Source organism: Emys orbicularis, chromosome 19 (genome assembly GCF_028017835.1).
Source record: "Emys orbicularis isolate rEmyOrb1 chromosome 19, rEmyOrb1.hap1, whole genome shotgun sequence".
Classification (NCBI taxonomy): domain Eukaryota; kingdom Metazoa; phylum Chordata; order Testudines; family Emydidae; genus Emys; species Emys orbicularis.
Genome location: NC_088701.1, coordinates 22,891,805 through 22,952,694, shown reverse-complemented (window position 1 = coordinate 22,952,694; position 60,890 = coordinate 22,891,805). Strand labels below are relative to the sequence as shown.

At 60.9% G+C, this 60,890-nt stretch overlaps 2 protein-coding genes across 3 annotated transcripts; both read left to right on the top strand.

Annotated features, from left to right (window-relative positions):
- Nucleotides 1-15,681: 15,681 nt before the first annotated feature.
- ERBB3 (erb-b2 receptor tyrosine kinase 3) lies at nt 15,682-38,533 on the top strand. Of its 2 annotated transcripts, none has more exons than XM_065419747.1 (27): nt 15,682-15,777; nt 18,159-18,345; nt 20,833-20,958; nt 22,411-22,476; nt 22,828-22,946; nt 23,566-23,707; nt 24,122-24,235; nt 24,769-24,889; nt 26,310-26,383; nt 26,620-26,710; nt 27,515-27,714; nt 28,670-28,802; nt 28,921-29,011; nt 29,360-29,514; nt 30,151-30,204; nt 30,804-30,945; nt 31,508-31,627; nt 31,804-31,902; nt 32,301-32,486; nt 33,244-33,399; nt 33,739-33,814; nt 33,976-34,122; nt 34,622-34,719; nt 35,129-35,278; nt 35,627-35,695; nt 37,240-37,492; nt 37,977-38,533. In XM_065419747.1, exons 1-27 carry the CDS (start codon nt 15,697-15,699, stop codon nt 38,531-38,533), a joined length of 3,807 nt encoding a protein of 1,268 aa, XP_065275819.1. In that variant the 5' UTR covers nt 15,682-15,696. The 2 variants fall into 2 exon arrangements, with proteins under 2 accessions (XP_065275819.1, XP_065275820.1); XM_065419748.1 differs by having other exon boundaries at nt 37,240-37,542; nt 38,042-38,533.
- A 4,817-nt stretch (nt 38,534-43,350) lies between these two features.
- PA2G4 (proliferation-associated 2G4) lies at nt 43,351-59,442 on the top strand. Its single transcript, XM_065419126.1, has 13 exons — nt 43,351-43,471; nt 46,771-46,899; nt 48,624-48,729; nt 48,939-49,008; nt 50,307-50,399; nt 52,038-52,101; nt 54,411-54,489; nt 55,631-55,709; nt 56,003-56,136; nt 56,845-56,939; nt 57,436-57,563; nt 58,258-58,311; nt 59,148-59,442. Exons 1-13 carry the CDS (start codon nt 43,384-43,386, stop codon nt 59,211-59,213), a joined length of 1,185 nt encoding a protein of 394 aa, XP_065275198.1. The 5' UTR covers nt 43,351-43,383; the 3' UTR covers nt 59,214-59,442.
- Nucleotides 59,443-60,890: the final 1,448 nt, after the last annotated feature.

The window sequence follows — 60,890 nt, the reverse complement described above, 5'->3', positions numbered from 1 at the left end:
CCCAGGGGCTCAGACCCGCAGCCCCAGCTTTGCCCCAAACCTCAGCTGGGCCGGCTCTGATTGGCTGCCAGCCCCAGCCAATGGGCGGCCGGCGCAGCTACTCCTTGAATGAAGTGTGTTGTCGTTGCGGAGTGACTCCGGGAGCGGCGGGTGGCCGGACCCGGATCAAAGCGGCGGGCGCCACGGGAGCGGGGCAGCCGACGCGGATCCGCCAGCCGGGGGTCCGGCCCGGCCCCAGCGGGGAGCAGGTGGCGGCGGCTCGCAGCCCGGCCCGAGCATGTCCTAGTCCGCCCGGCACGATGCGGATCCGCCAGCGCCCGGGACCTTTCCTCTGCCTCCTGCTCCTGCTCTGCCGCCCGCAGCTCGCCGCCGCCCAGGCGGGTAAGTAAAGGCACGAGCGGGCCCGATCCGGAGTCTGTCGAGCGCCCAGCAGCGTGTTAACGGGGGGGGGGGGTTGCACCCTTGGGTGTCACTGGCTCTGCTGGGGGGTTGAGGAGCCTCTGAACCTGCCCCCTGCCCCCCCGCTCGGGTTGTTTGCACCGGCTGGGGAGCGCAGGGCGGAGGCAGGTGGCGCGGGGGGAGGGGGGGCAGCTCCCCAGCGGGTGTGCACCCGCCTCAGAGGTTGGGGGGGGGCTGGAGTTCTCCCTCTTGGTAAACTGAGGTTCCTCAAGTGCTTTGCAGAGGTCAGGGGTGGAGGCTGCAGCCTAGTGGGTCAGGGAGCCTCCGGGGGGGGGGGACCTGCTGGGCTCCCCCGGGGCTGGTGATCAGCCGGCTCGGGCCCCCCCGGAGTCACTAGCCGCCTTTGCACAGTTCTAGCCAGCGGCGGGTGCAAAATCAGCCTCTGCCCTGGTGGATTTCTTGGGGCTCTGCCCTTTGCAGGGTCAGGGCCTGGACTCAAAAGGATTCAGGTGCCTAATCCCCTGGGAGCTAGGTGTGCAAATCACCTGGGCGGGGCAGGTTCAGACTGTCGTCCCCTTCTGCCTGTTTACGGCTTTGGAAGAGAATCAGCCGCCTTTGGCCTGGGATGCCGCCACCCTCTGCTGCTCTGGGGTCGCTTGGTAGTTTTGCAATGAATTGATTTGTTTGAACAGTGGCAAGGCAGTGGATGTGTCGGGGCGAGCCAAGCCCCCGGTCCAACGGTCGTGTCCGCGCGGGCAGGGCCCTGTCTCAGGATCAGGGCCCAGAGGATCCCCCCCACCACTACCCCCTGGCGATAAAGGCTACAGCGCCCATGGGTTTGACCAGGAGAAAGCAATGAGAAATCGGCCAGGAAAGCGAATGCTGCGGGGTTCCCTGTCTCAAAATGTGGAGTGGGAATGTGCCGGGCAGTGGGAAGGAGATGCCTGAGGACAAGGCCGCGCGGAGAGGGCCAAGTGCAGGACTCTGGTATCTTGCTTTACAAGTTCTCCGTCTCTCTGCGGGGCCTCTGCTCCTGAGCACACTTGACTAACAGGCTTTGGCTCGTTCAACGGCCGGCATTTCCTGGAGCTGGGCCAGCCGCTCTGCGCCCTGGGCACCTGTTGTGTTTGTTTGCTGGGTGTGGGGCGGGAAAGCCACCTCACTTTGTCCACTGGGCACTTTCAAACCAGTCCTGGGGCTGGACTAGGTTGAGCCTGGTGAAATCAGGGACAAAACAAACGGAGCTGTGACCGTGTCTTGGGCACAGGAAAATGTGGGTTTATTCCCAGCGGTGCAGAAAGCTGCTCGGAGCACAAGGCCAGAAGGACCCATTCGCGCCGTTCAGCCGCCGAGCTCACAGCGCTTCACAATCTTTAATGTGCTGAGCCGCACATCAGGTCCCCGTCTTGCCAAAGTCCTGGGTAGCACCGGCCCTGATGCGTCACCCACACACCCCTGTGCTGAACCCAATGACTTTAAGCATTTCTCAACTGTTGTACGCCTCGGCCAGAAAGCAGGAGAAACCCTGGGGCCGCCAGTGCCTGAAACCCTGCTATGGAGGGGGATTGATTGGGTGGGCAAATCACTCCCCCCAGTCCCTGTGCCTCAGTTTCCCCACATGATGGGGAAGGAGCACCGATTCCTCTCTTGCAGGGCTGATTAGTTTGTGTTTAAGTGGCTCCAGATCCTCGACTGGAGGCACCAGGACAAAATATTTGTAGGATTATTAGAATTGTTCTCATCAGCCCTGCCTGCTAATGACCCCCGCCGGGGTGCGGGCTCGGGCTCTGTCCTGGCTGCTTGGAACCAGTTTTGGGGGGAACATTAGCAGTGCCTGCAGCTGGTTCCCTGTTTATCAAGGATGGAGGGAAAAGAAGCAGATAACTACGGAAGAGCCCCTGGGCGGGATTCCCTGCCCTGTACCGTGCAGGAGGAAGTCAGAGCACTCGGTCCAAATGCTCCCTGTTTAAACTCTGCCGGCCTGGTTCTGCTCTCGCCTGGCCCAGAGCGGCTTTCCCGTGCTCCTCTCCGTGTACGTCGGGGTGCCCTGGCCTCGCTCCGCGCCCACAGCAGATTTGCATGCCCAAGGTTGGCTGGATTGTTCTGAACTGAATCACTGCTGCAGAAGCTCCCGTGACCGGTTTATAGTGCTCGCTGATCACACAGGGCTCGGCGCAATCCAGGGGAGGGGAGCAATGCAAAGCGACCTGAAAACAACAGCGCGCCCGGGGGATGTTATTGCAGGGGCTGGTCCGCTCAGGCGGGGAAGGGGGAGCGTTGCCAGACTGGGCTGGGGGGTGAAAGCAACACTTCACTTCATGATGTAACCCCAGAGAGCTGGCTCGCTGTGGCTGAGTCATCACCCAGCCAAGGTGGTTGCAATCAGGGTTCCTGGTTTCCACTGCCTGCTCTGGGTGGGGCACGGGGCCTAGGACGCCTGGGTTCTACTCCCAGCTCTGGCTCTCGCTGTATGACTTTAGGCAAGTTGCTGCCTCTCTCTGCCTCAGTTTACCCCATGCGTAAGCAGGGGCTAGTGCTTCAGAGGAAGGACCTATGAGGCAGTGTTCTCTGGGAGGGGATTTGAGATTGTAATGGGGAACATTGCCCGTGCGAACCATCGGAGGCTGGGACCCAGGAGTCCTGGAGAAACTCTGGAAGATGAGGCGGGATTCTCCTGAGCACTCAGTGACAGTGTTAAGGTTATTCGTGTTTTCTGGATTTGCAGAGACCTTTGCTCTTGTTTTGTAACCGATCTGCTGTAGGTGCATTCCCGGGCGATCCTTCTTAGCTCCTTGGGAAGTCCGGCCTTTCCTGTGCCTTGGTGCGACTCATGCGTGCGTGTCTGTCACCCCCAAGTGTGAGCACCGCTTGTGAAAAGACGAGTGTGAGAATCCGATTCCTCGGCAGTCGGCTTCCTGGCCCTTGGGCTGGGCTGGTTTGTCACGTCCCTCTAGTCCGGGATCTGATCTCTACTCACTGGGGAGGGGAGGCCGGTCTGCCCTGCGGGGGGGATGGGACTAGATGCTGCAATAGACCTTTTCCATCTCTAACACCGAGCCCTCAGCCCTCTTGCGAGGATGTTTTTTCCATTCACAATAACTTCCTCCAAAGCCCCAGGCCCTGGCTTTCCCTGCGGTCCCAAGTTCCTCCCTCCGACGCGCCTTCCCCACCTGCCCCATTCTTGCCAAGATGCTGGATCCTGAGGCCAGGAGGCCAAGAGGCACCAGCTCCTCGTCAGTGTCAGAGGAGAGGGCTGAGGGTGGGGGTGGGGGTGGGGGATGTCCGAGCACAGCTCGGGCACCAAAGCACCTGTGCTCCCAGTCACAGCTGGCTGCTCTAATTTTAGGCCTCTCAGCCTTGCCCGTGTCCCTTTAAAAATGCCTTTGGAGCTCGGCTCCGGCCACGTGCTCTCGCAGGCTCTTGCTTTATTTGGGGACCGAGCTGGGAGCTGCCGGAGCAGCGGACGCGGCTGACGTGAGGACGCGCCGTTTCCGAGAGCCACTTCCCATGGGAGCTGCTCCAAGCGCATCGCGGCTGGAACGTGGCCCCACCGAGCTGGAAACGGAGAGGGAGGATGGTCCATGCTTAAAGCGCCAGGCTCGGACTCTGGAGACTTGGAACATCGGAACGGCCAGACTGGGTCAGACCAAGGGTCCATCCAGCCCAGTGTCCTGTCTGCCGACCGCGGCCAATGCCAGGTGCCCCAGAGGGGATGAACAGACCAGGGAATCATCACGTGATCCATCCCCTGTCGCCCACTCCCAGCTTCTGGCAAACAGAGGCTAGGGACACCATCCCTGCTCATCCTGGCTAATAGCCATTGACGGACCTGTCCTCCATGAACTTATCTAGTTCTTTTTTTAACCCTGTTATAGTCGTGGCCTTCACAACATCCTCTGGCGAGGAGTTCCACAGGTTGACTGTGCGTTGTGTGAAGAAGAACTTCCTTTTGTTTGTTTTAAACCTGCTGCCTTTTAATTTCATATGGTGACCCCTAGTTCTTGTGTTATGAGAAGGAGTAAACAACACTTCCTTATTTACTTTCTCCACACCAGTCATGATTTTATAACCCTCTATCAGATCCCCACATAGTCATCTCCTTTTCAAGCTGAAAAGTCCCAGTCTCATTAATCTCTCCTCATACGGAAGCCGTTCCATCACCCTCATCATTTTTGTTGCCCTTTTCTGAACCTTTTCCAATTCCAACAGATCTTTTTTGAGATGGGGCGATCACATCTGCACACAGTATTCAAGATGTGGGCATCCCATGGATTTATATAGAGGCAATATGATATTTTCTGTCTTATTATTTATCCCTTTCTTGATGATTCCCAACATTCTGTTTGCTTTTTTGACTGCCACTGCACATTGAGTGGATGGTTTCAGGGAACTCTCCACAATGACTCCAAGGTCTTTCTTGAGTGGTAACAGCTAATTTAGACCCCATCATTTTATAGGTATAGTTGGGATGATGTTTTCCAATGTGCATTGCTTTGCATTTATCCACATTGAATTTCATCTGCCATTTTGTTGCCCAGTCACCTGGTTCTGAGAGCTCCTTTTGTAGCTCTTCACAGTCTGCCTGGGACTTAACTATCTTAAGTAGTTTTGTATCATCTGCAAATTTTGCCACTTCACTGTTTACCCCTTTTTCCAGATGATTTATGAATATGTTGAATAGGACTGGTCCCAGTACATATCCCTGTGGGACACCACTATTTACCTCTCTCCATTCTGAAAACTGGCCATTTATTCCTACCCTTTGTTTCCTATCTTTTAACCAGTTACCAATCCATGACAAGACCTTCCCTCTTATCCCACGACAGCTCACTTTACTTCAGAGCCTTTGGTGAGGGACCCTGTCAAAGGCTTTCTGAAAATCTAAGTACACTATATCCACTGGATCCCCCTTGTCTACATGCTCTTTGAACCCCTCAGAGAATTCTAGTAGATTGGTGAGGCGTGATTTCCCTTTACAGAAACCATGTTGACTCTTCCCCATTCCCAGTGGGCATGGTCTCCGTGTGGACCCGGGACCCGTCCCTCCTGCTCTCTGCCCAGCACCGTGGGGCCTCTGGGCGCTCTGACTCTCCGGGCGGTGTCTGCACAGTTACAGAGCAGCGGCTCCGGCTGATCGCATAGGGGGGTGGATCTGCTGCAGGGCAGGGGCTTTCTCTGTAGCACCGTGAGGTTAAGACTTTTCGGGCTCTGCCATTAACCGTCCCAAGCTGTCGGTCTCCTGGCACCTGGCAAGTTCCCTGGCTTTCCTTATGCCACCTTGAGCTCCTTAGTGGGTCCTTTATGACTCAACCCCTCCAGTCTCACCTTTCGGCTTAGAGGCAGAGTCCAAAAGCTCTCCTGGAAGGAAGGAAACGCCCAGCAGTTGTTTTGAAGCCCAGCAAAGAAAACAGCAAGACAGGTGCCCAGAGAGGTGACTAATCGCAGGGCAAACACCCTGGGTGCATGTGGATCTCTTCCCGCAGATCCTCTCCAGGTGGATTTCAAAGGTGGCTAGGACCCAGCCTGGCCCCTTTCTGTAAATATCCCATGAGCACCAGGAAATTATTTCTAATTTATTATGGGTGTTAAGGTAGGGCCTAGGGGATCCAGCTGAGATCAGTGCCCACCGTGCCAGGTGCTGCCAGACCCACAGCTTGAGATGGTCCCTGCCCCAAGGAGCTTCCAGTCGGCATAGGTAAGGCAGGCAGGAGACAGTTTCACACATAGGGAAACCGAGGCAGGAGAGGGGCGGTGATGAGCCCAGGGCTCCTGCCCAGGGACAAAGGAGGCGGGAGGTGGAGTGGGGGCCCCGTTCTGTGGGCCAGGGGCAGAACCCGGGTCAGGTGCCGCAGGGGATTTGTCCAATCAGGATCAAGCCAGGATCTCGGCTGTGTTCAGGGTGTCAGGCAGCCGTCCGCCTGCACGGTGGGTGTGGCGGGCTGTGCGGGTGTTCGGGCCCAGCTCCCTCTCTCTCTCTTTCTTCCATGCCTTGATCTGGTTTTCGTTCAGCTTCTGCGGCTCCTGTGTGCGGCTCCGAGCCCAGGCCGGGAGCTCCCCCCCATCCCCTCCCGCCGAGGACCCGGGCTTTATCTGGGGCCAGGACATGGTGTTTTCTCTCTGTAGCTCTTTTGTTCCTGGCTGGTAGCTGCAAGAGTTTTTTCAAAAGCCCCTAATGGGCCGGAGCCTGGGAATGAAAAGCCAGCCCCACGCCCAGGCGGGGTGAGCGGATAAAGGCGCCCCATTGTGTAGCCATGACAGCCGTGGAACTGGAGGGGGCACAGGGTCGGGACCCCCTGCCTGGCTGCCCGGGGCTGTCGGCAACTCAGTCCCCACCCCCTGGGGCAACACAACTGCTGGCTGGGGGACCAGGACTCCTAGGTTCTATTCCTGGCTCTGGGAGGGGAGTGGGATCTAGTGGTTAGAGTTGGGGGGGGGGGGGGCTGGGAGCCAGGACTCCTGGGTTCTATTTCCACCTCTGCTACTGCCTCTCTGCCAGTCATGTCCCCCCGCTCTGCCTCAGTTTCCCCTCTCAGTGAAAGTCTTTGTTGGCTGCCCCCTCCCTCCCACGGCTTCCTCCTGATTTCCCCCCCCCCACTCACCAGAGGGGGCTCTGGTGGGGGCAGCAGCAGGAGCTGCCTGCCTGGCTGCAGGGCATCTGTACAACGTGGTGGTGAAAATGCCAGGGGCTCACAGCCCCTCGTCTGCACCATTCCTTGGCTACAGCCAGGGGGGTCATGGTGATCCTTGTTCCAAGGAGCCCACCACCCCCATCAGACACAACTCCCCACGCCAGGATATTTCACCCGCCAGGCCGTTTACTTCCTAGTATCCAGCCTCACTTCTTCCCTCTGCTTGCCCCGTTGCTCCCAGCGAGCCCCCTGCACGCTCAGCTGGTCTGGGGGTCTCAGCATGGACTGCCGCAGACAGCGGCTGTGTTCCTGCAGGCTTCAGCTGCCATGGGGCTGGGCTGCGTGCGTTCCCAGCATGTGCAGCTCGCTGATAACACGGCAGCTCGAACGCTCCCATCCATCACCCGCCACCCTGGGCACGTTGACAAGGCTTCTCTGCTCCTGGTGCTGGCTGGGTTCGAGGGACCGTTCGGAGACACAGCTCCGTCAGCGGGAGAGCGGGGGCGGGGGGTCAGCCAGAGCCGCCGACACCTGGGGGGTCCACCCCCCCACTTGGAGTTTGGAAGAAAGTTCCTGCCCCAGAACTCCCACCGGCAGAGGGGCTGGATCGGAACCCGGGTCCGCCCAGCCCAGCCCAGCCCCAGGCCAGTGCGATGACCCGAATGCTCCTGGTTTTGGGGGAGGAGGGGAGGATGGAATCAAAGGGGAAGTTGCCAGAGCTCAGTGACCCCCCAACTAGACGTTAAGTCCCTGCCACATTGATTGTTACGTGTGTCCTGTAGGGCCTGGCGCTGCCCAGACAACAGGAGTCAGTCCCCACCCCCTGCGCTGGGGGGGGCTGGGGGAGGCCCTGCCCTCGGCTGCAGGCCCCTTGGGTGCAAGGGGAGTCCTGGGTCAGGCCCCAGCTGCAGGCGATCTGCTGCCAGCCCCACCCTGCATGAACCCATCGAAGGCGTCAGCCCTGCATCTGCTGCCATCCTCCGTTTCCCACTGGGAACCCTCTCGGGCCATTCGCATGCCAATGGCCTTCATCCCGACTCCGAATGTCCTGCCCCCGGGTCTCCTCCGAATGTCCGGCCCCGGGTCTCCTCCGAATGTCCGGCCTCGGGTCTCCTCCGAATGTCCTGCCCCCCGGTCTCCTCCGAATGTCCTGCCCCGGGTCTCCTCCGAATGTCCGGCCCCGGGTCTCCTCCGAATGTCCTGCCCCCCGGTCTCCTCCGAATGTCCGGCCCCGGGTCTCCTCCGAATGTCCGGCCCCGGGTCTCCTCCGAATGTCCGGCCTCGGGTCTCCTTCGAATGTCCTGCCCCCCGGTCTCCTCCGAATGTCCGGCCCCGGGTCTCCTCCGAATGTCCGGCCTCGGGTCTCCTCCGAATGTCCTGCCCCCCGGTCTCCTCCGAATGTCCGGCCCCCGGGTCTCCTCCGAATGTCCGGCCCCCGGGTCTCCTCCGAATGTCCTGCCCCCCGGTCTCTTCCGAATGTCCGGCCCCCGGGTCTCCTCCGAATGTCCTGCCCCCGGGTCTCCTCCGAATGTCCGGCCTCGGGTCTCCTCCGAATGTCCTGCCCCCCGGTCTCCTCCGAATGTCCGGCCCCGGGTCTCCTCCGAATGTCCTGCCCCCGGGTCTCCTCCGAATGTCCGGCCCCCGGGTCTCCTCCGAATGTCCTGCCCCCCGGTCTCTTCCGAATGTCCGGCCCCCGGGTCTCCTCCGAATGTCCTGCCCCCGGGTCTCCTCCGAATGTCCGGCCCCGGGTCTCCTCCGAATGTCCTGCCCCCGGGTCTCCTCCGAATGTCCGGCCTCGGGTCTCCTCCGAATGTCCTGCCCCCCGGTCTCTTCCGAATGTCCTGCCCCTGGTCTCCTCGCCTGCTCTCTTCGCCCTGCCCGGTTCGATCCCCAGTGCTTGGCTGCCATCTCTGCTCCCACCCGCGGGCCAGAAGGGAGGCACCATGAAAGTGACCTGGGTGCCCCCGCAGGCTTCCCATCCCGGAGTCCCTTGCGTGGAGCGGCATTGCCCAGCCCAGAAGCAGGGACGGGGGACACTTTGCTTCGATTGACCCTCCCCCCGCCCAGCTCTAATCCCCCCTCAGCCAGTCGGGGCCCAGGGCACCCCAGGGATGATGGACAGGAAGCTGCAGCTCCCGGTCAAGGGACACTGATGTGTTAAAAATAACTCCTCTGACTTCCCTGGGCTGCTCATCAGCCCTTTGCTTTTCCCTTCTTGCCAGTTTCTGGTCCTGCTGAGACCTGAGCAGGGAGGTTGGTGCTTTTCCTTGTGGGCTGTTGTCCAGTGGCCAGGGGAGAAAGGGGCTTGGGGACTCGGACGCCTGGGTTCTTTTCCTGGCTCTGGGAGGGGACGGGATCTAGGGGGTTAGAGCAGAGGGGCTGAGAGTCAGGACGCCTGGGTTCTTTTCCTGGCTCTGGGAAGAGGGTAGGGGGGGTCGGGGCTCTTCAGGCAATGGGAGTTATTTGTCCCCTGCCATGGGCGACTCAGGACTCCTGGGTTCTATTCATAGTTCTGCCGCTGACCTGACACACATGCCCTTGGGCGAGTCCCTGCCCCCCCGCGCCTCAGTTTCCCCCTCAGCATAGTGGGGATGGCGACGGTCAGTAGGCTCAGGGCTGGAAGTTTCCGGGGTGTTCGGCCCCTGCAGGAAAAGCAGCGGGAGCTGCCGGGCGCTTGGGGATGCCCAGACGCCTGCCGAGGGTTTGGGGGCTCGGGGGGGCCAGGGGTTACTCCCCCCCAGCGGGGCTGACGACTCTGCCTGGGGAGGCAGCTCGGGGAAGCAGCTCAAGGAGCCCCCGGGGCTGGGCCTGGCTGGGGACGTGAAGGAGACACCGTCCCTTTGTGTGTCCAGTTAATGATTTAGCGGCTTCGCTGGCTCTCATGAAAGCACCTCTGTTCCCAGCCCCCAGGAGCAGCGTCTCTGGGGCTGAGCCAAGCTCCCCGGACCCTGATCTCTCCGCCGGCTTCCTTGGGAGCCTTGAGCCGGCCCGGAGCTGGGTCCGACTGAAACCAGCTGCCAGCGCCCCCTATCCGTCTGGACCGGGGCACCGGCCTGGCAGGAGCTGCTGAACCCGTCGCCAATGGCCTTTGGGTCCGGTGCCCTAGCGGGCTCCGGCCTAACCGGTTTTCTCCACATCATCAAATCACAAACGTTCAGCTCGGTTCTCCATCTCGGCTCTCAGGAGGGCAAAGGTTGAGATAGTGGGGGGGAAAGGGCGGGGCTGCAGGTCGGGAGTGAGCAGAGCTGGGAGGGGGGGACCCAGGGCTGGGCTGGCAGGGGCTGTGGGTCGGGAGTGAGGGGCACCGGCAGAGCTGGGGGGGAGCCCAGGGCTGGGCTAGCAGGGGCTGTGGGTCGGGAGTGAGGGGCACCGGCAGAGCTGGGGGGGAGCCCAGGGTTGGGCTAGCAGGGGCTGTGGGTCGGGAGTGAGGGGCACCGGCAGAGCTGGGGGGGAGCCCAGGGCTGGGCTAGCAGGGGCTGTGGGTCGGGAGTGAGGGGCACCGGCAGAGCTGGGGGTGGGGAGCCCAGGGCTGGGCTAGCAGGGGGCTGCGGGTCGGGAGTGAGGGGCACCGGCAGGGCTGGGGGTGGGGGAGCCCAGGGCTGGGCTCGCAGGGGGCTGCGGGTCGGGAGTGAGGGGCACCAGCAGGGCTGGGGGTGGGGAGCCCAGGGCTGGGCTAGCAGGGGCTGTGGGTCGGGAGTGAGGGGCACCGGCAGAGCTGGGGGTGGGGAGCCCAGGGCTGGGCTAGCAGGGGCTGCGGGTCGGGAGTGAGGGGCACCGGCAGAGCTGGGGGTGGGGAGCCCAGGGCTGGGCTAGCAGGGGCTGTGGGTCGGGAGTGAGGGGCACCGGCAGAGCTTGGGGGTGGGGAGCCCAGGGCTGGGCTAGCAGGGGCTGTGGGTCGGGAGTGAGGGGCACCGGCAGAGCTTGGGGGTGGGGAGCCCAGGGCTGGGCTAGCAGGGGGCTGTGGGTCGGGAGTGAGGGGCACCGGCAGAGCTGGGGGTGGGGAGCCCAGGGCTGGGCTAGCAGGGGCTGTGGGTCGGGAGTGAGGGGCACCGGCAGAGCTGGGGGGGAGCCCAGGGCTGGGCTAGCAGGGGCTGTGGGTCGGGAGTGAGGGGCACCGGCAGAGCTGGGGGCGGGGAGCCCAGGGCTGGGCTAGCAGGGGGCTGCGGGTCGGGAGTGAGGGGCACCGGCAGGGCTGGGGGTGGGGAGCCCAGGGCTGGGCTAGCAGGGGCTGCGGGTCGGGAGTGAGGGGCACCGGCAGAGCTGGGGTCGCTACTTTCCAGGGCCTAGTCACACAACACTGCGGTTCCGTGGATCGTTGGGGCCAGACTGGCTGGGCTCGGCTCGCTCACCTGCCGGGGGCGGGGGGGGGGGGCAGATGAGTGATAGGGCCTCAGCATCTTTTATCCTTGGGCCCTTTGGGGCTGGCGGGGAGACGGTCCCGGCTGCCTGGAGCAGTTTAAAGTGGAGATTGGGGGGTTTGTGGATTCCAGGGAAGGGATAAAGTGAGGCCAAGCAGTGAATCTGCAGCAGAGCTGGGGACAGAACCCAGGAGTCCTGGCTCCCCACCCCCACCAGGCTCTCTCTGTGGCTTGTGTGCTGCAGGCTGTGTGTGCTGGAGCTGCCCCCCCCCCTTTCTGTGTGATGGGGAGGGAGCATTTCTGGCATTCCCTGAATGGCCTGGGGGGGGGGGGGGGGGTCTGGATCCCTCCATTCACTCTGCATCATGGGGGGGAGGTGTGGGGCTGGGAGCGAGGCGTGGCCCAGCCCAGGATTGGGGGGTGGCGGGGGGTTGCTCTCAAAGGAAAGCCGTGCGGGGGAGGCGTCAGAGGTTTGACGGACCCTGAGGGGGGCAGGTAACGGGCCCCATCCTCACCCCACTGCCTGGCTGGGGAGCTGGACGCAGGAGACCCCTTTAATGGGGGGCAGTGGGGTGCCAAGGCCCTGGGGGACTGAACCTGCAAGGCAGGGCCTGTCTGCCTGTCCCAGGGGGTGTCTCTGTCTGGGGCTGGCAGCTCCCCGCGGTGTCCCCAGGCTGGCCGGGGCTCCCCATGGGCCAGGCCCCGCGGCCCCGCCTGGAACGCAGCCGGGAATCTTTTTTTAAACTCCCACCAAAATAGCTCCTGCGGCCGCGCCCAGCTGCCCGGGGTGGGGGGGTGCGGCTGCCTGTCAGTCACCACGGCCCATCCCCCGCTCCCATGGGGGGGGGCCGTCCACCCCCCACCCCATCTCCGAGCTGGGGCCACCAGACCCGAATTCAAGGCGCTTCCTTCCCCTGGGCCCCTCCATGGGGGTGGGGTGTGCATTTGTCTGGCGCCCCCCCGCCCGGTGACTGGGGGGGGGGCTATTCGGGGAGACAGAACAGCCTGGAGGGGAATCCAGCAAAGGGCAAAAAATCCCGAGAGCCCCTCAGGGCGGCAGAGCACAAAGGGTTAAAACACCAGCCATGGGAGGCGGGGGGGGCAGCAGCTGGGGCTCTCGCCCTTCCTGCCCCATCTGCACCCGACTCCCACCCCATAGAGGTGAAAGGTCCTGTTCCCTGCCCCCCTGAGCCAGCCAGTCCCTGCCCTGGGGCCGGATCGGAGCTGGCGCCCCCCAGAGGGGACAGGCCCCTGCCCCATTCCCCGCCCCCCCGAGCCAGCCAGTCCCCGCCCTGGGGCCGGATCGGAGCCGGCGCCCCCCAGAGGGGACAGGCCCCTGCCCCATTCCCCAAGCTGCTCATGCCTGTGACAAGTTCCCCGTTCTCTGCGGCAGGCGGTATATGGGGGGGCCAAGAGGGGAAGTGGGGGGCTGTGCTGAGCCGCAGGCATCACCGGGAATCTGCCCCACCCCTGTCTCCCCCAGCCCCTGGGGCGGTCCCGGTCTATCCACCTCCTCTGGTGCCAAACCTCTGTGCTGAAGCAGGACTCCTGGCGGCTGGGGAGGGCAGGGAAGGGGGGTCCCTTATCTCAGCCCGGAGACAAAGACCCTATTTAACACACGCTGCCTGAGTCACGTCTGGCCCCTTGGTACCGGCCTTGGAAGGGGCCGTCTGGGCCGGCAGGAAGGACTGGGGGGGCTGGCCGGGGAAGCTGGAGCGTCCCCCGAATGACTCCCCCAGCCCTTTATCAGGCAGGAAGGGCCGGGTGCTGTCTGGTGATGGGCCTGTATCCTGGCCTCGAGCCTCCTGTCTGGACCTGGGCTTTGGGGGGGAGGGTGATGGGGGGAACGGCTCCTTGCCTGAGCCTGGCTCCAGACCCCACTGGACCTGGGGGGGCCTCTTGTAGCCCCCCATCGCTAGGCTGGCGGGCACTGCCCTGGCCTGTGGGGATGGGGGGGGTGAGCAGAGGTGTTGAATAGTGGGGGGCTGTTGGGGGGGTTGGGGGTGGTGCTTGGGGTGTAGGGGGGCATTTGCAAGGAATGGGATTTTGGGGGGCTGTAGGGTGGGGGCTGTCTGGAGGGTTCTAAGGTGGGGTGCTGGGGAGTTTTGGGGTGCTCTAGGGTGGGGTTGCTGGGGGGCAGCAGAAGCACAAAGGATCTGCCCCCAGTGGCTGGCCACATGCCCCAGTGGGGAGGTGGGGGGTGGTTCCTGATTTCCCCCCCCCCCCCCGCAGAGGCAGGAATCTCTGGGGGGTGGGGAGGAGCAGGGATCCCGGTGTAAACCGAAGGGGGGGCAGGGATCACCCCCCCAGAGGGCGAGGGGGCTCTGGGAATCGGATGTAAGGGGGCAGCCCCCCCCCCCCCCCCCCGGAGCCGTTCCTGGCGGGCGGCGCTCCCCTCCCCCTGGATAATTCCCCTATTGTAAGAACATGCCTGGGGCCCTTCACCCCCTCGCCCCCCCCGTCCCTCGGCCACACAAAGGGCCCCTCGGAGCCTGGGGAGCAGATACGCCCCGAATCTGCGAGGCGGCTGCATCCTGCCGGGACGGGCACAATGAAGCCCCTGTGCGTCCCCCGCCCCCTCCTTGGAGCTGGCAGGGCCGCCCGGTCCCCGTCCCAAAGGGCCGATTCTTCTGCGCTGGGGGGGGGGGGGGGAGGTGGCATCTGACCTTTGCAGGGTCTGTCAGAGATGATGGAAAGTTCAGCCGGGCGGGGGGAGGCTGAGGGGGTTGGGGGGCAGTGATGGGGCAGGGTGGAGAGAAAAAGGGGGGCAGGAGATGGGGGCAGGGTGGAGAGAGAAGGGGGCAGGAGATTGGGGCGGGGTGGAGAGAGAAAGGGGGGCAGGAGATGGGGGCAGTGATGGCGGCGGGGTGGAGAGAGAAGGGGGCAGGAGATGCGGGCAGTGATGGGGCAGGGTGGATAGAGAAAGGGGTGTAGGAGATGGGGGCAGTGATGGGGGCGGGGTGGAGAGAGAAGGGGGGCAGGAGATGGGGCAGTGATGGGGCGGGGTGGAGAGAGAAAGGGGGGCAGGAGATGGGGAGGGCAGGGAATGGGGGAGGGGCAGGGGCTTGGGGGAAGGGGAGGAGCGAGGAAGGGGGGCAGGGGTTGGGTTGTAATAATGAACCCACAATCAAACGGAGGGAATGGGGGTGCCTGGGCTTTCCTTCGACTCTGTCCCCCCAAGAGCTCTAACCACTAGCCCCACTGCCCTGGCCATGCCGGGAACAGCCCCTGGCGCCCAGGCCTGTGCTGGCCGCATGCTGGAGGCCGTGGCCGGGCTCCGGGGCGTCTCTGACTCGGGCCGGGCGCCCCCAGCCAGGGCTACGTGACGCCGGCTGGCAGCGCCCAGTCCTCGGGGCACGCCGGCCGGCCGGGCAGGTTGGTTGGTTGCTCCCTTGCACAAGAAGTGCCTCGGCCGGTTCGGCTCCCGCGGGGCGTGGGGAAACCTCACGGGATTCGGGAGGCGTCGGTCGCGCCACTCCGCAGCCTGGCCCCAGGGGTGAGGGGCCGGGGGAGCCTGCATTCGGGCCCACCGCACCGTGGGGGACGTCGGGCCCACGGACGCGCTCCCTGTCTGTGGCCGACCTGGCAACTGAACCCAGGCGTCCTGGGTGCCAAGGCGGGTGCCCTGCCCGTGCTCCGTCCGCCTGAGCAGTGCCCGGGGTGGACGGTGTGGGGCAGATGGCCTGGCCCAGGGCCAGGGGCGCTGGAGCCGTCGCGGGAAGCAGCACATGGGCCTCGGCCCCACGGCGAGGCAGGATCAGGTCCATCACCCGCTTGGCTGAGGTGCCCCCCCCGCCGCCTGCTGGCATCGGCTGCCCCCTGGCCACATCCCAAGCGCTGCCCCCCCACGGGTGTCACAATGGAGCTATTATGGCAGCGGGAGGGGGAGGGGATCGTCTCGTCACTTGTTTACCTGCAGGAGGGTGGGGCTGGGGCCCTCGGCTGGTTGGCGGGGGCCCAGAAAGGGCCTGGCCGGGAGTATCGGCTGGAAGGCAGCCAGGGAAGGAGGGTGGGGGGCACCCAGCGAAATGGAGGGGGCAAAAGCAGCCCCCCCCCCCGGCTGCTTTCTGTCCTGGAGTGAGATTGAGCAGCCAGGTCTGGTGCCGGAGAGAATCTCCATTGCAACCGTGTTTCCTGTCCTGCCAGGGGGGGCCCGGCGGGCAGGTTGTGGGGAGAGGGGGGAAGAAGTGTGCGATTAACCCTTTCGTGGCTCTCACGCCCGCGCTCTCCTCGCTGCAGTGTGTGCGGGGACCCTGAACGGGCTGAGCGTGACAGGCGATGCCCAGCACCAGTACCAGACACTGTACAAGATGTACAACAACTGCGAGATCGTCATGGGCAACCTGGAGATTGTGCTGATCGACCACAACCAGAACCTGTCCTTCCTGCAGGTGAGGGGGGCTGGGCCGCCTGGCAATGGGGGATGGGCCCGGCCCGGCCAGGAGGGGGCGGGGTGCTGGGGATTAAAGGGCGCTTTGCTCTCCCCTCCCTCCCATCCCGTCCGCCTGCCAGGTGGGAAGCTTTACTCCCCCGGCCTGGTTTCCTGTGCCAGCTGGCGACCTGCTCTGACATGCCCAGCTGACAGCGCGGGCCCGGGAGGGAGCTCTGGGATCTGGGCGCTCCGGGGCCAGGGAGAGGCAGCGTGAGGAGCAGAGCCGGGCTCCAGCCCTTTCCTTTGTGCTGTCCCCGTGGCTTGGGGAGATCCATGTGCCTCCGGGGTCGCTGCCTTGGCGACTCGGGCTCAACACAGCTGTGCCGCAGCCCCCTGGCAGCGCAGCCCCTGGCACCCAGGAGCTAGTCCTTGCTGGTGGGGTGGGGGAGGGCCAGACCCCAAACTGCCCTGGGAGAAATCAGGCCGGGTTGGGGCTGCCCGTGCGCCGTGGGATTGGGAGAGCGCACGGGCAAACGTCCGGACACATGTGTGTGCAAGCACGAATACACGTGCAAATCCTCTCAGGGGCAGGCTGTCACCCGGGCACGGGGATCACGCGGGCGTGAACTTAGGGACTTCCGAGGCCCAGGTGGTTTGACCGCTGCTGGGGGTGGGTGGGGCAGCGTCAGCATGAGCCAGGTTCGGAGTGCAGAGACCCAGAGCTTCTGGGTCACCCACTGGCCCCAAAACGCTTCCTCTCCCTCCCCTTTTATTGACCCCCCCGCAACCCACAGAGCTGGGCCCCAGCGCAGGTGAATGCTTGGAGCCTCTGGGCCTTGTCTGCTCTGGGGTGGGGGGAGCTGCACTGGTATAACACCCCCCCTGTTGAAATGGATCTTTAATGGCCCACAGCTGGGCAGAGGCGACTGGTACCCGTGAGAATTGGGAAACCAGTCTGCTTAATGCACAGTCATTGATTTGAGGGAGAATCACCCACAGCTCACGTCTTTTCCTATAAGCCTCAGCTCCTCAAGCATAAACCCCCGGGAACTATGTTGGCCTTGCACTGGATCCTGAGTGGCAAACAGAGCAGGCCTAGCTCCCAGTCCTAGAGGGAGCCTCTCTTCTTCCCCCTCTCAGGTACTTGGTCTGTCAAAGGTCCCGCGGAGCAGGGTCTAGGTCATCCTGAGCCCTTTGGGTCTAGAATCCCGCCAACGGCCCTCGAAGCGGAGCCTAGGTTGCCCCAGGCCTCTGCTTTACCTCTTCAGAGGCTAACTGGGGAACGAACTTAACTCATTTCCTTTGCTTCGCATTTGTGCCTTTTTGTTCGCTCCAGAAATATGCCTTGTGGGTGTTTAGTGCTAGCTTAGGGGGAGGGATAGCTCAGTGGTTTGAGCATTGGTCTGCTCACCCCAGGGTTGTGAGTTCAATCCTTGAGGGGGCCACTTCAGGATCTAGGGCAAAATCAGTACTTGGTCCTGCTAGTGAAGGCAGGGGGCTGGACTCGATGACCATTCAAGGTCCCTTCCAGTTCTAGGAGATGGGATATCGCCATTTATTTTATTATTCCTTAATTCGTATTTTGGAAGGCGGGAGCTGAGGAACAGACACAAAGCAAAGCTCAATCAATGTTTCCCCTCTCATCAATCATTCACTTCAGCTTTCAGAGTGGTCGTTGTGACCCACGATTGCTTGCGCCAGGCCCCCTGATGGCATCTGTGAGCTGGTTCCCTGCTGATCTATTCCAAAGTTCGATGTTGAAACCATATATGCCGATCGAGCCGTTATCAGCCATTAATTCCAGTGCCGTTTCGGCACTTCCAGTAATTTTTCACATCGTTGATCTAATGCTAAGAGAATCCAGCTCCCAGAATCCTTGCGCGAGTTCAGACCTACTGAGCCATACCAAACGCATGCTTGCCACATTCATTCCCGTCAGTCACAGCAATTCAGAATGGTTTGGCACCAGCCCCAACACCCCCCAGGGGAGACAAGGCCGTAAGCTGGCAGAGCCCGGAGAGTCTCAAGGCTGGCTGCAGGATGAAGGGGGCCATTGCCGGCTGCACAGATGTGGCAGGAGGCGTGTGTTCCCGTTAGGGTGACCAGATGTCCCGCTTTTATAGGGACAGTCCCAATATTTGGGGCTCTCTCTTATATAGGCGTCTCTTACCCCCCACCCCCGTGCCGATTTTTCCCACTTGCTGTCTGGTCGCACTAGTCCCCGTGTGCGTGCGGGGGACTCTCTCCCTGCTCTGAATACACAGAGGTCTCCAGCGCTCCGTCCGTCCCGGGGCTGGGCAGGGGCCTGCTGCGTTTGGAAGGCCCTGGCCGTGCAGACGACGGGGGAGGGAGGTTTGGGCGCGGTGGGGGCTGACGGCGCTTTCTTCCGCGGCTCTCCAGACCATCCGAGAAGTGACGGGCTACGTCCTGATCGCCATGAACGTCTTCACGTACCTGCCCCTGGGGAACCTGCGCGTCATCCGGGGCACGCAGCTCTACGAGGACAAACACGCCCTCTTCGTGCTGCTAAACTACCACACCAACGGCTCGCACGCCCTCCGCCAGGTGGGGTTCAACCAGCTCACGGGTGAGTCCCGCCGCCCCCGGCTGCTGCACGTGACCCGAGTGGGGCGGCTCTCAGCCCACTGCCTAGTGGACAGATAACGTTACGCAAGCAGCATCTGATGCTGGCGGAGAGCCCCGGGGGGCTGCCCCTGCCCCTCTCGAGCTGCCCCCACTGCCACCCTAGGGCAGGGCGGGGACACGCTGGCAGGGGGCAGGGGCGTGTATGGTGCTGGCTACACCTACTCGCCGCATAAACATGGTGACCTCATCCTTGGCCACTGTTTACCTGCGCTCAGATTCACAGGGGGGAGGAGGGAATCCACTGCAGGTGCCAGGTGACACATCCCGCCCTGGCAATGCCCTGCAGAGCTTCCTCCCTCTGCTGGCAAAATGCAGCCACTGCTGGGGTGGCCGACGGGAGCTGCTCACAACAACGCCATGCAGCTGAGGGGGAAAATAGACTGGATCAGAGCAGTGGGCCGCCTTGTCCGGCGTCCCCTTCTCCAGGCAGTGGCCAGGACCAATTGCTCTGGAGGGAGATGCAAGCAGCCCTGGAGGCTGCAGGGGGGGTGTCGGGTTGGACTTTGGCCGGGATATGGGGGCTGGTCCCCCTGCTCTTACCCAAAGCACCAGGGGATCCCAAACAACCTGAGCGCTCAGGGCTTCCCCTCTGGGTCGGACTCACTCTCAGGGGAGCTCAGGGCTGGGCCGCTGCCCCCGGAGGCGGAGGTGACGTGTTTATCTGCAGGACCAGCAGCTCACGTGCACCAGCCCCGATTTACCTACTCTAGGGTCATGCTGCTGCCGCCCATCACCGTGGTATCTGGGCACTGTCCACAAGTCCCTAGTGCCGTTCCTTGGTGTCTCTGGCACTTCTCTGCTTTGGGGGTGGAGCATCATTCTTTTGGGGGGGCCTTTCGCAGAGGGGTTCGCCAGCGGGGCATTCGGTCTCCTGGTGCCAATGCGGGGGCTGCGATGGTACCAGTCGGAAACCGGGGGGTCCCCAGCATCGTGGAGCCGGTGACCCCCAGGTTCCCTGCCCCCAGCCCCTGAGCTCCCCTGGCAAGCCCTCCGAGGCCCCGCCTCTGACCTGTGCCCTCCCGGCGGGTTCTGGGGTGAAAGTCCAGGGGCCGACGGGCGCTTTATGGGCGCTCCTGGCCAATGGGACGGCGGGACGGGTAATCAATCCCCTTATCGGCGCCGAGAAGCAGGTTTATGAGCGTTTCCCGGCCGCGGCTGGGCCAGGAGCAGGTGAACGGTTTGGGGCAGGGGCTGCTCCAAGGTCAGCTGCGCCTTGGCTGTGGGAAGAAGCAGGGTCAGGCTGGGCCGGGGCTGAAGGAAAACCCGGAGGGAGGGGTGGACGGTGAATCGGCGCTAGGGGGTGCTGTTTAGCAAGGAGCGGGATCAGGAAGGGGCGCTGCCCCCTGGAGTCAGGGCTGAGCCCCACGGCCCAGGATGGGGCTAGGAGGTGCTGTGGGGCGGGGGGCTCAGGAGGGGCTAGCGGCTGTGGGTTGCCTTTCAGATGAGACAGGACAGGGGTGATGGTCGGAGTCCCCCAGCGCCGGCCTGCTGCCCCCTCTCCCTGGCCCCACACCGAGCCCCCCTGTGCGTCCGGCTATTGGCTGGACTTCTCTTCGCTTTCTGTCCTGGGCTGCTGGGTAGCAGCGCTGTTAGATGTCATCCCACCCAGAGGTGGCTGCACTCTGGGGCGGGCGGGGGGGGGGAGGGAATGAGTCTCTGAGTTTTGCACCTCCTCTGAGCTGCAAAGCTCAGCCCTGGGTCCGCACACAGCCCTGACCCCTCTCGGCCCCGGGGGTCAGCCCCACGCCTCGTGTGTACTTTGCAAAGCCCCCCGGGATACTGGAGAGGAGCTAAGGCGCCCAGCCTCTCCCCCTGCCAGCCTGTGGGGGCTCACAGGTGCCTGGGAGGGGCGTGGGTGTTCGACTCCCCGGGGAGCAGGCACCAGGAAGGGGAGCCGTGGGCAGGCTGGGGCGCGTCCCGGCGGGAGGATCCCGTCCGCTGGCGTCCCGGCCTGACCCGCTGGGTGCGCCCGGCTGTTTGCGTTCGGAGCGCTCCAGCCGCCCGCCCCAGACGGAGGCTTTTATTGGCATCATCAGCGCCCCACGGCAAGCGCCCGGCCTGCCCCGCCCCAGCGCTGGGGCTGCCGTCCCCCCCCCCCCGCCCCCGCCCCGACTCCGGCTGTCAAAACAACCCGGGCTGGGCGGAGCCGGCGAGGAATTGCCTCCTGCAGCCGGAAACCCCCTCTTGCCTCTCCTGCGAGGGGCAGTGGAACGGCCAGATGTGACCCTCCGCTAACGGGGTGCATGGACCCTGGGGTGCGAGTCGGGCTCCGTGGGCCCGGCCCCAGACAACCCCCACTTCCGGCTCTGTCCCTCCCCTCAACCCCCTGCCCTGCCCCCCATTCCGCCCCCTGGCTTCTGGGCACTCCCCGAGTCCCAGCCGGCGTGGGGGGGTCAGGGCCGCGGCTCAGCGGGTCCTTGCCTTGCAGAGATCCTGGCGGGCGGGGTTGACATCGAGAGGAACGAGCACCTGTGCCACGTGGACACCATTGAGTGGAGAGACATCGTCCGGGACCCGCTGATGGACCCAGTGGTTCGGCAGAATGGCAGGAAGTGTGAGTGTCCGGGGGGGGGCGGCCCCGGCCCCCGCTGCCTCTGGCGGCCCCGGGCCCTGGCTCCCCTTGCGCCAGGAATCTTAAACCCCAGGATCTGGTCCGCGTGCTCTGTCTCCTGCCCCCCCTCCCCGCCTGGCTCCCCATCTCTCCTCCTCTCTCTCCCCCCGCGGGGGAGCCCAGCGGCCAACGCGGGTTCCAGGGGCCTTTCCGGGGGGCTGCCCTGGGGCAGGTTTGCCCTGGTTTCTGACGGATGCGGGCAGGGGCCACTGGGGCCGGGGCCGGGGCCAGGCGGGTCCCTTCATGAGCACAGCTGTGGCCAATTAACAGGGGCTCAGGAGTGGTGGGGTCTATTCGTAACTCCGCTACTGACCCACTGGGCGACCCTGGTCAAGTCATTTGACACCACCACCACCCCGTGCCTCAGTTTCCCTTTCCACCCTGGGATCTTGGGGGCAACTCCCTTTGTGCAGCACCTGGCACAATGGGGTCGCCTGGTCTGAGGTGGGGCCTGCTAGAATTACAGACTAACAGGGAGGCAGGATTGGGACCCTGCTCCACCCCTGGACGAGTTCTGTTCCCCCCCCCGTGCGCCTCACTCAGCCTGTGCCCCGAGCGCTGCAGGGCGGGGCACCCGGCCACCCCCACTCCCCTTTGCAAATATTAGCCCTCACGGCCAGTGTCCAAAACTCCTTCCCAAGGCAAACAGGGCCTGGCAGGGCTCCCAGGTACGGAGACGAGCGGGGCCAGCCCGGCCTGCCAGAAGGAAGGATCGAGGATGCTGCATTACCCACTAGACCCCGCTCCCCTCCCAGAGCCAGGGAAAGAACCCAGGAGTCCTGGCGCCCAGCCCCCCTGCTCTAACCACTAGACCCCGCTCCCCTCCCAGAGCCAGGGAGAGAACCCAGGAGTCCTGGCTCCCAGCCCCCCCTGCTCTAACCCACCAGCCCCCACTCCCCTCCCAGAGCCAGGAAGAGAACCCAGGAGTCCTGGCTGCCAGCCCCCCTGCTCTAACCCACCAGACCCCACTCCCCTCCCAGAGCCAGGGAGAGAACCCAGGAGTCCTGGCTCCCAGCCCCCCTGCTCCAACCACTAGACCCCACTCCCCTCCCAGAGCTGGGGAGAGAACCCAGGAGTCCTAGCTCCTAGTCCCCCCACCCCAGGGTTCCAGCCCTGCCTCTGTGGGGAGCAGCTCCCCGATGGAGCAGGCGATGACTGCGGGGCGACCTGGTGCTCGTTAGCAAGCTGAGTTTGGGGGGGTCTGGGGGGGTCCGAGACCTGGGCCGACTTTCCTGTCCCGTGCTGCGGCCCTGCCCATGCGAGGGGCTGGCTTCGGCACCTCCCATCCCAGCTGGCGCCCTGCTCTGCCCACCTGGCCTGCCCCACATGGGGGCACCGGAGCAAGACCCCGTCCCCTCTGCCCCTCTCTGACGCTGGGCGTTTCTCTCCTCCCAGGTGCCCCCTGCCATGAGAGCTGTGACGGACACTGCTGGGGCCCGAATCCAGAGGACTGCCAGAAATGTGGGTACCTGCCCGGCGCGGGGGGCGGGGGCTGGCAGGGCCGGGAGCCAAAGGGGGGGGGCTCTGCCTCGCAAAGAGACCAGAAAGTCGCAGGCTGGGCGCTGGCTCCACGGATCTAGTCGGGGGACCGGGCAGGGGTAGCCGTGGGCTGGGGCGGGGGCATGGGGACCAGCCAGGGGGCAGGTATTTCGGGGTTGCGGGAGGTTGGTTTGAATCCCCCTGGGTCGGCCGAGGGCTGGGTGGGCCTGGATCCGGCACCGTTCATCAGGCAGCGGGGGGGCAGCGCCTAAGCTGGCGGGGGGGTGCTCAGGCCACCGCCCCCCTCACCCATCTCCTCTGCTCCCCCCTCAGTGACCAAGACCATCTGCGCCCCCCAGTGCAACGGGCGCTGCTTCGGGCGTAACCCCAGCGAGTGCTGCCATGACGAGTGTGCGGGGGGCTGCACCGGCCCCCGCCAGGCTGAGTGCTTCGTACGTCCCCTGCGGGGCGGGGGGCTGTGCTGGGAGCGGGGGGTGTCTGTGCTGGGGGGTGTCTGTCTGGGCTGGGGGGGTGGGAGGTGTCTGTGCTGGGGGAGGAGGGCTGGGTGTCTGTACTCGGGGGGGAGGTGTCTGGGCTGGGGGAGGGGGACTGGGTATCTGTACTGGGGGGTGTATGTCTGGGCTGGGGGGGTGGGAGGTGTCTGTGCTGGGGGGTGTCTGTCTGGGCTGGGGGAGGGAGGCTGGGTGTCTGTACTGGGGGTGTCTGTGCTGGGGGAGGGGGGCTGGGTGTCTGTACTGGGGGGTGTCTGTCTGGGCTAGGGGAGGGGGGCTGGGTGTCTGTACTGGGGAGTGTCTGTGCTGGGAGTGGGGGGGCGTCTGTACTGGGGGGTGTCTGTCTGGGCTGGGGAGGGGGGCTGGGTGTCTGTACTGGGGGGTGGGAGGTGTCTGTGCTGGGGGAGGGGCTGGGTGTCTGTACTGGGGGGTGTCTGTCTGGGCTGGGGGAGTGGGGCTGTCTGTCTGTCTATACCAGGCCAAGGGGAGCGGGGGGGTGTCTGTGTGTCTGTCCCTGTTGCTGGGCTGGGGTCCCTGACGCTCTGCCCCCCCCCCCCAGGCCTGCCGCCACTTCAACGACAGTGGGGCCTGCGTCCCCCTGTGCCCGCAGCCGCTGATCTACAACAAGCTCACCTTCCAGCTGGAGCCCAACCCCGACACCAAGTACCAGTACGGGGGCATCTGCGTGGCCAGCTGCCCACGTGAGCCGGGGCTGGGGGGTCCCCGCGGGCGCCCTGATCTCTCCGGGGGGGGGGTGTTCCCAGCCATCCGACCCCCCAGCCCTGTTGTGAGACCCCTGCTCCGTGCCCACCCCCACCCTTCTGGGCAGGGGAAGTCACTGGGGAATCGTCCTTCCCGCTATGTGCCCCCCACCAAGGGTGGCAAAGGGCTTTGCAAAGAGCAGGGTTATTAGAGCCATGTGGGGAAACTGAGGCACAGAGCCAGGCGGGTGCGGCGTGCCTCAAGGGCACCTCAACCGGCCTGGCAGAGCTGGGAATAGAACCCAGGAATCCAGGTTCCCAGACTGCACCCCCCCCCCTGCGCTCCAACCACTAGGCGCCCTGCCCCCCTCCCCGCCCATTAGCTCTCCCCTCACCCACTCCCCCGGCCTGCAGATAACTTTGTGGTGGATCAGAGCTCCTGCGTGCGGGCCTGTCCGAAGGACAAGATGGAGGTGGAGAAGAACGGCCTGAAGATGTGTGAGCCGTGCCCTGGACTCTGCCCTAAAGGTACGGAGGGGTGTGGGGGGTGTCCAGCCTGGGGCTCAGGCTGATGGAACCCAGGAGTCCTGGCTCCCAGCCCCCAATGCTCTGACCCACTGGACCCCACTCCCCTCCCAGAGCCAGGGGTAGAACCCAGGAGTCCTGGCTCCCAGCCCCCCTGCTCTGACCCACCAGCCCCCACTCCCCTCCCAGAGCCAGGGGTAGAACCCAGGAGTCCTGGCTCCCAGCCCCCCCTGCTCTGACCACTAGCCCCCACTCCCCTCCCAGAGCCAGGGAGAGAACCCAGGAGTCCTGGCTCCCAGCCCCCCTGCTCCAACCACTAGACCCCACTCCCCTCCCAGAGCCAGGGGTAGAACCCAGGAGTCCTGGCTCCCAGCCCCCCTGCTCATAACCCCTGGCAGAGGCCAGATGAACTGGTTTGCCCCCTGTGGGGGCTGGATGGTGCATTGGGCAGCCCTGGCACGTCCATGGTGCCCACCCCTGGGCGTGGGCTGCGGGCGTGTCGGGTGGCTCATTCCCTCTCCCCTCCTGCCATCCAGCCTGCGAGGGGACGGGCACCGGGAACAAATACCAGACGGTCGATTCGAGCAACATCGACAGGTTCGTCAACTGCACCAAGATCCTGGGCAACCTGGACTTCCTCATCACGGGGCTGAACGGGTGAGTCTCGGCCCCTCTGCCCGCCACTGGGGGGGCACGGCAGGGATTAACTGGGGCGGCATCGCTGGACCCGCTTGCCCAGCGCTGACTACGGGCCGGGCTACAGGGCGGGGGGAGCCTGTACCCCCTGGAAGAGCAGAGATTTGGGCCAGGTTGGCAGGGCAAGGGGGATTTTTAATGGCCCCAGGAGGGCGGGGCTTCGGTTTCATGTCCCATGTGAGAGACGGCGCCCCCTAACCCCACGCTGCGGCATTGGGGCCAGCCCGAAGAGCCAGGGGAGAGCGCCCCCTACTGACCCCCCGGCTCCCTGCAGCACAGCGCCCCCTAGCACCCAGCCCTGCGAGCCAGGGGAGAGCGTCCCCTGCTGACCCCCCGGCTCCCTGCAGCACAGCGCCCCCTAGCGCCCAGCCCGGAGAGCCAGGGGAGAGCGCCCTCTACTGACCCCCCTGCTCCCTGCAGCACAGCGCCCCCTAGCGCCCAGCCCGGCGAGCCAGGGGAGAGCGCTCCCTGCTGACCCCCCAGCTCGCTGCAGCACAGCGCCCCCTAGCGCCCAGCCCGGCGAGCCAGGGGAGAGCGCTCCCTGCTGACCCCCCAGCTCGCTGCAGCACATCGCCCCCTAGCGCCCAGCCCGGCGAGCCAGGGGAGAGCGCCCCCTGGTGACCCCCGGCTCCCTGCAGCACAGCGCCCCCTAGCGCCCAGCCCGGAGAGCCAGGGGAGAGCGCCCTCTACTGACCCCCCTGCTCCCTGCAGCACAGCGCCCCCTAGCGCCCAGCCCGGCGAGCCAGGGGAGAGCGCCCCCTGCTGACCCCCCAGCTCGCTGCAGCACATCGCCCCCTAGCGCCCAGCCCGGCGAGCCAGGGGAGAGCGCCCTCTACTGACCCCCCGGCTCCCTGCAGCACAGCGCCCCCTAGCGCCCAGCCCGGAGAGCCAGGGGAGAGCGCCCCCTGCTGACCCCCGGCTCCCTGAAGCACAGCGCCCCCTAGCGCCCAGCCCGGAGAGCCAGGGAAGAGCGCCCTCTACTGACCCCCCAGCTCGCTGCAGCACATCGCCCCCTAGCGCCCAGCCCGGCGAGCCAGGGGAGAGCGCCCCCTGCTGACCCCCGGCTCCCTGAAGCACAGCGCCCCCTAGCGCCCAGCCTGGCGAGCCAGGGGAGAGCGCCCCCTGGTGACCCCTGGCTCCCTGCAGCACATCACCCCCTAACGCCCAGCCCGGCGAGCCAGGGGAGAGCGCCCCCTGCTGACCCCCCGCCCTGCAGCACAGCGCCCCCTAGCGCCGAGCCAGGGGAGAGCGCCCCCTGCTGACCCCCGGCTCCCTGCAGCACAGCACCCCCTAGCGCCCAGCCCGGCGAGAGCGCCCCCTGCTGAGCTGGGATCAGCCATTCTGAGGGTGTCTGGGTCTCGTTCCCTCCCCCCACACGCAGGGACCCCTGGCACAACATCTCGGCCCTGGATCCGGAGAAGCTGAACGTCTTCCGGACGGTGCGGGAGATCACGGGTGAGGAGTGGGCGGGGGCTGGGGGGGGCGGACAGGGGGGGTAGGGCCCGGCCTGGTGGCCTGCGGGGAAGCCCCAGGTGTCTGTAGATCGGCTCCGTGACCCTGGCGGCCAAGAGGGGGCTTCATGGGGGGGGAGTCCCACGCCCGGCGAGGGGGCAGCGTGTGTGTGTGTTGGGGGGGCGGCTGGAGACGAAGAGGGGGCGTCCCTGACACTCCGGTTGCTCCCTCCCCCCCAGGTTATCTGAACATCCAGTCGTGGCCCAAACACATGTACAACTTCAGTGTCTTCTCCAACCTCGTCACCATCGGGGGCCGGAGCCTGTACAAGTGAGAGACCCCCCCAGCCCTGCCCTGGGGGAGAGACACCTCCCCCAGCCCTGCCCTGCCCTGGGGGAGAGGCCTCTCACCCTGCCTCCCCCAGCCCTGCCCCGCCCCAGGGGAGAGGATCCTGGCTCTGCCCCCCCAGCCCTGCCCTGTCCTGGGGGAGAGACACCCCCCCCAGCCCTGCCCTGGGGGAGTGGCCTCTCACCCTGCCTCCCCCAGCCCTGCCCCGCCCCGCCCCTGGGGAGAGGCCCGTGGACCTGCCCCCCCAGCCCTGCCCCGTCCCGGGGGAGAGACCCCTGCCCCCCAGCCCTGCCCTGCCTCTGGGGAGAGGCCCCTAGACCTGCCCCCCCCCAGCCCTGCCCTGGGGGAGAGGCCCCTGGCCCTGCTGCCGAGCCCAGGGGCAGGGCAGAGACCCCCCCCAGCCCTGCCCCACCTGGGGGGAGAGGCCCCCCCGGCCCATAGAGGATTGGGGGGCTTTCCCCCAGCCCCTTGCCCAGCGGTGCCGGAGTCCCTACAAGCAGGACTGTGGCTCAGGGCTGGGGGGAGAGGAGGAGCCTTTAGTTCAGGGGGGTCTGTTCAAATCCAGCCCCCCCGTGTTGGGGGCTAAGAGCTGGCCCCTGTCCGTGGCCCCGTGTGGAACGAGGCAGCGGGTCTCAGCCCCGTTCGTAGCGGGATGGGTGGATCCATCGCCCGAGAGCAGCACCAGGGGTCCCAGGCCCCCTGCTCCACACCACTGGGCACAGAACCCAGGAGTACGGGCTCCCCCTCAGGGAGCCGTGGGGCTGATGCGGGCCCGTCCGTCCCCAGCCGCGGCTTCTCCCTGCTGATCATGAAGAACCTGAACGTGACGTCGCTGGGGCTGCGCTCGCTGCGGGAGATCAGCGCCGGGAGGGTGTACATCACCGAGAACCGGCAGCTCTGCTACCTCCACACCGTCAACTGGGGGGCGCTCTCCCGCCGCAGGCCCGACCTGGAGATCAAGGACAACAGGCCCTGGGCCAAGTGCGGTGAGTGGGGGCGGGGCGAGGTCCTGGGGCGCAGCCAATGAGAGGTCCAGTCCGTGAGAGGGGGGGCTGGGCGCCAGGACTCCTGGGTTCTATCCCAGCTCTGGGAGGGGAGTGGGGTCTAGTGGTTAGAGAATGACAGGGGCTGGGCACCAGGACTCCTGGGTTCTATCCCCGGATCTGGGAGGGGAGTGGGGTCTAGTGGTTGGGGGCAGCTGGGAGCCAGGACGCCTGGGTTCCATCCCAGGATCTGGGAGGGGAGTGGGGTCTAGTGGTTGGGGGGAGCTGGGCGCCAGGATTCCTGGGTTTTATCCCCGGATCTGGGAGGGGAGTGGGGTCTAGTGGTGGTGGGGGTCTGGGAGCCAGGACTCTTGGGTTCTATCCCCGGATCTGGGAGGGGAGTGGGGTCTAGTGGTTGGGGGGAGCTGGGCGCCAGGATTCCTGGGTTTTATCCCCGGATCTGGGAGGGGAGTGGGGTCTAGTGGTGGTGGGGGTCTGGGAGCCAGGACTCCTGGGTTTTATCCCCAGATCTGGGAGGGGAGTGGGGTCAAGTGGTTGGGGGAGCTGGGTGCCAGGACTCCTGGGTTTTATCCCCGGATCTGGGAGGGGAGTGGGGTCGAGTGGTTGTGGGGGGTCTGGGAGCCAGGACTCCTGGGTTTTATCCCCAGATCTGGGAGGGGAGTGGGGTCGAGTGGTTGGGGGGAGCTGGGCGCCAGGACTCCTGGGTTCTATCCCCGGATCTGGGAGGGGAGTGGGGTCGAGTGGTTGGGGGGAGCTGGGCGCCAGGACTCCTGGGTTCCGTCCCTGGATCTGGGAAGGGGAGAGTGGAAGAACATGGGGCAGGGGGAGCATGAGCCCCTGAGTGGGACGGGGGAGCAGTGGAGGCTGGGGGAGGGGAAGGGCCCTGGCTGGGGGGGCTGGGAGCTCACCCCAGCGCTGACCCCCGTCTCCCCTGCAGTGCAAGAAGGGAAGGTGTGTGACCCGCTCTGCTCCAGCGACGGCTGCTGGGGGCCCGGCCCCGACCAGTGCATCTCCTGCCGCAACTACAGCCGGGACGGGACCTGCGTGGCCACCTGCAGCTTCTCCCAGGGGTGAGCGGCAGCTGAGAGCCGGGGGGGCTTGTGTGGACACATGGGGGAACTGGGGGGGCAGGAGAATACGAGACCCTCGGGGGCAGCGTTAGTGACCCCCCCTCACTTTGTTGTGCAGGGCAATCCGGGAATATGCCCGTGAGGGCGCGTGCTACCAGTGCCACCCGGAGTGCGAGAGGATGGAGGGCAACCTGACCTGCAACGGCTCGGTGTGGTGACCCCCCCCCTGCCCCCCGGCCTTTCTCCTCTCGGGCACCGGGGCGGGGACGGGCTGGCTCAGGGGGGCTGGGAATGGGGCCTGGAGCCTGGGGCCTTTCCCCTCTAGGGGGCACTGGCCCCGATCCGGCCCCAGGGCAGGGACTGGCTGGCTCAGGGGGGCTGGGAATGGGGCTGGGGCCTTTCCCCTCTAGGGGTCACCGGCTCCCATCCGGCTCCAGGTCGGGGGACGTGACATGGGGCCTTTCCCCGGCAGGGGGCGCCAGAGGGGGTTGTGGGTGCTGGCGGGGGAGGGGGAGGGGTCCATCCCAGCCCCCTTCTGACGCTGTCTGGCCCCCCAGGGTGCGGACGCCTGCGTGCGATGTGCCCGGTACAAGGACGGGCCCCACTGTGTGGACAGCTGCCCTGAGGGCATCCTGGGCGAGCAGGGGCCCATCTACAAGTACCCGGACGCCCACCACGAGTGCCGCCCGTGCCACGAGAACTGCACGCGGGGGTAAGAGCAGCAGCCCCCCCGGGCACAGCTGGGGGGGGGGCGGTCCTGCAGCCCGGCCCCCCAGGGACCTCGCTGCCTGGCGTCTGCAAGGCGGGGAAAGGGGAAAGGACCCTCCCTCTCTGCCCCCTGCCCCCCAGCAGCAGCCGGTGCCCCCGGGCCTGAGGCTTGGAGTGGGGGAGGAGCTGCGGCCGAGCCCCACGTTTGGCTCCTGAGCCAATCGGGGGGGCTCTGAGAGGGGAACCCAGGCTCCAGGACCTGACGCTTCCAGCCCCTGCCTGGGGAGGCGCAGCCCCCGGTTGACTGGCAGCGGCGTCTGTGCTGGGCGTGTCTTCCAAGAGCTGTCTCTGCGTGGTTCCCAGGGCCAGGGAGAGAACCCAGGCGTCCTGGCTCCCAGCCTCCTGCTCTGACTACTAGACCCCACTCCCCGCCTAGAACTGGGGAGAGAACCCAGGAGTCCTGGCTCCCAACCCCCCTGCTCTAACCACCAGCCCCCACTGCCCCCCTAGAACTGGGGAGAGAACCCAGGAGTCCTGCCTCCCCGCTCTGACATCCTTCCCATAAGCCTGGTGCTCTCCGCGGCTCCCCTCTGTCTGTCTGTCCGTCCGTGGGATGATCGGTGGGTTCTGTCTCCCACAGGTGCCTCGGGCCGCAGCTCCAGGACTGCGTCACAGAGCCCCTGCCCGTCGCCAGGTACCGTCGCAGGCGGCTGCTTGCTGGGGCTCTGACCCCGGCCTGGGCGGGGCAGGGCAGGACTGGGGGGGGCAGAGCAGATTTGGGGCGGGGGGTGGGGCTGATTGAGTTTGGCAGTTCTCAGCCCGGCCCCAGCGGGACATGTGCAGAGCCCCGATCCCCCTCCCCCGCCATGCCAGGCCCCCTTGCCCGGGCACTGGCATGACGTGAACCAACCGCTGAGGGTGGGGCTGGGGCACCCCCTGGGCTCAGCTCCCAAACCGCCTTCCGGCTGAGCCTCCTCTCCCAGCCTGGTTCTCAGCCCCCTTGGCCTCCGTGGGAACAGCCCCACGCCTGCTCCGGAGCCCCGGGATCCCCGGGTCCTGCGTGGCAGAGGGGGGCACCCCCCAGCTGACGTGTGCTCCCCGACGCCCCCTCTCCCCACTCCGTCCCTCCCTGCCCTGCCTTGGGTTCCCTTCCAAACCCGACAGCCCTCCTGTGCCTCCGCCAGGCCGGTCCCTCGGACGGGATCGCGCCAGCCTTTCGCTCCGGCTCCCCCGGGTTCCTGCCAGCCCGGAGCATGGGCGGGGCCCGGCGCTGACCCCCTGTCTGTGCCCCAGGAAAAGCCCCACGGTCATAGCGGTGATGGTCGTGAGCTGCCTCTTCATCTCCTGCTCCTGCTTCCTACTCATCCTCCTCTACTGGCGCGGGAAGAGGATCCAGAAGAAGCGGGCGATGCGCCGCTACCTGGAGAGGGGAGAGGTGAGACGCCCCCCGCCAGCCCCCGCGGCCCCTGGGAGCAGGGCTGCCCCGGGGGGGACGTGGGCGGGAGCCGCAGGGGGGAGGGTCTCGTGCCCGCAGGGTGCTCGGGTGACGGGGCAGAAAGGAGGGTTGTGCCAAGAGAGAAAAGGGCTCATCTGCTGGTGCCCCTCAGCCCCCCGCTGTCCCGGCTCTGTCCCCCCCCGGCTCTGCCGGTGCCCCTCTCTCCCGACCTGCAGCCCCCTGCTAGCCCAGCCCTGGACTCCCCACCCCCAGCTCTGCCGGTGCCCCTCACTCCCGACCCGCAGCCCCTGCTAGCCCAGCCCTGGACTCCCCACCCCCAGCTCTGCCGGTGCCCATCACTCCCGACCCGCAGCCCCCTGCTGTCCCGGCTCTGTCTCCCCAGCTCGGCACGGGGCCCTTCAGTCTTGTGACCTAGGTCAATGAATAGCCCAGGGAGAGAGGCACAAATCACTAGCCGGGGTGGGAGCATCGAGGCAGCGGGGGGGGTCTGGGAGGGGCGGCCCCCCAGCTCTGGTGCCACCATCTCTTTCTGCCTTGGCAGAGCCTCGAGCCCCTGGACCCAAGCGAGAAAGCCAACAAGGTGCTGGCCCGGATCTTCAAGGAGACGGAGCTGAGGAAGCTGAAGGCGCTGGGCTCGGGCGTGTTTGGGACGGTGCACAAGGTGAGGGGGGGGCTGCACCCGGGGGGGGGATGCTCAGTGGCGCCCTCTGTCCCAGAGCAGCCACAGCTGTTGGGGGGACAGGTGGGGGGGCGTCTCCTCGCTGCTGTGGGGGGACTGGGGCGGGGCAGCCCCTGGGGTCCCAGCTCTGTTCACACTGGGGGTCCCTCTCCCGCCAGGGCGTCTGGATCCCGGACGGAGACACCATCAAGATCCCCGTCAGCATCAAGGTGATAGAGGACCGGAGCGGCCGCCAGACCTTCCACGCTGTCACCGACGTGAGTGAGGGCCCCCGCCCCCCTCCCGCCAGCCTGGGGCCAGACGATTGTCCCATCCAGCCCAGTGTCCCCGCCCCCTGCTGTGCCACCACTGCCCATTGGCCTATCCACTCTGATGTCCTATCAGCAACCAATCTCAGTGCTTCAGAGAGAGGCTTAAAACTCCCATGATGCATTTCCGTGTGCCCATGAAACCAGGTGGAGGGGGAGCCCCCACCCCCAGGGCCTGCCTTGCCCACCCCAAACGCCCCCTGGCATCAGTGGCGGCTCTGAGGGTGCCAGCCCTGGCCGGCGTCACCAGCTGGGATCAAATCCCAGTGGCGGGGAGTTCCAAAGGGGAGCTGGCTGCTGGGGGCGGAGCCACGGCTGTAACAGGGCCTGTCTCCCTGGCCCTGCAGCACATGCTGGCCATTGGCAGCCTGGAGCACGCCTACATCGTGCGGCTGCTGGGCATCTGTCCCGGGACGCAGCTGCAGCTGGTGACGCAGCTCCTGCCGCTGGGCTCACTGCTCGACTACGTGCGCAAGAACAAGGACGCCATCGGGCCGCAGCTGCTGCTCAACTGGTGCGTGCAGGTTGCCAAGGTGAGCTGCCCCCTGGCCCTCGACGGCGCGTTCCCAGGGGTCCCCTCCCCACCGGGGCTGAGTGGGGAGCCAGCCCGGCTCGGGGAAGCAGAGCTGGGCTCCGGGTGAGGTGTCCTTGGCCCCAGGCTCGTGGGTGGGGCTGGCCGGGCAGTACGAGGAGACGGAGTGGAGAAGGGGCAGAGGCCGGGGGTAGCAGCTCCCTTGGTTCCCACACCGGGCGGGGGACCCTTCCAAACACCTGCCCCCAAAGGGCCGCTGCCCTGAAGGGAGGGTGAATCTGGCCTGTTCATCTCCACTGGGGCGTTTACCCTGAACCCTAATGGGGGACGTTCTGAACATGTCAGTGCTGTTAACTCTCTCTTCTAATCCGTGTTGTCACAGACACTTTTGGGGTGGTGGGAGGAGCCTGTGGCTGTGGGTGGAGCTTTGCAGTGGTGGGAGGAGCCTGATGCCATGGGCGGAGCTATGCGGCTCACGGGTGGCCTTTGAGGCGGGACCACTTTAGCAAGCGCACACAGCTGGCTCTGCAGTTGTGGGTGGAGCTTTGGGGCCATGGGTGGAGCCTGAGGCTATGGGCGGAGCTAGGCCAGCAGGGGTGGGTGGAGCCTGAGGCTATGGGCGGAGCTAGGCCAGCAGGGGTGGGTGGAGCCTGAGGCTATGGGCGGAGCTAGGCCAGCCTGCTGCCCATCACTGGACCCACCCCCCCAGACACACACACAAATGGGTCGGTCCCCAGCTCTCCGCCTCTCGCCCCCAGGGCATGTACTACTTGGAAGAGCATCGCATGGTCCATCGGAACCTGGCCGCCCGCAACATCCTGCTGAAGTCGCCCAATCAGGTGCAGGTGGCGGATTTCGGGATCGCCGACCTCCTCTACCCCGACGACAAGAAATACTTCTACAATGAGATCAAGGTGGGGCGGGGCCCCGGGACCCCCCTCGGTCCCCCCCACGTCCACTCCAGCAGGATGTCCCGCGAGGCTGCCTCCCCTTCCTCCCGCACTGGGGCCGCCCCAGCCAGCGTGGGGCCGGTGTCAGAGGTCTGCACCCCCCAACAGAGGGGGCGGATTGGGAGGGTGGCTGGGGGGCCCTGCATTCAGGGTCAGCTCTTCTTCCCAGCGGAGCAGCGTGTGCATCGGGGCAGCCCCAGGGTCCCATGGACTCCAGCCCCAGGGGTCTCTCCGGCCCTGGCAAACCAGCCCCCAGGCGCCCCCGGCCCAGGTAACGCTCCTTCCCTGCCTCTCGTCCTGCAGACTCCGATTAAATGGATGGCGCTGGAGAGCATCCACTTCGGGAAGTACACGCACCAGAGCGACGTCTGGAGCTACGGTCAGTGCCCGCCATGCGGGGCTGGAGCAGCCAGGAGCTGCCCCCCCAGCCTGCGCCCTGCCCCGCTCCCCCCAGCACCCCCCAGCGCAGAATTCCCCCCGAGCACCTCCCCTTGCAGCCCCTCCTGGCCTGAAACCCCCGCCCCCCCCCGGTCCCTGCAGGCGTGACGCTGTGGGAGATGATGACGTTCGGGGCAGAGCCCTACGCGGGGATCCGGCTCGCCGAGGTGCCCGACCTGCTGGAGAAAGGCGAGCGGCTCATGCAGCCCCAGATCTGCACCATCGACGTCTACATGGTGATGGTGAAATGTGAGTCCCTGCGTCTGTCTGTCTCCCTGCTGGTGGGGCCGGGCCCTGCCCTGGGCATTCATGTCCCCGCCCCTGGGGGCACTTTGCAGGGGAGATTGGCCCAGCCCCTGGCTGTGGGCTTGGGAGGGGGCCGCAGGTCTGGTCTGCGCCGTGGCCAGTGGGGCTCGTGGGAGGGGCGGAGGGACGTGCTCTGCTCCTCCCCCCTGGCAATTGGCACTGACCCCGATATGCCCCGGGTGCAGGGAGGGGCATCTCCCTGTGGTCCCAGGGGAGAGCCGTGAGCTGGGGGGAAGGGCTGGGAGCTCCACAGTTGGGGCCAGAGCCCTGGGGAGGGGGCTGGAAGGTGCCCCCCCCCCCCGATGCACTTTTCCAGCCGTCCTTCTCCCCTCCCGTCCGTCTGTCCTAGTCCCTCAGGTGGGGCCCGTGTGGCTGGGGGGAGTTGGGGGGGGGGCTGGGTGTCACCTCCCGCCGGATCTCACCCCCCCGTGCCCCCCGCCAGGCTGGATGATCGACGAGAACGTCCGTCCCACCTTCAAGGAACTGGCCAACGAGTTCACTCGCATGGCCCGGGACCCGCCCCGCTACCTGGTCATCAAGGTGAGTGCGTGGCCCCGGGCCGCTCTACGTGGGGGGGGGCTGCCCTGGGCCCTCAGCAAATCCAGCCCCTAGCGTGCCCCCCCCATGAGCCGCCCCCCAGCATAAGGGTCCCAGCTCCTGCCCCAGCTCCCCTCTCCCCACTCCATACCCGGCTCTCTGGGCTCCCTGCCTGACACATGCACCAGGGACCCCCCCCCGCCCCTTGCGGCATTCCCAGCCCCCCGGCTCCCCACTCCTCGGCTGTGGGGGTGGGGCAAGACCTGCTCTAGACAAGAGTCTTGTCTGCCCCTCTCCCCCCATCCTGCCCTGGGAGGCGTTAAGGTGTCCCTGGCCGCACAGCGTTGGGGGCTGGGCCCCGTTAACCCCTCGGCCGCCCCTGACGCGGTGTCCCCCCCCCCGTCCTGTGCAGAGGGAGAGCGGGCTGCTGCCCCCCGCGGAGCCCCCCCTGAGCGACAAGGAGCTGGAGGACATGGAGACGCTGGAGCTGGAGGAGGAGCTGGGCCCCTTCAACACGGCAACCGGCCTCTTCGCCTCCAGGCAGCGTGTGGACTACGCCCGGGTGAGAGATGGCCGCCCCCCCCCCATGGCCTGTAAACCCCCCCCCCCCCCAACATCCTGGCCCTTCTGCGGGGAGGCTAAAAATCCTTCTTGTAAAGGATGGGGTGGGGACCCCCGCACGTCCATGTGGGACATCCCCTGCGGGGGAGGGGTTTCCTTCCTGACCCCGGCAGTGCTCGGCCTTGCAGCATAAGACCCAGTTCCATGGGTCGTCGTTCAGCGCTGACCCCCCGGCCCAGCCTGCGCCTGGGGGTCCCACAGACTGTGTGTGCCCCATCTCCCTTGGTCCTGGTGCCAAGAACCCCCTGTCCTGGGCCGAGCAATCACCACCCTGCCCCTCCCTTTGCAGAGCCCGAACCTGAGCCCCCCAGCCGGCTACATCCCCATGAACCAGACCGGCCTCAGTGGCTGCCGCCAGGTACCCAGCACAGCATACAGGGGGTGCGCCCCATGGATGTCCTCTACCGGAGGGTCCTGTGGGGCGGTGGGGCGGGATTGAGGGTCACCAGCAGGGCTGGAGGGAGCCCAGGGCTGGGCTAGCAGGGGCTGGGGGTCGGGAGTGAGGGGCACCGGCGGAGCTGGGGGTGGGAGCCCAGGACTGAGCTAGCAGGGGCTGGGGGTCGGGAGTGAGGGGCACCGGCGGAGCTGGGGGTGGGAGCCCAGGACTGAGCTAGCAGGGGCTGGGGGTCGGGAGTGAGGGGCACCGGCGGAGCTGGGGGTGGGGAGGAGCCCGGGGCTGGGGGTTGGGATTGAGGGGCAACGGTGGAGCTGGGGGTGGGGAGGAGCCCAGGACTGAGCTAGCAGGGGCTGGGGGTTGGGATTGAGGGGCACCGATGGAGCTGGGGGTGGGGAGGAACCCAGGACTGAGCTACAGGGGCTGGGGGTCGGGAGTGAGGGGCACCGGCGGAGCTGGGGGTGGGGAGGAGCCCGGGGCTGGGGGTTGGGATTGAGGGGCACCGATGGAGCTGGGGGTGGGGAGGAGCCCAGGACTGAGCTAGCAGGGGCTGGGGGTCGGGAGTGAGGGGCACCGGCGGAGCTGGGGGTGGGGAGGAGCCCAGGACTGAGCTAGCAGGGGCTGGGGGTCGGGAGTGAGGGGCACCGGCGGAGCTGGGGGTGGGGAGGAGCCCGGGGCTGGGGGTTGGGATTGAGGGGCACCGATGGAGCTGGGGGTGGGGAGGAACCCAGGACTGAGCTAGCAGGGGCTGGGGGTCGGGAGTGAGGGGCACCGGCGGAGCTGGGGGTGGGGAGGAGCCCGGGGCTGGGGGTTGGGATTGAGGGGCACCGGTGGAGCTGGGGGTGGGGAGGAGCCCAGGACTGAGCTAGCAGGGGCTGGGGGTCGGGAGTGAGGGGCACCGGCGGAGCTGGGGGTGGGGAGGAGCCCGGGCTGGGGTTGGGATTGAGGGGCACCGATGGAGCTGGGGGTGGGGAGGAACCCAGGACTGAGCTAGCAGGGGCTGGGGGTTGGGATTGAGGGGCACCGGCGGAGCTGGGGGTGGGGAGGAGCCCGGGGCTGGGGTTGGGATTGAGGGGCACCGGTGGAGCTGGGGGTGGGGAGGAGCCCAGGACTGAGCTAGCAGGGGCTGGGGGTCGGGAGTGAGGGGCACCGGCGGAGCTGGGGGTGGGGAGGAGCCCGGGGCTGGGGGTTGGGATTGAGGGGCACCGGTGGAGCTGGGGGTGGGGAGGAACCCAGGACTGAGCTAGCAGGGGCTGGGGGTTGGGAGTGAGGGGCACCGGCGGCGCTGGGGGTGGGGAGGAGCCCGGGGCTGGGGGTCGGGAGTGAGGGGCACCGGCGGAGCTGGGGGGCAGGGCTGGGCTAGCAGGGGCTGCGGGTCAGCAGCGGAGCAGCTGGGCTAAGGCTACCCCCGGGGCTCTGGCCCGTCCCCGCCGCAGAGAGCAGGGGCAGGTCTGGCCCGTGCCCGGCGGCTCCTCTCCTGACCCCGTCTCTCTCCCCACGTCTCCCAGGGCCCCGGGCTGGGCGCCCGGCAGGCTCTGCGGGTCCGGCAGGAGTCGGTGGGCCGGACGGTGTCGGAGTCGTCGGAGGGCCGGGGCACAGCCTCGGAGGGCGAGCTGATGGAGGAGCTCTCCCTGCCGGGCCTGCGCTCCCGGGGCGACAGCGCCTACCTCTCCCAGCGCGAGAGCTTCCCCCTGTCCGCGGGCACTACCGACGGCGAGGACGACGTCAACGGCTACGTCCTGCCGGATCACCACAGCCGAGGTAACGGCAGCCCCGGGGTCCCACCTCAGGGCCCCAGGCTGCCTCCCGCAGCTCCCCCGGGCGGGACCCTGCTCCGGGAGTCAGGGGGGCGGTCTGGGTTTTCCCTGCCACGAAGGGGCCCGCGGGGGTGGTCGTTAGCTGGTCGTTACCTGGCCTGCTGGGCTGAGACCCAGCAAACTCGCTGCAGCTGGGGACTGGATGCCGGCTTGGAAACCCGCAAGCCGGAGGTGGGAAAGCTCTGGGTCCCGGTGCCCCTTCCCCTGAGCCACTCGGTCCCTCCCACCTCACTGGGGACTCTGGAAGGAAGCTGCCGTGCGGGAGGAGAGCCAGCTGCCTCTCCCATTGTGCCCCAGCTGCCCCCCGCGCACGAGGCAGGCGGGCGAGAGGCCACGAGGCAGATCAGACACCCACCCACCCCCGTCTCCAGCCGCCACCCCCTGCCGGCTGCACCTAACGCCGGCTTGTCGTCGGCTTCCCCCTGCAGAGCGAGTGGCCAGCGTCGCCCGGGCGGCGCGGGACGGGCCCCTGGGTCGCGCCTCGGAGCTGGAGGAGGAGGAGTACGAGTACATGAACAGACGCCCCCCGCAGCCCCGGCCGGCCTCCCTGGAGGAGCTGGGCTATGAGTACATGGACCTGGGCTCGGAGCGGAGCGCCTCCCTGGGCAGCGTGCTGAGCTCCCAGCTGCCCGTGGCCGGCTGGGAGGTGGCCGCGGCCGAGGAGGACTACGAATACATGAACAAGCAGCCCAAACTCAGCCAGTCCCTGAGCAGCGTGCTGAGCTCGCCGGGGGCCGGGCGGGACGACTACACCTGCATGAGCGCGGCCGTCCCCCGGGGCTCCCCCGACGAGCAGGGCTACGAGGTGATGGAGGCCGTCCTGGCTCCGGGGAGTGGGCCGTGCCTGGGCTGCCAGAGCTCGCCCTGCCCCAAGAACGGCTTCATGAAACCCCTGCGGAGCCTGGAAGCCTCGGACTGTGCCTTCGACAACCCCGACTACTGGCACAGCCGGCTGTTCGCCAAGGCGGACGCCCAGTGCACCTAGGGGGCAACGGGGGGGTGCCCGACCCGTCTGTCCCCGGGGGGCAGGGCCGTTGGACTCCGGCGCCTGCCCGCCCCTCGCCGAACGAGCCCAGCTGGGGGGCTGGGAGCGAACGTCCTTCCCCAGCCCCAGGGGGTATTTACAGGCTGGGCAGAAACGGCCAACGCTCCCTTAACGGGGCAGCGGGGGCCGGGGCCTGCCCCTGCGTCTGTGCCCATTGCATGCTGGGATGCAGGCTGGTTCTGGCAGCTGCGGGGCAATGCATTGCCCCACTGTGAAATCAAACCAGTCGGGGGGGGGGGGCAACCCCCTCCACCGTTCCGCCTCAGGATCACAGACCTACGGACGCAGGACAGATACCTACATCTGGTGAGGTGGGCAGGGGAGTCAGGGGCTGCGTCCTCCCCTCCCCCCCATGGGAAAAGCCTCCTGTACTGAGCTCCCAGAATCGGGGCTGGGGGCGTGTGGGGCCCAGCCGTGGATCAAGCACGTGGGGAGCAACTGGAGGAGGGGGCTGCCTCATTCCTCACCCCCCACCAAGCAAACATGGGGGGGGTCTGTTTACACCTGGATATGAAGAATCCCGGAGCTGCTCCAGGCAAGGCCATGGGGTGAAGTGAACAGAAGAGGGGGGGCTGCTGGTTTGGGGTCTAGTGGGTAAAACGCTGGACTGGGAGCCAGAACTCCTGAATTCTATGTCCCAGACTCGCTGCTCTGGGCCTCAGTTTCCCCCTCTGGGCCATGGAGGGAGTTATAGACCTTTATAAAGCGCTGGGAGAGCCCTGGGCAGACCTGCCCCAGCCTTCTCTGTCCTGCCGCCCTGCAAACCAGGGGTGACCCAACGACTGCTGCCCCCCTCCCTTGCCGGCGCTGAGCGAAGCACCGCTTAGGAGTGGAGGCCGCAGCCGGGTGGAGAGAGTCGGTGGGTCGGGTTCTGTTCCGTTCAACCCGATTTCCACTGGTGTAAGAAGCCCGGGGGCCGGAGTCTGATCTTGATCCCCCAGAGTTACTCCTGATTCCCACCAGTATAAACCGGGGTGATCAGAGCCCGCGCCTGGGGGTGATCCCAGCCTGGGGCCCGAGAAAAGCAAGGCCAGCAGGCTCCAGCCCCGGACCTCCCCTCCTGTCACCCCACGGAAGCCGTGCCCGATGAGAGGCGTGGGGAGCTAGTTACCGACAGGGGGTGGGGGGACGACCCCCCAAGCCTGTGGCGAAGAAATGAAGTTGATGTTTTTGCACTGAATCTCGTGGCGTGGTTCACTCCATGCGCGAAGCTGGAGCAGGCTGGCCTGGCTCGCGGATGCTCCCGTCTTTCCTCTCCTCCGACAAAGGCCTCCGTGTTTGTCCCGGGCCTGCGCTGTACGTTGGGGGGTCTGGATCCGCCAAAGGGCTGCTCTCTGCAGGAAGCCAAGCGTGTGCCCTCCTCGTCACCCCCCAAATGAAGCAAGTGAGGGGCTCTGAATTCTTCTCACGTGAGGCCATGGGATGTCAGTGCTATTTACCTGGGGGCCCACAGCGAGTCTGAGCAGCCTTGGTTAAAGTGGCGGAAGGAGCGTTGTCTAGGGGGTTAGAGCAGGAAGCGCGAGAGTCAGGATTCCTGGGTTCTGGTCTCAGCTGCAGGAGGAAGGGGGTGTCTAGTGGTTAGAACAGGCTGTCACTCTCTGAGCTCTGGAAGGGGCATTTCCCCCCAGCTCTCCCCCCCCTTGCTCAGCCAGAGGGTGGGGCGGGAGGGGGGGACAGACCATACATACTACCAACGTCTGACTAGAGCGGGGACCTGCCCGGGCCTTTGGAAGGGAGCATGGGGCAGGTCTCCCCGGGCTCCTCCCCCCCGTTGCAGCTGGCTGAGCAGGGGGGAGCCAGCCCCATTGCCTCGAACTGACTGTGGAGATCAGAGACCCTTCTGGGGTGTCCAGTGAGACCTTCTCCCCTCTGCTAGAGCCGTGGGGAAGCACCGACTCGTGATCCCCCCCCCCCCACGTGGGGCGGGGTGTGTGATGCGTCTCAGCCCTGCGCGTCTGGGCTAAGGAATCCGCACAGGCACCTTGCTAGTGAGCCTGGCACGGGGCCCCTGCCTGGCACACGTCTCAAAGCTGCCACTCTGCCCCCTGCTGGCAAGTGGCACTAACGCTGCAGAAAAATGTTCTCAGGTGGGAACGGTTTACTGGATTTCAGAATGAGAAGCAGAAACAAGTTTGAGGTCTCCCCACCCGTTGTGTGCGTTAACCAGGCTGCGCGGCTCCATCCGTTTGTTTTAAATGCAGGAGCTGATAGCCTGCTGGGCCCGGACTCCTGGGTTCTAAAACGGGAACAATCAATAGCATGACAGGGTGAGGGGTTTGCTGTTTTCATCCCAGCCTCTCCAAAGGAGAGAGAACTAAGGAACACACCAAAAGCCGCCTGGGGAGAGCTGAGCATGGGGGCTGCACCTTCCTACTAAACTCAAAGGGGCTGATCCCGGTTTTGCTTCCAACCGGACTAATTCTAGTGAAATCACCGGGTCCAAATCCTCTTTGGGTTGTTTACACCTGTGCAAAGGGCATGTAAACGTGGCAGCTCGCACTGGCAGCATGCTGCAGGGATGCAAGTGAGGACACAAGACCAGGGGAAGATCAGGTGCAAACTGAGCCAATCCAATTTGCTAATTAGTCCTTTTAAAGAAACACATGCAATGCCTCCAGTAGCCTGGCCTGGATCTTCCAGAAGACCCCCCCTCCCCCCCGTACATTTTCATAAAGGTTAACACTCTGGAAAGCAGGGAGTCCTTTTTTTTTTGTCTCCTGTCCTTGTTTGCATTGTCTTGCTGTGTGTCAGAACTGGTGGAATGAAGGTTAAAAGCAACTTCTGAGCTTTACAGTTGTACCTGTGGGACTCACAGCTGCAGGATGAAATAGCTTTAGTGTTTTGTTTTTGAAAGGAATGAGACACTTACAGGAATAGTAACAGCATTTGTAGTGACCCAAGCTAGGATAAAAGTCCCAAGGTTCGAAGGGAATATGCAGATCAGAAGGGAATATACTATTATTGCAGAGTTAGGCTCTGGTCTTGGAAAGAGATGCACAGAGTTGGACTCATGTGTAGCAACTGGGATGTATTTATTAATATAGAGGCCCTGTCAATACATTTGCTCTGGCACGAGCTAGGCAAACCAACTACACACAAACTGCAGTGTACTATAGCCCGTGGCCATGGTGAATACAACATCGGTGAAGTAAGGAAATTGTACACCGGGGGCTGTGCTCTGCGACAGTGCAAGGCGGTCTCTGTGAGCAGCTGTGCCAACCTCAAGTATTCAAAAATCACGAACTCAGCTACAAGATCCTGGTTTGTTTGTTTTTAAATGTGTTTGGTTTGGGTTTGTTTTTTTTTAATTTGCCTTCTGGTTTCTGAGCCTTTAGGTCTCACAAGGAGTCGTATTTTCAAGTTTTTCTGTGCAGCCACGAAGCCTAGAACCATACTTTCCATACTTCATTTACTATGAAGCTTTAAGAAAACACCAAATGCAAAAACGTACACTGTGAGCGTTGGCAGCGCGAAGGAAGGGCCTTTCCACGCACATCTCACTGCCAGATCGGGCCCGTACGTGTGTTGTTACAGGTGTCTTCCTCTCAAGCGTTGGGCATCCGTCACTCTCGGGGCTGGGACGCCGGGTTTGGCTGGGCCCATGAACCCCGCATGGGAAGCCCTCGCCCACGCCGTCTCTCCATTTTCTGTGCTTCCCGTCACTGAAGGAGTTTTAATGTATTTTTTTTTAAAGACAAAATAAAAGTGAAGCTGATGAACATGGTGCCCGAGTGTGTCCCTGCTGGCATGGCTTTGGGAGGGGAGGGGGGCTGGTGTGAGGAGTGGGTGGGGCCAGGGCGGGCAGACCCTGGAGATGCCTCTCCCCACGTGCCCCATGCCAAGGGGGGCCTGGAGGAGGCAGTTTCTTCCCCCTCCCTTGGCTGCCATTGCTGCAGCTCCAGGTCCTGCTGGGGGTATCTTGGGTTAGACCCCTCCCCACAGCATGCACCCTCGGCCTCCCCAGGGGTGCCCCTGTGCCTCCCCCGCATGGGGTGTCCCTCCCCCTTGGGGTGCCCCTCCCACTGTGATCCCCTCCCCTTTCCCCTCCCTTGAGGGTACCCCTCCCCCTTAGAGTGAACCCCTTTCCCCCCCTTCCCCTTTCATGCCCCCTTTCTCCCCCTCCCCTGAGGGTGTCCCTCTCTCTTGGGGTGCCCCTCCCCCTGTGATTCCCCTCTCCTTTCCCCTCCCTTGAGGGTACCCCTCCCCCTTAGGGTGAACCTTTCTCCCCCTCCCCTGAGGGTGTCCCTCTCTCTTGGGGTGCCCCTCCCACCGTGATCCCCTCCCCCTTAGGGTGAATCCCTCCCCTCTTCGTGCCCCCTTTCTTCCCCTCCCACCCCACCCCTTGGGGTGCCCCCGCGTCCTTCCCACCCTTAGTGCAGCCCCTCCAGTTCCAACCCTCTTTAACTAAGGGCCTCTCAGCCCGCTGGGACTTGTAGTTCAAGCCAACCCCAGCCTACAACTCCCAGCGTGCACTGCGACCCGCCGGCCCACCCGCCATCTCGGAAAACGCGACTCTGCCCTTGTTCGCGCGAGAGCTCCCCTGGCGCGCTGCATGCCGGGAGCCGTGGTCCTCGACGCAGTGGCCGGCGGGCGGGGCCCCTTCCCCTTCGCGCGGCGCCTGCCGGGAGTCGTAGTCCGGCGGCCGAGCGGGCGGGGACTCGCCTCCCCAGCGTGCCCCGCGCGGAGCCCGCGCTCTCTCCGGCTCGCTCGCTCCGGCCGGGTCTCTCCTCAGGCGGCGGCGGCGGTTCCAGCGCGGGGCGAGGCCAGGCCGGGCCCGGGCGGCGCCCACCATGTCGGGCGAGGAGGAGGCGGCCGAGCTGACCATCGCCGAGGACCTGGTGGTGACCAAGTACAAGATGGGGGGGGACATCGCCAACCGTGAGTGCGGGGCCGGGGGGGCCGGGTCGGGGCCGCGCTGGGCCGCGCCGGGGGGGCGGGAGGCGTGTGGGGGGGGGCGGCTGGGTCCCCACGGGGTGCCCTGAGCCCCCCGCTAATGGGGGAAAGGCAGCGCCCCCCCCCCCGGGCCATGCCCTGCCCCTCCCCCCACGCGGCTCCGGGTGTCCGGGGGGGCCCCGCTGGCACAGCCCCCCCTCCCCCAAGAAAGGCCGGGGAGGGCCCGGCTCCTTCCCCCTCACCTTGGGGCGCCCCAGCACGTGGCCAGGCCGCGCCCCCCCCCAGCCTGGAGTGGGGGGGGACCCAGCCCCCCCTTGCCCCGCCAGGCCTGGGGGCGGCCGGGCTCTCCTGGGGCCGCGAGGTGCCGGGCCCCGGCCGGGAAGCGCCGCCACATGGTCCCGCGGCGCCTCTGCCGCCGGCCATGTGCGGCTCCCGCCGCCCGCCCGCTTCCTCCCGCGTGGGCTTTTGTTCCCGGGCCCCTGGGGGGCCGGGGCGGGGCGGGGGGCAGCCGGGGAGCCCCCCCCCGACTTCTCCCGGGCCCCAGCCGAGCAGCCCGGCCCCGAGACCCCGACGTGCCGCGGGGTCCGTTGTTAACACTCGGCTTCAGCCTCTAGCGCCTCTTCCCTTTCCAGGGATTTGCTTTATCATTCGTGGGGCGACTCGTAACTCCGGAGCCAAGTGACAGCTCTGAACAGTCTGTCTGCACTGGTTTGGGGTCGGGTCCCCCTGGCATTTTAGCTGCTGCATTGGTGCCCTTAGCAATCACTGTTTCATAACTCCCCTTTCAAGGGGATGCCGCTGAAGGCTGTCATGGCATGGGGCGTGGGCTCGTTTTTAGTAGATTGAGTGGGGGGTCGGCTTGCAAACATGTTTCTTACCAGTCACGTGTCAACTTGTATCCTGTTGGGATGCTCCGCCAGCTGGATTTAGCCCCAAGACCTAGACAGAATGTAGTGCAAACTGAAATCCTTTCTAAATGGACAACCTACCTAATTCTCAATTACAGAGGGACAGTCTCCACTCATTGATATATTTGGCTTTCCACAACCAAATCTCTGTACAAGTTTTCATGAGTGACGTTCCCCGAGTATTTGGATTCTAATATCTAAACTGTATTGTTCAATCTATTCACCTAAATTTGCGTTATTGCTGATTATGTACTTTTAAAAACCAGCTTTGTGTTTGTGGATAATGTAAGCACTATACCCAGATGTACAGACACTCTTTTCTCAATCTATGTATTATATCATTTTTTTTTAACATTAGCTGTAATAAAATGTTTAAATCTGTTCTGATCAGTTTAATGGCATGTAGGGGACACTCCTCATGGGAAAGTAAAATGGTCACGGTATTTTTCTGTACATCACAAGTAAAACATTTAAAATCCAGAATAGTTAGAAGGTTTTACATTTTCCTGAGTTTTCTCTTGATTTCTTGACAACGTAGTACATGTATATAATGATGTAAAGTTATTTTAATTCATGGAATGAGGCAGTGTATAAGTACAGAGTACAGTTAATAGATATTCCTTGGCCAGTGCTATTAAACGGTTTTGTAACTTTCCCATTCCCTAATGGATATTGATCGCCATTTGTTTTGCTTCTGTGTGAATTTTAACACTTCATATTTTCAAGCTGCCCCTTCTTCACAACATGATGGCATACATAAAATACTGTTTTTGTGATTGGTTTTTAGATATACTTAAAAACCCCACTTCCAAATTCACAGTTTATGTATCAGGGGTAGCCGTGTTAGTCTGTATCCACAAAAACAACAAGGAGTCCGGTGGCACCTTAAAGACTAACAGATTTATTTGGGCATAAGCTTTCGTGGGTAAAAAACCTTCACTTCTTCAGATGCATCCAGATTAGTATTCAGATGCATCTGAAGAAGTGAAGTTTTTTTACCCACGAAAGTTTATGCTCAAATAAATCTGCTAGTCTTTAAGGTGCCACCGGACAGTTTATGTAGTACATGGAAAGGTGATTGTATGAGGAAACAAATTTTTTTTTTACTTAATTCATTAACTAGGCTCTTTCCCCCACGTAGGAGAAATTGGGCAAAATATTTCTGAGCAAATGCCTTTTAACCAGGGATCTGAAAGCACTTTACAAAATTGTAAGCGTCCCAGCTCCCAATAAGAATTATCCCACTTTGTCGGGGGGGAATGAAGCCCAGAGGTGAAGCAATGGCATACAGCCAGAGGTAGATCTGGGAACAGAAGGAAAGCCCTGGCTCCCAGTGCCTGTACATACTGACTATTGGCTAATGCGCAAACCTGTTTGCTGTTCACCCTCAAATAATCCCAGAGACTTCCCTGGGGCTGCTTTTGTGAGTAAGGCAAGCAAGATTTGTTCACAGATGTGACGCTAGAGTACTTCAGAAACAGCCCCATGCTTCAAATATTTTTTAGCCATTTATAAAATAGAGAGAAATGTAACTTGTATTCTGTGATGGGATCTCAGCATCCTGATAAAGCCCTTTGAAGTGCTCGAAAAGCAAAACTATAATACCTCCATAACCAAATCCATGCAATGTTTTGTGATTAGGGAATATAGCATTTTGTAACCTCCGGTGCGGCACACTGTCTACGAAGTTAGCCGTGCTAGGAAGAGTGAAAGGAAGCAAAGGGTTAGTTCTGAAATGCTTCTATGTGCAGTTGCAGGAAGGTGGCTGCAAAGTGTAAGACTAATGTAGGTAGCTAAGCTGCACTTGTTCTGTGCTGTTGCCAACTCTGGTGCCAAGTGACCTGTCCCAATGAGAAACGATATATAATAGTCCTTGAAACCCACAATAGCAGCCCTTGTTCCTTTGATGTGTGACACACACAGTCTCCTGGGTCATTTTTGAACCTCTTTCTATAGGCCTGACTTCTGAAGGGAAGGAATGTGGGAGAACAGTGCTGCTTCCACTTGACTCCTTTATTAAACAGACCTTGCTGTGTGTGTAGGTGGGAGTGGACAGGTGTTTGACATTTCAAGGGCATCTACAGTTCAACACTTCATGTGTGCACATCGCTGTGCTAGTTCACATGTTCTTGCAATCAGAGCCAGGTAGTGCTTGCTGGACTTCCTGAGTCAGAGTCCATGGATGCCAGTTGTAAAAAATAATCAAATTTATGCATGTTTGGTGTACTCACTTGCAGTGAAAAGTTGAGCCATCAATTTTAATCCTTCGTGCAGCACTGTCATCTATGAAGGGTCACATTTTTTTTTTAAGTTGTTGGCTGTTTTTTAGTCAACGCATCCATTTCAAATTCAACAACACTGTGTGTTTGAACCCAGGGGTCCTGCGCGCAGTGGTTGAAGCAGCTAAATCTGGAGGGTCTGTTCTCAGCCTGTGTGAGAAAGGGGATGCCATGATCATGGAAGAGACTGGCAAAATCTTCAAGAAGGAGAAAGAAATGAAAAAAGGTAAAGTACAGTTTCAAGGGTTCCTTTTTCAATGCAGGGCTCTTTCCTTTTCTGTTTGTTTACATCACACCATACAGTGAAACTACTGAAATGCATAATGAAGATTGTTTCTGAAAGCTGAATTCCAGGCTTCATGCTTATCACTCTCACCCCAAATTTTCTGCTAAGGAACAGTCTACAACAGCTACCACACAGCACTGGTTAGTTTGAGTTTCACGCTTGAATTAGCCACGCCCATTCAGACAAACTAGATTTGTTTTGGAGATAAATGCCTTGTCTACCGTACTTGCTGGTCTGTAATTTTCACAAGATTTCCATGGCTATGTAAAGAGCCATGGTGAGCGTCATGGTTCCTGGCCCTGGATATTTGAGGTCTCTTGAGAGAAAGATGATTGCTTTAAATGCAGGTCTTCCGCATTTGTCTGTCTGGGCTGGAGTTGGTCTGATGCTGGGAGATGCAGCAAACATTTGTTCTGTTTTTTGGCCAAAGGGTTGTGCCCAGAGCACAGAACAATGCTTAAAAAGTCAGCATCAAACCCCAACTGATCTATGTTGGTACTTCAGTGCTTTGGTTTTAAAAGCACTGTACGCCATTCAGCAGTCCTGGCCGGTGCTCAGCTGAGGAGACAAACACCCTAGAGGCTTTGATTTTCCCCGAATAGGAGACAGCTAGTCCTAGGCAGAGCTGAGATAAGAATTTTGAAATTCATGACTTCCTTACTTGTGCTCCGACCCTCAGACCATATTGTCTTGTGGTCTCAATTGATTTGCTGTCTCCTTACTTGTATGTCGTAAGAGTTGCTGACCTGTTTAGCTTTGCTTCAGTCTCACACGCTCCAAACGAGCGGAGTTCTGTTCCTGAGGAAAGCACTCTGTTTTAATGTACTACATCCGTATCTCCCATATCACCTGCAACGTAGACAATTAAAACCGCAATAGGGACAGTTAAAAACAAGTGATCAAGAGACTGGTTCTCTTCTAGAGCTGACTTGTTTTACCCAAGTTCAAGGCAGATGCCTGAGTTTATAGTAATCAAATGTTGATTCTCCACAGTGACTTTCTTCCTGAAAGATCCCAGAGAGTTGAGCGTATATGCATACTAAATGAATCACACAAATGTCTGTCACTCTGGGCTATTGGTGTGTGCTGTTGATGAGATTAGGACAGGAGGTAAAACTAAATATTGTAGCCCTTGAAAGCTGCAGGGGGAGTTCTAGTTACTCCAAATATAATTAGTTGAGTTGGATCTTTAATGACTACAAGTGATCAAGACAGTGCTTTTGCATCTCCTCTGAAAGATGGCACCTCCAGCAGCACGGTGATCCCTAGAACAGTCTAATGCGTTGATGTCTGAGGGAATTCCTTGCTTCTTGGCGATCTCTCTTTGGGCACTGACAGGCCCGGCTTAGCTTGAGCAAGCTGCCGAGGTCACAGCATGAGGTAGTGCAGCTCTATATTTTTGTCCCACTTTATTCTCTGGTGCATCAGAAGAAACTAACAAACTAGACTCCTGGTTGTATCCTGCATATGTGAGCGGCAGGTTGAGGCTTTGAATCACGTATGCATTTGGATCCCCAAGTGCAGATTGTTGGCTGCTCTGTGTGATGGAACATGGGGTGCTGCCTGCATGGTGCCTTCTAGTACATGGCAGCAGGGTCCGTATCTCTGAAGTGCACACAGGTCTCACGCAGGTGCGATCTCACTGTTATTCCTTTTGTTCATAGGTATTGCCTTCCCGACGAGTATATCGGTAAATAACTGTGTCTGTCACTTCTCCCCCTTGAAGAGTGACCAGGATTATATCCTCAAAGACGGAGATTTGGTCAAGATGTAAGTGTCTGAGCTATGTTATTGTGAGTTTACTGCTGCTTGATCTGTTAAGTGCGTTTACAAACTGGCTAACTCTAGGAAGTATTGGCCAGGCAAGTGATGCATTTGAAACATACCCTGTTCCTCTAATGTGTTTAGAGGCCATAAAGAAGTTTCTTGAGCCAGGCGGCCCTGCCTGCAACTAATCCTGTTTTTCCTCTTTGTGTTAGTGACCTGGGAGTCCATGTGGATGGCTTCATAGCAAATGTAGCGCACAGTTTTCTCGTCGATGCAGCGAAGGTAGGTTTCTGCCAATGGCTTGAGCGGAGAGCTCTCCCACGCTACTTTCATATCAGGTGAGGTTCAGCAAAAGCAGGATATAAAAGCCCACGCTTGAGTGCCCCTGGTTGCAGAGAGAGCACCTGACATTGGCAGCAGAGCAGATGTCTGTGCATCGATGTGTTTGGAGAACATTAACAGAAACCGTGTTTAAAAACAATTAATCATTATTCACCTTAGAGAAGCCGGGATGCTGAACTGTTTGAACGTTAAAGTAGATCAAACACAACATGTGAAACAAATCCAATGTTAGCTGAGCTGCTGCAGATGAACTCCACTTACCGGCTGATCTGTGGGGAGAGTGTGAGAGGACAGTGTCCTGGGTGCATGGAGCAGACTGGTCAAACTGGACTTGCTGCACCCTGCTGGCTAAGGTGGAGAATCATGTTCCTTCTGCCAGCACAGGAGGCTGCTGTGTTCACCTTTGCAGCTCTAAGCTCAGGTGATTTGTACAGCAAGTTAGATGACTGCAGGACCCAGTCCCCACTACACACTTCTCCTGCCTGAACTTGCAGCACACTGGCTTGTAAGTGGCTGTATTTACTCAGGGGCAGTGTGACATGTACAGGTCTGGTGTGTGTTGATGGAGGTGCTTGCAGGACGTGGGTGGTTGATGGCACAGCCCATTTGTCGTGGCATTGGGAAGTCACGTACGCAAATAGCATTCAGGGGACTTGCCATCTAGGGAAAAATATATTTGTAAAATTTGAATAAACTTTTAATGTAAACAAACTTTAAACTCCTGTTTTTACCTGTAGCCCTTGGAGGAGGATGTTAGTGAATCATAGACAAGCTCCTGGGGGCAGCAGTTCCCTCATGAACATGTTGACTTGATATTAGGGCTAGATGGTAGAAAGCGGAGTTGGAAAAGAGCCCTTAGATCTCATCTTGTCCAGGCTCCTGGCTGCTAAAGGACGATCTCCAGGGCTTTGTCCTGTGTAGTTCTGGGGGTCAGACACATTATACAGCGCTCCTGCCTGTAGTTTTTAAATTTATTTCAGCTGCAGCTGGCAGTAGCTAGCCCCTCTGACAGAGCGGAGATGACTGAATAGGTTGGGAACTTTGAACTCCTCTCTCCTCAGGGTCCCTTCCATGCTTAGCCTGAGATTGGTTAGCAAAGTGGGAGGGAAGGAAGGGCGTCCTGCCGTATTGTGGATGGAGGATTTCAGTGTGGGGTCAGATTGGAGCTCCCACTAGCGGAGAATTCATCCTAGAGAGTGGAGAAAAGACATGTTTCAAAAACAGGCAACTTTTTCCAGGAAACCCCGGTGACGGGTCGTAAAGCTGATGTCATCAAAGCGGCTCACCTCTGTGCTGAAGCTGCCCTGCGCTTGGTAAAACCCGGAAACCAGGTGAGAATGGTTTGGTGCTGCCCAGGTGTATCTAGAGAATCAGGAACCCACACGCAGACCCTACCCTTGCTCTGTAGAAATAGAAAGCTGTGACCTTCTCTGGAAGGGGTGGATCAACTGTGTGGGGAAACTACAGCCAGCTGGCCGTAGACAGCTGAGCCGCATTCTGGGGTGAGCACGAGCTACGCGGAGTGAGTTGCTGTGGCTTTAATGCTGTACGCAGTGTTAACTGTCCAGCAGCATTTGAGCTCTACTTGGGAAGAAGCCATCGTTATACACAAGGGCTTGGTACTACTGCTTGTCGGTCCCTCCCTGAAGACCGCTGAGCACATTTGAAGAGTTACGAGTCACTGGCAGCAGACTGCATGGTCAGATGCCCTCCAGGAAGGAGCAGATGAACCTTGTTTAACTGGGTTGGTGGCTTGCTTTTCAGTTTGAGGCGCGGTGAGCAAGAGAGCCAGAGGGAGTGAACCTGTCACACTTGCTGGCTTGTGTCTGTGACCTGCATCTTGGGTTTTGCAGATACTTTGGACGTGCACAGGTTTCACTCTCCAGCTAAGTATGAAACCCAAGGAATAGACTAGCTTCTGCATCTCTCTTTCACAGTGGCTGCATCTTGGAATTTACATCAAGATGGTGGCCCAGTGACCGAGGTCAATTGGCATGTCTCGCTGTGCCTTAATCTCCGTAGAAAGTCAGTGTTTATCCAAGGAGGAACTTGGATTTCTCCAAGGAGAAACTTCTAGTCAAAATGAGAAGCAATAAAATCCTAGAAGTTAAAGATGGCAAAGGTCCTAGGTCAGCTCTAACCCATCCATTCTCCTCATTGCACAGTTGTCCTTCGCTTATTTATTGGTATTTATTTGTATTACCGAAGTGGTAAATGTAGACCCGGACCCCGTTGTGCCTGGTGCTGTACAAATGGAATAAAAAAGTCCCTGCCCCAGAGGGCTTATCATTTAAATATAAGATTTATGGGGCTTGCACCAATTTCCTTGGGAGACTGTCACATTCTAATAGAGGTCACTGTTCGGGAATGTTTCCTAATAATTGGCTTAAATTTCTCTTTCTTGATTTCATGCCATTCCTCATAACCATCTCCCTTGGGGCCCTAAACCACACTTCTGTCCTTGGGGTTCACACTTCTCAAGCACTGTTGACATTCTCTTTTCATCCATGTTACCAGCCCCCGTCCATATCGACTTACTAGGTGATGTGTGGCAAGTGAATTAATCTTGCTGGGTTTTAGCTCCTTGTTTGTAAATGGGGATAATGCTCCAGTCCTTTCTTCCATGCTTGGTTTATCCTAGTGGTATCCGCACTGTAGATTAGGATCTGTCTCCTACAATGTGTGTGTACAGTGCCTAGCGCCGTGGGGACTTTGGACCATTGCCATAGCTCAAAACACCTCTTTTCCTTCTGGATTTGTATTTTTGCTGTTACCTTGTCATTTTTGCGGGTATGAAATAACACACAACCTGCGATTGTTTCAGCTCCCTAAATGTTAGGGGATGTTGCAGGAGCTGTTCAGTTAGAGAATGCACTGGTTTCATTGCAGAGCACAGATGAAATCTCTGGTGTGTCTGTGGCTTGAATTTTAAAATCTTGACTTGTTCTCCTGTCTTCATACTCCCGCAGAACACACAAGTGACAGACGCCTGGAACAAAATAGCACACTCGTTTAACTGCACGCCTATCGAAGGTAAGGCCTTGCTCAGCTCAGAGCAAGTGACAGCCAGAGGAGAAGTAAAGGTGCAGGGAGCCCTGGCCTACTCGGTTCAAAACCTTGGGAAGCATTTAATGGTTATGAGCACAGCTCCATGTCTGTCACGGATCAGGACTCTGGTGCACTCTCCCCCAAGCCTGCTGCAGGCTCCCTGTGAGACCTGGCAGAAATCATTTAACCTCTGTACCTCCAGTTTGCCCGTTGGTACAATGCAGATGTTTAACTGTGTAGGTGAGGGAATGTTTATAAATTGCTCGGGGAGCCTTTGCTGAACGATGCTATAAGGCAATATATGTGAACGGCTCCCGTCAATCGTTAACTGGTTGGCGTTTTTTCAGTAATACCGTTCTGAACCGGAGAGTGGTAAGTTGCCTTTGGAAGCATCTTAGACAAATCAGACCATAATGTTTGAAAAGGTGCTTGGGAGCTGAGCTCACAGTTCTCAGTTAGGTTTAGCTTTGGAAGGGTTAGATTCCTATCAGTAAACGTCAGTTTCACTATATGCAGACAAACCAACCAAAAAAATGTTCATTGGTGGGTAACTGAATTGTACAGATTGACAAAGTAAGAAAGGAAAGGGGTGCTTGACAACTTAGAACAGTGGTCCCCAAACTTTTGAGGGTCCTACCTCCCTTACCCCTGTCCGCACTCCCCTGGAGCGTCTTGGAGGGGGTTGTGGACAGGGATAAGGGGGCCGCAGATTGGGGGGTGGGTCCTGGAGTGGGGCTGCGGCTAGTGGCCAAGGCTGCGGGCTGGCGTGGGGCCAGGGACGTGGCTGGGGGTGTGACTGGAGCAGAGCTGGGGGTGGGGAGGGGCTGGGTAGTGCTTCCCATTCCCGTGGGGGCTGGTCTGGGCCCTGCTGCGCCCTCCCCCCCATGTTCCACACTTTGGGGACCTCTGACTTAGAGTTTGATTTAAGAACAGTTACTTTGTGTGTTTGGACATGTGAGGTTGACAAATTTGTGTTGTAGTGGTTAATAAGCTTTGGGTTTTTTTTACCATCATTAAATAATTGTTGTCTGACCTCCCGATAAACTCCTGCAGCTGTGAACATTTAAATGGATAAAAATTGAAAGTAAATGCTTAAATATAAACATGGAAATTATCTGTCAAAATTATAAACACAAATGTCTGGACAGGTTCTGTTATCCTGTTGGTTTGCTCACGTAGTGATGTGGCTGTCAATTACTTCAGCAACAAATCATGTCGCCACTAATCAGTTAAATCCCAGGACATACTGTAGCAGGCTTGTTCTCTCCGCTCGCTGCAGAGAGCTGCAGTTCCAAGACTGGGCTGTTTGGTACGTGGGATGTTGGGTAGGTCTCGCCAATGCTTTGCTCCGTGCTCTGGGAGAAAAACATCACCTCGGCTGCAGTGAGGAGGCGGCTGCTCACACTGTCAAGGGAGTTTAAGCAGCCACTGTTTTGGAAACAGTCGGGTGCCTTAATTATCCAGTCACTGGCAGCAGCAGCAGCATAAGGACCCGGTTTATGAAAACAAATGGAGCTGTTTTCTGCCTCGGCGGTGATCTCTGCCACCACCGGCCACAGTCCTTCCAAAATGGAGACCTGTTAGTTCCCTTGCTGTGGCTGGTGACTTGGGAAGCAGATTAGAAATGGCCTTTTGGTTTTCCTTGATAAATCTGAATTCTAACATGTACTGCAAAGCAGACAGGGAGACTGAGTTAAGCCCAAAAGTATTTGCTGAATGCCCCATTCGCTAGACTGTGCAGGAGGGACATAAGTAATCTAAACACTGGCAAAAACATTTCTGCCTCCATGCATCCCTGGAGACGCTCAAGAATGCGTCGTTCGAGACATTGGATGCCGGTAATCCCCATGCAACTGCTGATTCTCCTGGTAGCTGATGTCCCAGGCTACAGAGACTGAAAAGAAGAATGTCAGCTTGTTTAAAACACATGCTGCGTGATTTTAGGGAGGGCTTAGACCATGTCCTCCTGGAGTTACCGCTGAGCCGGTGTAGTCCAGTGGCTAGACTGTTGTGTTGGAAGTTGTACAAAGGAATCTATCTGTGGCTGTGCCTGGGACCGTTTAACGTGGGGACCTTTGCTTTGTCACAGAATAGTTGTGTAACTTAATGAATGAAGCTGTTTGAGATCCCTGGACAGAGGGGGTGGTAGAAAGGCAAACGGTCTCAAATTTTAGCTTTGCCGTTCTCCCTCTAGCAGAAAGCTTAAGGGCACCTTCTTGGAGCGTTAATAATGCAAGTCACTCTGTAGCTGGTTTGCAGCTCTGAGGTGCTAATGGATTCTCCTAACTTGGCAGGGATGCTGTCACACCAGCTGAAACAGCACGTGATTGATGGAGAGAAAACTATCATCCAAAACCCTACAGACCAGCAAAAGTAAGTCTCCTCTCCGGGATTGTCACTTCTATCAGCAGCATTGCGAGGGGGTGTGAGACCAGATCTGCAGTGAGAATCACCTCTCTCTTCTAGTTCCTGGCCTGTGGTACCTGGCTGGGTGGGATAGCAGGTGTTTTTCTTACATTAAGGTAATTTGTGATGCTCTGCATTGACAGCTTGGGATGGGAGGTAGTGACTGAAGGTTGTTATCCCCTAAACCTTTCGCTGGCATCTGTGCAGTCAGCTGGTCGTTCTAGAAAGTGTCCCCATCACCAAGTCAGTCCTTGGTCTCTGCAACTGCCAGCAAAATCGCCAACCATTCCCAGTTGTGACAGTGGATTGCTTTAATGGTGTGGACACGAGTTCACCAGGAACTAGATTGAACCCAATCAAATTAGTTCTCATAGGCTGCCATTTTCAGTCACATCTTGGACCCATTTCCTTCCCTTCTACCAGCTCCTCCCTTTCCTTCAGGGATAGGTTCTGGTTGTTTAGACCCAACATTGAGGATTTTGGGGTTTTTAAAATCTAAAATCTACGTACATTGGAAAGACCATCTTTGTGTTTTGGGTTTGTACAGTGCCTGGCACAATGGGCCCTGGTCCATGCCTGGGGCACCTAGGTGCTACCATACAAATAACAGAGAATAAATTTGACTAGAAAAGTTTCTGTGACATTTGTTTAAAATATCTTCAATTAAAATCGATCTGTAAGCTGCAGTCTTGCTGAGCTAATGCAAGACGTACTGGAAGTGAAAATGACCCGTCTGTGTTCTAGGCTGAGCGAAGTGCAGAGAGTAAACAGCATAAGTGATTAAAAATAAACTTGTTTCTTAAAGTCCCTTCCATCTTAATGATTGAAGATGGTTCTGGTGGCTGGGGCAGCGAAGAATTTCCTGAATGATGGTTGTCTAGCAGATCTCTAGAACCGCTGCAGAGCACTTCCATGGAGCCTTGCCTCTGTCTCCTGTGTGTTGATTTGATTACGCTCCCCTAATTGCTGTGTAAAGCGCCACACGTGCATTTGTGGTGCTCTGTGCCCCCACCTCCCAGCTCTGTACAGCAATATTACTAGGGTGAAGGGGGATGTTTTCCCTTGTAGAGATCTCACTTTGCTCACTCGCCAAACCTCTCCCACCTAGGAAGGATCATGAAAAAGCCGAGTTTGAGGTCCATGAAGTTTACGCCATTGACGTGCTTGTCAGCACCGGGGAAGGGAAGGTGAGTGTCCTTCAGCAGGCTGTTACTTTATGCCCATGGGGACTTCAGAATGGCCCCTTGATCTGAGCGTGGCATGGGGAGCCAGGCTCCATCTCTGTATGCAGTCACTTCACCTCCTTGGGTCTCCATTTCCCTGTGTGTAAAATGGAGCCCCCTCGGGGAGGGCTGGGAGTGTGTGTAAGTGTGTGTGTAAGTAAAGCCCTCCGGCGGTACCGAAGCCCCAGCATGCACTCAGTCCTACTGTCCGCCCGGCCTATCTGTGGGTTGTGTTTGAACCTTGTTTGTGTTTTTAGGCGAAGGATGCTGGCCAGAGAACTACCATTTACAAAAGGGACCCCTCCAAGCAGTACGGCTTGAAAATGAAAACCTCTCGTGCCTTTTTCAGCGAGGTGGAGAGGCGCTTTGATACTATGCCATTTACTCTCAGGTATTCTCTCTTCTTCCTTTCACGGCCTCCCCATCTGCCCAGACTAGGGGCCTTGCAAGAGCCCTCACCTGGCTATTGACAGCTGCTCTGTCACAGAGGGGGCTGTTCTGGCGGGGTTTGCTGCGGCTGGACAAGCCATAGGGAGGGGATGGAATTGACTTTGATGTTTCACCCTGGCCAGGAGATTAAGACCCCTATGAGGATTTGAGACCCTCCTGTGCCTTTGCGGGGGTGTTGCAGCTGAAATACAAGGGGACCAGTCCTGTTGTATTCACAGAGAGTGGAGTCAAAGCTGTGTAAGGACGCAGGGTAGTCCCAAGCCCCCTTTTTTGACTGATGTGCACTTTAGCAAAAGGAAATTACCTCCCAGGTTAATGCTCCATTTGTGCCTCAGAGTGGTGGCTTTTTCTGAGATTCTAAACTAACGTCTTGCGTTCACTTCGCTCCGTTACCTTCCTGAGCATTCATCTGCGCACTGCCAGCCGTCCACCAGCAACACACCACAGCCAGGCTGGCCTCTAGTCGGGGAATGGCTGAGTAACGTCTCCAGCCAAACCCCCCGGCGGGAAGTTAGGCAGCAGGGTTGGGTCTGTAACTTGGCTCGCAGCGCTTCCCCCTCCTCTGGTGAAAACGGTCGTCGGTTGTGCGATCCTTAGAGCAGCAAGCGAGGCAGAGGCTCAGGTCCGTGGCTCTCTCCCTTTCTCACAGGGCGTTTGAGGATGAGAAGAAGGCTAGGATGGGGGTGGTGGAATGCGCCAAACACGAGCTGCTCCAGCCTTTCAATGTCCTCTATGAGAAGGAAGGTGAGTCCAGTGATGGGGGGGGGGGGGGGGGGGGGGGGCTTGCAGGAGAGCACAGGGGCTGGTCCCCTCCGGGGCTCTGCTCGGACAGGTTCCCGCTGTAGCCACCTCCCTGGAGGGCGGTGATGTGCAGACACCTGCTCTCAAGGAACCAGGAGATTTCTTCCTTAAGTAGCTCTTAACCCCTTGGCTGCCAGGTCTTGCGTAAGAATAATCCCAGTGGTGAGATCTGCTGGACCCTGGGGGATAGTCTCCCCGGGGGGGTGATGGACGTGCCGTCAGTTTGGTTCACGTAAAGATTAGCCGGGAGGACCTAGTTCAGGAACGATCCTGCCCTGAGCGGGAGGGACGCCACTGAAACACTGCCGGTGCAGTTTACTGATTGTCCCGGGCAGACGCGACGGCGGGAAAGCAAGGTGGACTTTGGGTTGTGCGCTGTTCCCCCACTGTCAAGGTGGAGTCCAGTGTGGTGGCTCTAACTATGACTCCTGCTTTACAGGCGAGTTTGTCGCCCAGTTCAAATTCACAGTGCTTTTAATGCCCAACGGTCCCATGAGGATAACCTGCGGCCCCTTCGAGCCGGAGCGCTACAAATCCGAGTTTGAGGTTCAGGATGCAGAACTGAAGGTCAGTCCGAGGAAACGCGTTTGCTTCCCTGAAGTGCATAGAAACGCATGAGTCGCCTGTTTCTGGGCCACATGGGCCAGAACCAGACCTAGCTCACCGCCTGGGGGGGCGTGAGGGCACGCGATTCGATAGGAGACTGCAGGTTGGTCAGTCCCCTCTCCTCTTTGCTAGCCCCCTCGGAGTGGTGGGTTGGTCTCTATTCTCTCTCAGCTGTTTGGATCTGTAGAACCCCCCTGTAAGGCAGGGGCTGTGAGGCGCAGAGAGGCCGAGCGCCTGCGGAGACAGAGCGTGCAGGCTTGAGGCGAAAGCTGAGCGCCTAGTTCTGAAGCCAAGCGGAGCCAGCTGGAGCTGTCTGGGGGCGTGGCTCTGCTGCGCATGTGAGAAGGTGGCAGCAGCATTCAGAGCAAAGAGGAGTTGCATGAGCTCCAGCTGGCTCCCCACAAGTCTCCCGCCTCGGCCACAAGTGGCACCTGCTTGGTCCCGGGTGTGTCGTCCTTTCCTGCACGGCCGTGGGGATCCAGAGAGGCTGCGCATGGCGAGTGTCATTGCCCAGCCCAAGCCGTCCAGGACGTGCCGCTGTTCCTTTATGGCTGGCAAAGGCTTGTTTTGCTACATTGGAATTTCCCTTTACCCCCAGTCGGAGCAAAAAAAACCGTCTCTGTCCCAGCTGCTTACCTTCTCTTCCTCTTCCTAGGCACTGCTACAAAGCTCCGCCAGCCGGAAGACCCAGAAAAAGAAGAAAAAGAAGGTAACTTAGTTGTCACTTCATAATGGCTGGGTCACACACACGCACAGGTTAACTGCATCTTGGGAGACCCCAAACTTTCCACTCAGGCCTTAGCAAAAAGATATTTTGACTCCTCTTAGCCTAGCAGAGCTCTTACGGCTGTGGAAGAGGGGAAATGGATTCTGTTCCGGCTCATGTGTTGTCAATGGGATTATTCGCTCCATCCCTAATTCTGCTTTCGCGCTGGCGGGGGGGGGTGACTACCGCCCCTCGTCTGGAGTGCAGATGCACAGGTGTAACTGAAAGCAGAATTTGGTCAGCAGAATCTTTACCACTGGCCAGGCCAGAAAGCACCCAGCATGCCTCTCAGATCCCAGAGTGAGTTTGCTGCAGTGGCAGGTAGAGAGGTTGTTTTCCTGCTTGTAAACGGATCAGCCTTGATCTGGAGTCATTGAGACCTAGTGATTTGTAGCCAGGTACGAAGGCAGAGCTGCACCCTGGGAGATGTCGGCAGGAAAAGGGACTAGCTCAGCTGAGATTTGACCGGCTGATATTGCTGATAAGGTGGAGAGCTTCACGAGACTTTTCTGGGTGGCAGAAGAGAACTCTTCTTGCACCAACATCAGAGAGCTCCTGGGAAGGGAAGAGATGCCCAGTGCTCCCGACAGGAGATGAACTGCGTCTGGTGGGGGGGAGCCAGGTGGAGGTTGGCCTTCGAAAGGGAAAATGGAGTATTGCAGGGTGGGCGACTCCAGGGTGCTGTGGGCCTGCGTGTCTTCAGGTTCTCTCCAGAATTAGTTGGCGATTCTCCCCTCTGAAGCAGAATCACTTATCCCTGTTTGGGTTCGTTTCCGCAGGCATCTAAGAACGCAGAGAACGCCACCACGGGAGAAACAGCAGAAGAGAACGAAGCCGGCGACTGAACGGCTCCAGCTCCCCTCATGTAGCACCCGAGTCTCTCACACGCTCCCCCCAAAAAACGAGAAACAAAAATCTAGTGCTGTCTCTTTACACCCCCAATGACAGACAGCCTGGACTTCCCACTGACAACAGCCAGCTCCAATTGACTCTGCTCTGAGGGAGGATTCGCTCAGCAACTTCAGACTGCTTTCAAACAAACAAACAAAAATAATAAAACCAGGAGTAAAAACTAGTCTATCCCCCACTCTTTCTAACCTTTGATACTACTTGTGCTTGTTAAAGAGGTGAGTGACTACCCATCCCAAGAGAGGGAGTGTAGACAGCAATTCTTTCCTCTTCCTCCTCCCTTTCTTCATTTCTCCCTTTCAAGATTTTCTGATCCCTCTTGGCGGGGGTGGGATCTTCGGTCACATCTGACAACCAACCGATTGAAGCCTGAGAAGCGCCATGTGCTTAGGGAGCCGGTAGCAGGGATGCTCCCCCTTCCTGCAAGGACGTTTCTCTTCTACTTCAAACTGTTACCTTGGTGTGGAATTTTTCCCTTTTTTTAGTCTGTATATTTAAAATTGGGAAAGTCGTATGGAATTTTATGCCCTCCCCCCCCAAGACCGTAGACCATTCAGCCTGTTGAGTTCTGACTTGCGTTGGTTTGTGGTCTAAGCTTTATTTTTAATACACAGGTGTGATAAGCTTGTTTTTAATTGAGACTGTCATAACGTAAGGAAGGAAGCACTCAATTCGAGCCATTCTTCCCCACTAACCCCTTGCAAAACTCCTCCTAAGGGCAAGAAGCGTCTGGAGCGCCCACCAGCTTCAGTTCAGTACCTTGCCAGCGTTTTTAACTTCCCAACGTCACGGGGCAGTTCAGCGTTCTTCTCCCTCCCTCCCCCCCCCCCCCCCCCCCCCCCCCCCCCCCCCACGCCCATACACCAAAACAGCTGCCGCTGCTTTTGTCATATACAGTCGGCTTTTTCAGAAGAATGCCCCTCTCCTCCCCACACACCCTTCTGTGCCATACAAGAATCCGGGAAACGCTGCAGAAGTGAGCAGACCTGGGCTAGACTTCACCCCTGGGAATCTCTTTTCTATAGTATGTCTTTTTGTTAAAGCTGTCCGGTTGAATTGTATGGCTCCGAGTGGGGGTTTTGTTATCCAGCCAGGTCTCTGTCTAAGCACTTACTGTAGCTGGCTTGGAAGGCCTCCTGCCTGTTAACAATACCTTTCTGATGAGCGCACCTGTGCTTTTGGGTCAAGTGCTTCCTTGGCAGTATTTGAGTTTGAAAATTTAAACGAGAAAAAGAACCTTGCAAATGCTACCAAAGTTTACGTCAATAAAAGGAAATGAGATTTTTCCATCTGTCTACAAACTGTCTGCTCCCATTTCTAAACTGTGCCCAGCTCTTGTAGGGGGTGGGGTAGTGAGAGAGATACTGTGGGCTAGATTCTGAAGGGGTGCAGGGTAGCTCCCATCACACACTGAAGTGGCGGCGAGACATGCCTGTCCAAGACTGAAATCGCAGATTGGCTTAGCTTAGGCTGCTCCAAATGTTAACCATGAGCTTAAGGGGAAATAAAGATGTCTTGTTCCTGAAGGGGAACATTTTAGCATTTATAAGCAATACACTGTATATTGCCTTCGGTAAAGGAAGGGCAGGGCTAATCTTTCTCATTCACAATTC

Coding starts and splice junctions, on each gene's coding strand:
- ERBB3 (XM_065419747.1), top strand. CDS start 15,697: ATGTACAACAACTGCGAGATCGTCATGGGCAACCTGGAGATTGTGCTG. Junction 26,384..26,619: donor GACGGTGCGGGAGATCACGG/GTGAGGAGTGGG, acceptor CCTCCCCCCCAG/GTTATCTGAACATCCAGTCG. Junction 35,279..35,626: donor AGCGTGTGGACTACGCCCGG/GTGAGAGATGGC, acceptor CTCCCTTTGCAG/AGCCCGAACCTGAGCCCCCC.
- PA2G4 (XM_065419126.1), top strand. CDS start 43,384: ATGTCGGGCGAGGAGGAGGCGGCCGAGCTGACCATCGCCGAGGACCTG. Junction 49,009..50,306: donor TTCTCGTCGATGCAGCGAAG/GTAGGTTTCTGC, acceptor AACTTTTTCCAG/GAAACCCCGGTGACGGGTCG. Junction 55,710..56,002: donor TCAGCACCGGGGAAGGGAAG/GTGAGTGTCCTT, acceptor TTGTGTTTTTAG/GCGAAGGATGCTGGCCAGAG.